The 60,163-nt window shown below is 38.8% G+C and overlaps 1 long non-coding RNA gene across 1 annotated transcript; it reads left to right on the forward strand.

Moving 5' to 3' along the window:
• The first annotated feature begins 27,272 nt into the window (after positions 1-27,272).
• On the forward strand, positions 27,273-56,989 carry LOC142362896 (uncharacterized). Its single transcript, XR_012765358.1, has 4 exons — positions 27,273-27,593; positions 34,087-34,267; positions 44,812-44,984; positions 53,037-56,989. It is a non-coding gene; the product is annotated as an uncharacterized LOC142362896 (long non-coding RNA).
• Positions 56,990-60,163: the final 3,174 nt, after the last annotated feature.

A 60,163-nucleotide genomic window follows, 5' to 3' on the forward strand; every position in this document is an offset into this window, starting at 1 on the left:
TATAGGATACAGCATCTTTCTTCTCTCTTCTCCACAAAGGTGGCTTGTTTAATTCTGTCCCCGTGTTAGCCAGTGAAGTACTGGGGCTGCATTAAGCTACTCCAACTGCCTCCAGGGAGCCAGAGAAGAGACTGGCAATGAAGTGGTTTGTGGAGGACAAAAGGTGTGGAAACAGCCAAGGAGCGTGCACCATTTCTTCTTACTTTCACTAGGTAATGATCATAGCTGGTGTCTCCTTTTTAGAGTTATATTTATGCTGTGTTTGAGCAGATGATTGCAACAGGGATGTAGTTTTGTATGCAGATGATTTACCTTTGTGCTTTGTCAGCCATGGAAAAGGAGCTCCACTGTAGCATCAGGTGAGCACTAGGCGCCGTCTCTGTTCTGTGCTTAAGTAGGTTGTTGTGCGTGATGTATGGGAACCTTTTCCCTGTAATTCCAGGAGTAATTAAAACAAATTTGTTCAACAAAAGCAAGAAATGAGGACTAGTAGCCTTCATTTCTCTCCATATGTCTATAAACACCTACAAAATTTTATCTGTTTGCATTTCGGAGTCAACAAAACCAAAAGAAACTTAAGATATACAGATTTATTATAGCTTATAACTCCTTTAAAGATTATTTTTTTTAGTCAATAGGAAAAGAGACCCTCAGAGATAACATTTTTCTATGATGCGTATGGTTGCAGACACTCCCTGTCCCATTCTTTATTCTGCTACACACACCACAGCTGTTCTTTGCGTGACACAGTAGCTGTTTCCACTATTTCCAACATAGACCTGGAAAAAAACAGCACTAGTTGGCTTAGCTTTTGTAGGTAGTTAAAATTTAATACATTTGTATCTGTTATTCCTCATATAGCTCCTCCACAGAGTTCTTTAATATCACATTTGGGAGTGTGCAGGTTAAAAGAGACTGAACATGCACAGTGACACTTTAATGTTTCTTACAATTTTTCAGATGGTTGGCTTTTAAATAGTATAGATATAAAGATTTTAAAATAAAATTGATTTCATTTTCCTGGTTTTAGCATATTATGGACTATCTCACCAATACCTTTAAACTAATCATGTGTATATCTTTATTGTAAAATAGTAAAAAGGATCATCTTTGTTTTTTGACACCTGCTGTGAATTTAGAGCTTTTTCTGATTTTTTTAACCCTGTTGTCTCACTGCATTAATCACTTATCTATCCCCCAAATTATAAAATTTTTCCCTTGTTCTGACATGCACTTGATTCTCTTTGCTCTTTATAGATTATTTCCTGCTAATGTGATTAGTGCTTTTATATAGGGATTATTACCAGAATCAGATCTGCTTTTAAATTCGTTAAAAGTTGTCATTTCTCTTTTGTCCAGTTTATCAGATAGATACACAATAATTAACCCTTTATTTTTCAATCTCAGAGCAAAATATACATAGACACAACCTTATCTCTGTTTCCAGCTGGAAAATAGGAATTACTTGTAAAAGTAATTAGGAAGGATTGATCCCCAATCAAATTAAAATACTTGGAAGCCATATTTTGTGAACCCAGTTGTCATTTAAATAGCATCTGAGTTAGTACCTGAATAGACTAATAGTTCTGAAGGCAAAGCAACGATTTTGGTCCTTTATAAAACAATGACATATAGAACTGAGCAAATAGGTGACAGCAGCATCAACATATACGAAGAGTTTACAGTCTCTGCCTAGACAAAGCGTAGGGGATTAGACTTTGCCTGCGAGGTGGCGTGGGAGACAGTCTGTTAGGGGGTGAATGAGAGCGGCAAATTAGAGTGCAGCCTGTGGGAAGCTGCTTTACCTACAAAACACAGCCCAGAGAAGGCAGAAGGGGTCTAGAGGGAGGGTGCCTGGCACAGAGACCTGCACCTGGGGGGACAGGGGAGGTACTCAGCCTGGGAGGAGAGGCTGACACAGAGTCGCGAGAAGAAGAAAAGGATTGGGGAATGTCAGGGCACTGGCACGGACGTGCCTTGCGCTGCAGGTTGCAGCGTGAGGTCATGTTCATCGGGAGTGTCTTCCCTAAAAAAGTGACAGCCACTCCCAAAGAGCCTGATGTGGAGGGGGAAGGTTGCACACGCTCGGGGTCCTGCATGTGACAGAGGAGGAAGAGGAAACTGCGGGTACCCTCTGGAACGAGGAGGAGCTGGAGTTCTGTCAGAACAGCTCATGGGTTTGCAGTCTTACAGGAACATGATGCGTTCCCATGCGACCCATTTTGTGGTGGGATTTGTGATGTTAAAGTTGAAGAAGGGAGTAGAAGAGTAGAAAGGCTTTGAAACGGCAGTGGAAGGTATGACAACTGAGAGCGAGCGTGAGCCGTAGGCACTGTAGTGTGGTGGAGAGGCCTACAGCTTTGCCTGTCCTCCATCTTGTTCACCGCCAAGGAATGAGAGCTGCCTGGGCACTCAGGCAGCACACAGAGGAAGCGTGAGTGAGGAGTCTGAACTGCAGTAAGAAAAGTACCCACATTGTGATGAGGTGAGCCAGAAAAATGAAAAATGCAGCTGCCAGGAAACCTACAAAAGGCTGTATGCAACTGTTTCTTGTGCGCAGCCCCTGAGGATCCTGTTTGCCCAAAATCTGCAAGTTCTATATTTCTATGCTTACCAGCTTTCTTCTGATAGCCATACCCTTCCACCATCCTTCTGTTGTTTTTCTCTGCTTGGATTTCCATTATCATGTTTTTCTGGTTCTCCGTGGCATTTGTTCTTTCCTGATTCCTCAAGAAGACGGCCATATGAGGCAGAAGTAAACAGAAACATGGAAATACATAGAAAAGGCTTGCTGATTTTGGGCAAGGTATACCCTTGGGTATACCCTCTTGCAAGTTTTCTATCTAAAGAAAACCATTTAGATTTCGGATTCCTGATTGTGCAACATGTAAACATGAGAGGGACTGCTGACAAAGAGGATTGGAAAGAATTATTTTTTTATGAACGGAACATTTGTGAATTAAAATAGCTATAAAGCTTCTATTTCTGTTTACATTTAAATTTCAGTCAGAATAAATTTTAGGAAATAAAACTTCTATTAAACCATTAGGAATTTAGCTACAACTCTGAGTGATGGAAATTTATTCTCTTTATAATTACATTTGTTTCAGTAAGAGACACAAAAGTAGAAATTGAAAAAAGCTCATTCATTTGACAAAACAAAACAGTTGCTGTGACTGTTTTAGGATTGTGATCCAGACTGGTTAAAGCTCTGGAATAATGAGATAATTTGCAAAGCAAAATACATATGCAAATTAGTTGATCAAATCACTACACTATTTTTCCTGGTGCTTTAAGCAAAAGAAGGAAAAGGCAAGACCAACAGTAGCAGAATGTCAGAAAGTACATTATTATTGTTAATGTAATTTAATACCAAGCACAAGGAAAATGAAATTTTCAGCACTCGTGAGGCTACGGACAGCAGCAATTTCAGTGACAATGCAGTATAACTGAAATTGCATTTGATGCAGAGGAGAATAGGGATGCCATTTATTCCATCTGACTTACATTATCTACAGTGTTGTCATCCGGACTTCTGTTACACGCAACAGAGAGAAAATAGCTCTTACAGGGCAGCAATTCAGGTTGCAGATGGCAGGTTGGATCCTACAATCCTTGCTGGTTCTCAGTAGAATATTAGTAACTAGATGATTTCCAACAACCTGACAAATGTTAGGTGTTAATTATTGCTTACTAGGCTTTCACACCTTCATATGTTATGTCCTGGAGTTTTTTCAGGATCTTGCTATGAGGAAAACTTTTAACAAGCAGAAGGCCTATACTAGCCTAGATGAAGTCCTGTTAACTGTCACTTTGAAACAAGTATTCATATTACATGTAAGAAAAAGCATGTTGCGACTCTTAAAATTTGCTGAAATCAATTAATGTTTGGCAGCATACTAACAAATGAAGATTTTTTTTATATCTATACTAGGTCAAAGACATGGAAGTATTTACTGAAGTAGCTTTGGCTTGATTTATACATATATTGAGGTATATTCTTATAAAATTGAAACTGGTGTTGGTGATCAATAGAAAACAATGAATATGCCCATTTTGAGTAATAGACATGTTGATTTTTTGTCTAGTGCCTGTTTTCCTCTCCAGAAGTGGAATATGGCCAGGGAAATTCTGTCCTTTGTTTGAAGACTTAAATAGATAGCAGGAAATAAATAAATAAATAAACAAATAATCCATGTTAATTTAAAAAATAGTAGACTTCAAGTGAAAAAAAAGCAAAAAAACCCAGCTGTTGCTGTTTGTAACCTCTTCTAATGAAAATCCTTCTGCTCCACTCCTTATTCAATACATAGTATCATCTCCTTAGAAAAAGCTCCTTGAAGTTGGACTTAAAATCTCCGTAAAGCATTGTATCTGCATGGGATTTTATAAACAGGTTAAGATAAATTCTCCTGCTGTAAACATGCCAAACAAATTAACATTACTGACTGAAAAATTCTAATGGCACAAAAGGATGAGGTTCAGTTCTCCGGAGAAAAACCAGGGAAGGAAGTGGCCATCGAGCCACACTTCATCTCAGAACGACTCTCATTACTTTTAAAAATCTGCTGACTTTTTAGAATGGTTACAGCAAATGACTTACAAAATGAAAAATTCTTTCCCAGCCCAGTGAGCTTTTCAATCAATGTTCTCCATGATGTGCTGTTTGCTAGCTGTCGCAATTCAGCAACCCTAAAAATATTTAGCAATATAAATGTACATTTTAATAGCTTGCTGTGATCTCTCTTTTGATATCGGGCTTTCATGATCTGTCTTCATCTATCCACAATCTCTGGTGCCATCAGCTGAAAAGTTAGTTTCTCTCAAGGGTTCACCTGAAGGCTTCTGAGCTCCCCCCTAGCCCCCACATCTGCACTGCTCCACATCCCCATCAGTTTCACCAAAAATTTTTCTTTTTTTTCTCTCTCTTGAAGAATATAACAATTTCTTCCTGTGCATACTCCATGCCCCAAGGAGAAGATTAAATTAAAATAAAATGTTAAAGAGGATTTGCTGATGGCTTAGATTTCTAGTTAAACTGCCTGAGCCACAAATAAGTTTTAGGCAGGTTATTGTTCTTTGGCAAATGCATTGTTACTGCAAGGTGTTGCTAACAGACAGACTGATCACTGCTGAGGGACAGAGGGCTTGTTTATTGACTGGCCGTTACACTACTTGCTGACTAACTTTTCCACCTTTTTTTCCGCTGTCCAACTTTTCTCTCAATGGCAGAACCACTGAGATCTGGGAAGCCAGCAGATAGTGGGGTGCATTTTGCACCTCTGGGGAAGGGGTGCATTTTGCACCTGGAGTAGTAAGCTATTTGAGGCATAAGCTTTGCACAATTCACAGGAGTCATCCACGTTAGGAAACCAGATTTCCTATGTAGTTCCTCTGTGTTTTCTTTACAGTCGATAAAAAGAACTGTTTGTGTCTCAGCCAAATGATGAAGATGCCTAAAATAACTGCGTGTAACCCTCAGCATCATCTCCCAGCATCATGGTGTTGAGGAGCAGCAGAGAAGAGCAAAGGACCCTGTAGATGTTTTGAATAGGCGTGTGCCGTACCGTGCACAAGACCTGTGACGAAGCTGGCCGCTTCAGCATGAGTCTCTCTGCCCCTGAATGCCCCAGTTCCGCATCCTGGCAGGAGGGAGACAGAACTAAAGCACCTGCTGCTGTCGGCAGCCCTGGTGCTCTTTGCGGAGAAGGCACCTGGAGCAGGGTTAGGTGCTTCAGATACAAATGGATGTTGGTTTGTTATAGCTTTAATTTTCTCTGGGATTCTCCAGTTCCTTTTCAGTAGTTTTTATGTCCAGTTGGAGAAAGACGCTGTGGAGGATTATGTACAGTCAATAGGCAAAAGCTGTTGGAACAAGTTATTGTTGTATAACATGCAGACCAGTTTCTGACGTTAAAGGTGTCTGAGCAGTTTTCACTTGGCCAATGTGTATGCAGACTTCTGTCAGTCTCCTTGACTCTGAATGCTATTTGAAGTCCACAACCCTTCTTGTCTCACAAGCTTCAAAGAGACTTCCACATTGACAAAAAATGAAAGCACATAGTGCTAGGCCACCTGGTAATTCAAAGCCAATGAATAATACAAATGTAAAGCACTTGTGTATGAAGTAAATATTACCTTCCCATTCTAGGTAAACAAAAATGATCTGAAATTATTTTTTTGCAATGACTTATATCCCAGGCCATAATAAAAGAACAGGTTTTACTCTCTGTAATAAATATGAACTAGGAAAATCTGCAGCAACAGAGCTTTACAGAGAACTTTCCCCAAGTTGAGCAAGCAAGATGATTTTTAAAACTTGTCCTATTTTTTCAGTTATATAGGGTATGTATGACAAAATTTTGAACAATAACTGCTTGATTGTGTCTACCTGTAAGACACGTGTGAAGGACAAAAGAGGCATGGAGTAAAAGTGCAGAGAAGTTTGTGCCTTTACAAGTTGCTGGCATAAAACCAAAGCAGAATCTTCAGTCTGAACTCGTTTGTCTGTAAGAAGAATCTGTTTGGAAATACAACTTGTAACAATATAATCCTTGCTCTTAGTATCACGTGAATGATGTTCTACTGTGGATTAAAGAGAAATGAGGAGAAACAGCAGGTTTTCAGAGTTTCTAGCCATGGCACCACGAATTATCTGTCTTGCTTACGTCCCAGGAGGTCTGGCAGTTTCCCATCTGTAATTGCTTGTAAGTAGAATTCCTGTGCTGGAGCTCAGAAGAATCACTGTGCTACCTAAGAAACCTGTCATGGGGGGAAGTCCTTGTGCAACAAGTTAAGCCTAGTATAAAGTTGTGCTGAAGGCAGCATGAGAGGCAGCACAAAATTATCTTAACGAGTCTGGACGTTTGCTTTTTTTTGTGACAGCACTGGCTAGAGATTTTATCAGCTAATCCAAAACCAGCATCCAATAGACTGAGCCAGTATTTGGGTATAAGCCTTACTGAATTTTTTTAGATTAATTGTTTCAAAACCTCTGGTCTTTTTTTTCCATCATCTTGTATATGAGCATACACTACAGCAAAGACTAAATCCCCAAACCTTGAATAATCTTGTTGAAAAACATAAAACTTAATCCTGCTTGTCTTTCCCTTGTTTCACAAGGATGTTCTCTTAAAAAGGACAGAACTGTAAAGTAAGAAAAAAGGACACCAGGTGTGGTCTGAAACGGTATATTCACATGTTGAAAGAGTTTTGAAGGATAGCACGTGCAAGGGAAAGAGATGCAAATCTGTCCCCGGGCTTTAGATGACAGACCCCTGTATGGGCAAAATGTCAGAGTCTATGCCAGAGTGATATATGCAGCCAGACATCAGGTGCCTTCTACCAAGGATTTCTAGTCTTCCTCTTCTTTTAGGCACACATGAATCTTGGCAGCACAAAGGTTAAACAAAGCCTTTTCGAGTCTTCCTCCACAAATAGTGTGCAGTGCTAGTGCCCTTTTGAAATAATATTTATTCACATTACTTCTTGCCAGAAATCCCCACTTGCTGGGTTTTTTTTAGGTCTGGTGCTAACATTTTTTACACCTTCCCATTTTCTTTCACGATCTCCAAACTCCACATTTCAGTCCTACGAGTCTTGCATTATGGTCGCACGTGTATTACAGTAAACACATGCACTGTTTTGTCCAAAGTCTTCCAAATTCTTGCAGTCTGAAGAGAGGAACAGGAAGATGGCCTCAGGAAAGAAATCATAAATAGGCGCATACTTTGCACTTGTGACTGTATACTTTAATCTAGTTGAGCATTCATGGGAAAAAAAGAAAACCTGCTTCATTACTTGCCATAAATCCAAGATAATTCTATTTAATGTTCCTTTAACTGACAAAAAAGGATAAACATAGCTAACTATAAAGATGACATAAATAATATCGAACATTCCTCCCTCCACCCACTGCCCCAGTTGGCTATTTTATCATATCACTCGAAATAAAATTTAACAGTATGGTATATAAATGATCCTTTTTTATTCTTTTGCATAATAATTGGCTGGTTTCCAGCAATAAACAATAGTAAAGCTACAATTTATTCCAAATCATAAACATCTTTTGTTTATATGTGCTTCTTTGCTTTTATTGTGGAGAAAACAATACAGTGGCCAACAGAGAGCTACATCAGCAGATTGCAGGAGTTGTTTGAAAAGAACTAGAACCACTTGAATTCAGTCTGAATTTAGCTGGCTTGGTGTCTTGCTTCTTGGCTCAGGGCAGCAGAGGAGCTGCTAAAATGGTGACACAAATTGATGTTAATAAATTAGTACACTCATAAAAGGAGACTCCCAATTTTAGTGCTAACAGCACACCATTATACGCAGCATAATGTAGTTTAAAAGGCACACTGATAAGTGGCTGTATTCAAATCCGTTTCTGTGCCCTTTTGTGTTCTTATCTACCCTGGTCCAGTAGACAATCCAGCTTTTCTCTAACCTTTGGCATTCCACCATCAGCAATAACCTGTGCCCTCCTTTATATCTCCATAGCTTCCGTAATGAGCATCACCTGTGGTATGCTCCATTTGGAGCTGCAGCATCAGCAAAAGCACCTGCTCTGGTGCCTGCCGGTGGAAAAAGCTCCGCGGCTCCGTGGCTCAAGGGAACCCCTCTGCATGCCCTAAAGCAATGCCAGAGAGATGGCTAAATACCTACTAGCTCCAATGAGCCGAGCCTTAGCCTCTAATCCTTTTGATCGTTGCCTCAGTAAAAAGAAATAGCCAAACAGGGTCCTGAACTGACATAGAGTGCCTGGGCAGCTTCTAGGAAAACTATAAGGTTGCTTGCATTTGCGATAAATTCTTTATTTGAAACAGATTACTGTGGCAGCATCTCAGTTTTAATTTTATTGATTGTCTTGAAATGTTGATTTTAAGTGTTTTTGTGATCACATATATTTTTAAATTCCTCTTGTACATTTTGAAATGTGTTTATACCAAACTCGGAGGCATTTTCCCTTTAGAAATTAATATACATTTATCAACAGATATGAATGCATACATTCATATGTATGTAAATAACTTTAAATTGTAGCAGCATTGTAAGGGAGGGCTTGTAAACATTTCAAAATAATAACTGTAATGGTTAATAATGAATAGAACTTTAAAATGGGTAGGTTTTGCAGAGCTGTAGGCAGTATACCAAAACCAGAAATATTTACAGAAATGTCATTCCAGTTGTCTGAACTCAGTGCTTCTCAATGCTTCTTTCTCTTTTGTTTTTTTGTTTTTTTTTTTATTTTGCTTTTTTTCAGAAGACAAATCTAGCTGAGAAGTTTAATAAATATTTTTTCTTACAGCAAAGGTCAATTTAGGATCAAGACTGTTATACTCAGTTGTAAAATTAAAGAGGTGGTGTCAGGGTTTCCAACATGCAGGCACACGTTCTACTAAAAACAGAGAAGCCTCCCAAAATAAAAGCTTTTTTGTTGCTGTATTGATATGCTGAAAGAAGTCGAGAAATGTCCCAAAATAAAGACAATATTTCTAGTAGTAGAAATACAAGATTACCAGGGCTTTAGAAAAAAAAATCTTGTCTCACAACACAATTTACAATAAAGTAGGTAATATTATTTTATCTTTCAGAAGTTCACTAAGACAGCAAAAGAAGAATATATTTTGAACTCTCAGATATGCTTACCATATTTTCGCATCTCATTTATGTATGTTTGACTTCTGGTTTAGCTCTGGACTTTCCCAAAGAAATATATGTATAGTTTCAGGGTACTACGTTTTAGAAAGAGAAAGATATTCAGTTATGTGATGAATCAGCAGATAACATAGGCAGAATATCCTGACTCTTGAAACTGAGTGACTGATAATACTCCATAAATTCTAACTCCGCTCTGCATGTCCTTTGTTTTTAATTGGAGGAAGGGAACAAGCTGGCATGTTACAAGTATCACAATAACTACTACCTATTGATTATTTTTTCTTTTATTCCTAGCAAGATATGTGCATTGAGGAAAAAACATACCAGAAGGAACTCTGAACATGATAAGCTAAAATCTTTTACTAACTAAAGGAACTTGCTGCCTTGTAACTCAGAGTCCTGGACATCACTCAGCTGAGAACGTAAATAATAATACCAGGATTAATCTGCCACCCACCAGTGTTAAGGATTAATACAGCAATGGTTTTGTTCCCCCATACCGGCACAAACTAATTCTGCCTAGCAGGAAAACAGACCTCTTTTAGCTAATGTGCTCATCAGCAAAGCAATTTATATTGCTTCAGACTTTGCCCCTGCCTTGTGAGTACAGGAGTTGGGGCTCCTAATTATTTTACAGACATTGAAGAAAAAAAAAAGGCCTCAAGTTAGATCACTTTGTTCCCTCATCTTTTAAAATCACCTGACTGTTTTGAAAAAGTGCAGAAGGGATATAAAAAACACCCATAAAACGCAGTTGTGTTGCATTGCAAGGCCAGCAGCATTGCTGCAGTGCAAGGAAATAGCCATGTACTATGTGCATCTCAGAAAAATCTCCTGAAAGACAGGGAAAATATGGGTTGTCTAGAAAAGAAAGGTAATGACAAAGAAAATACATAGACACAAGTCAAGAGTCTAGTCCTGTTGTAAATTACTCTGTTTGTCCTACGGTCAGTGATGTTATGTGACTTAGCCCAACTGAGTATTTTGCCCAAAATAAGTAGCTTTGGATTCAGCTGCTCACAGGAATTAGTCCAGATCATAATCTGTTGCTACAATTTAATTGCTATGGATTAGCTTCTTCTCTTTCAGGTGGGATCTTGCAGACATCAAAGGCGATTATACATGGGGAAATGCAGCCATAGAGAAGCCATGACAGGACAAGAGATGAAGTGAGATTCAGAACACATTGACTTCAGTTGCTTTCATTTTCTTGGTTAAAATTCAACATTACCGTTTTTGGGTTGGATCCTCTGTCCTTCAGAAACAGGAGAATTAGAGCTGTTGACACGTACCGCAGATGCTGTCATGGCCGGCCGCCGAAGGCTGCTCCTGTGGCACTGGAGCAGCAGAGCTGGGTGAAGCCGGGCGCCTGCAGCGCTCCCCAGAGCTGGAGGCAGTGCCGAGGGGGGTGTCAGCCCGTCATACAAACAGGGCGGCAGGCGGATTCACAAGGTGCTGTGGGACTTTTCTTTTGTTGGTTAACAAAACTGAAATTTGTTGCTTTCACAAAGACCTGCTTCCTCGTGCCTTAGTGATTCATTCGGAGCCTCCTTCTTACGCATGGGATTTCTTCTGTGGGAGAAGAGTACAAGAGTAGAAGGAACAGGAAAGAGTTGTGCAAGCTGGGAGTGTGCAAAAATTGCAGGGTTCCAGTGCTGTTGTTGTTTTAATTATTCAAATAAACAAGAGACATAAATTATCTTGACAGTGCCTGCTGGCCACCTGCCTAGCCAAATGTTGGAGAAAATCTGTATGATATACAAGGAAGAAATACGGTTGGGAACGGTGTTATTCTTCCCTAGTAAGCCTCAACTACTATTAGTGTTCAATTAGTAACTGTAAAAAGATTTATTCCTGAACTATTGAATGGGATTTTGAAAAAGTGACCATATAATCTAAGGATAGTTTAGGGACTATACCAAATATAATCTTGGCCTTATTAAAAGCTATGGGAATACTTCTTCTCTTCCCTCACTTGTCATTTTTTTGAAAGAAGCAAAACAAAAGAAGCTATTCTTATGCTTAGTAAGTTCAATGAGCCTTTACTTGAAGTGCTTCTATCTTTAATAAATAATATAATTTCATTAGTTACAGAAAGCCATTCAGTCAGAAATTAGCAATAAATTTAAAACTAATAATCTTGTGGTTGTTACATATTTATTTCTTTTCACCACTTCACTATATATGTTGGCTCAAGATAATGAGTAGCTTTGTTAATTCTAACAAGCCTCCACCCCATGGTCACTTGAACCCTTTCTTGTTTACATCAGCCTTTTAGTCTCCCTGATATCACTCATCCAATATGCTTTCACTGACTCTCAAAGTGCTTCTTCCTACCACCTTACTCTCTCTTAGCTCACAAAACTGCCTGCTCATGCTGGAAAAATGGAGGATTTCTGCAGTACAGCTTCAAAAACAGTGCCATACAGTAAAACAACAGTAAGACCTTCAGCCACAATAGGTTTCTGTTGAGTTGAATAGCTTGACACGTGGTGATGCTTTTCAGCCAAATAAGTAGTGGCATGTCTTCTGAAAAGGGGAAATTCTATATTTTTATGATGAATATCAAAAAAGGACTTTGTCTATTTTAGCAATTCTGGAAAGAAAAAAAAATGAGACCAGGGAGGAGAAGAGGAGAGAATCTTTAAGGGGAAATGATTTAAAGGTTTAAATTAATTCCATATTCATTAGATAGCAAAGATTTCTAGAGTTAACCGTGAGCATATATTTACTTATCAGAGATGCCTGGGAACAAAAATAAGCTGAGGTGGTGTCAGAATAAGCTGCCCAGAAGTAAATAGCTTTTGAACCTCTCTTTTTAAATATTAAAATTCCTCTCAGTTGCGCTTGAGATGTTTAATGAGAGAGAAAAAAATATAGTCTATTCCAATCTTCTCCCCAGCTGAGCTACAAATTTGCTTATAACCTTACGGTTATCATGAAGTTAATAATCACAGTGACAGCAGTGAACAGTTGGAGTGTGTGAGACTTTTGTTTCTGCTAGATTCAGAATCCCGCTAATGACTTTGATCAGCTCTTTTCTCCCCCCCCTTCTTCTGGAGTCATGTCAAATGCACGCCACATCTCAAAGTACATTAAGCCTAATGTGGGACTCCAGAGCATGTAGAGTGCTGCCCAATGTCAAAGCACTTTAGAAGAGGGGTTGTTCGAATGAAGCTCTTACATTAACTGTTTGGTGTAATAAAAATAAACCCTAGAAAAAGAGAGCGAGAGCCAGACCAGTTTCTTCCCGAGAGCTTTCCCAGTGAGGTGTCTGCATGCAACCGTTGGATACAGCAGGTGCCTAACAGCAACATGAGCAGGAGTTGGGGCTTCTAACTATGAGGACACTTCAGAGGACTCTCTGATCCCACTTGGCTCCACAACATATTTGGTCAAAACTATTTCATGAAAACCCGTAAAGAAGTTGGAAAGTAAGACAGTCTGGAGCCAAGCTGACCTCCTTCAATCAGCTAGTAAAGTCTACACGACTCGTGTTCAAAAGGTTTTAGTGCTTAACCCTGTAGCTGCTAACACTTTCTCACCACAATAAAAGTGAGATTTTTGGCGATGTAGAAAATCCTATAGTCTTTCATGTAGGAAATCGAAATACTGTGTATTGCAAAAAACGCAACCAAGCAACCAACAAAAACAACCCAACATGTTCATGAATATAGCAGTCACTTTTTTCTCAATTATGGGAAATGTTGTAACAACATTCAAGTTTATGTATTCTTTGTCTCATTCAGAAGCCAGTTTGGCTGATAGCATATTAAAATTACAGCTTTTTTCCAGGATGATGACATGATAAGTAAGGCAGTTAGGAGCAGACCAAGGTACCTCCAACCCAGTATCTGTCTTCTGATGGAGGAAAATTGTGCGTGCTTTAAGAAAGAGCCCAAGAAACACAGAAAATGTGGGGTAATCTTTCTCCAGTATAGTCTCCAAATTCTGTAGACTGTCGTCAGTCTGCAAGTAAACAGTAGTTTGTGATCTGATGAACCAGAAGCTTCAGTTTCTTCCCTGTGTTTCATAGATACTCATGGACTTTTCATTCATGATTTTATCTCATCTCTTCTTTACTCATTTATATACTGAACAGATTAAAAAAATACTGCTGCGAAGAGTTCCATCATTTAATTATAGCGAGTAGTACTTTCTTTCACTGAGTGCCCTCTGAATCTCCTGTTACAAAAGGTGAATGTTTTCTTCTTTACTTTCTCCATACCATTCATGATTTTGTAGCCATTATTCAATTACGTTTTATTATTGTATTGTATTTATTTTAGATTATATTTTATTTCATTATATTATGCGTGGTCTTTCATTCCTCTCATTTCTAAACTGCAGAGTTATAGCCAATTTAAATTCCTCCATAGAAAAGAAAGCATGATGATCATAATTTCTGGCTGTTCCCTGTACCTTGTCTCATGCTAAAATATGAACTTTGAAATAGCATGACCAGGTTTGAACATGACAGTCAAAACATAGGCACCGTCTTTTCTGGAAGATATTTCGTCTTACAGGGAGTCCAATTCATTGCAGAGAATGACTTCTCAGACTACTATTCTGATTCAAGCATGTCAAATAGATGGTAGGGGGAGGCGATGTGGCATCAGTTCAATTTTTGTTTTGAATGCTTGATTTTACAAACTTAGTAATATTTTTCTAACATATATTTGCATACTTACCAGAGGTGATCGCGACTTTTTTACAAGTGACTTGCCAATTCACTGGAAGAGATGTGTCATAAAAGGTTTTATAGTCAGATTTTAAGAGCACTATTTCAGATCAATTCAACAAAAACAAATGTTATGATATGTGGGTTAGAGAAAATGCGAGATGAGTTGATTCCAACTGGAAAATAGATTTCAGTTTTGCAGAAATTCTGTTCTCTGGAATTCTGAATATTCATGTTGAATACGAACATTTATCTTGAACATACACAAAAGCATAAAAAGAAGAAGATTAATAAACTTGTAAAATCTAGTATTCAGAAGTCAGAAAACACAAAAATCAAGATTGTGTCTTGTTCACTGTTCCATGTATTTAGTAATACACCAATCTTTAATTACATGAACATGTAGAATATGTCCATAGGAACCTTTCTTTCTTCAGTGTACAGAATTAACAGCACTTCCTTACTGATTCAATATTTTGTTTCATCTTCTATGGTCAATATGAGGTCACAGGCTTTACTTAACTTGAGTCTGTTAAAACTCCAAAAGCCAAGATTATTAGTTTCTGATGGGCTTTTCTCCCATATCACAGTTCTAGCATTTTAGTTCATTAGAGACACTAATGAACGCGTCTTCCCTGTGCAGTCACTGAGGGATGTTGGGAGCTGGCCCACATTGCTGAGAGTTTAGTGTATACTCACTTTGGAGCTCGACTTCAGAAGTACATCTGGCTTTTCAGAGTACTTACTGCTATTTTGGAAGTTAAAGCAAGAAAAATATTGATTCAGTTGCAACCGTAGGTCTCAAATATTTTGTCAGTCAATCAGTCCCACCTCCAAGAAGAAACGTCCAGCTAATCCACATCGAATGTTTGCCTAGCACACACAGGAACTGGGAGGCATGAGCAGGCAGGGCATCCACGTCCTGGGCGTGATATTCCTTTCCCCCTTGAATAAGAGGCTTCCTTTGTCTCCCTTGCAAAGGGTTATCAGAAAGACTTTTAGAAGAATAAAAGCAAAAGATAAATCCAGTAATCAGTGGCTTCCCTTTCCAGATTTCATAAAACTGCTCCAAAAAATGCAGGTTTCATTGCTGTTCAAAGAACAGTCACTGACTTTTTCAGGTGGGTGAAACAGTATGTATTTATTTCCTTGAGCTTACTGTAGAAATGACAGAGATGTTTTCTAGAAGAATTCAACTAGAATGGAAAAAAATCCTCTCAACTTCATTGCTTGAAGTTCAGAAAAAGTACATGCTACTCAGATAGGTTTTACAATGGAAAGCGAGAGAAAGTTTGAGTAGTAAGCAGTAGTAATATGCTTAACAATGACAAATCATTAAAGCTTTATATCGCTTTCTCTGGATGAAGCCATTTTCCTGCAAAAAGTGGAAAATCTGCCCTCTTGCAGCATTTAATTCAAAACAAAGACCTTCAAATTTTTCTACTCCCAGTAGGCATTAGAAAATGCCCTTGAACATTTGTGATGTGAATTACGTAATTTTTTTTTGTTTGTGTTTCTATTTCTCCCAGTATTTTCTGTCTAAATCATCTAAATTACAAGTTATAATTAATACGCTATTGCTACCTTATGTGCCAAAAGCATACATAAATAATGAATATATTTTGGACGCATCATGTTTGTTTCAAGTGTTTCACCTAAGCCTTCAGAATTTCCTCAGATCATCACTTGTCTTTGCCAAGGAACAGTGCTTTTGCTTCTTGTGGAAAAGAGTGCAATATTTAATAGTAATATTCCTTTTTTTACCACATTTTTTGCACAGTTTTATGGTAGGAACTGTGACAGTTTTAGCAGAGCATTTGTTGATTTATTTGGTTTGATTTTGAATATTGTCTTACATTAAAACATAAATGTTTTAATCGATTGCTGTAGAAAGATTTAGGCAACAATAGTTTTGACAGGTAAACTGCAGAGTCACCTAGCTTTCATAGAGATTAACCATGAACTGACCCAACTCTCTTTCAAAGGGTTACAATGACGTACATCATCAGAAATACGTCTGTGGCACATCTACTATAGCCTCTGCTCCTGTAAAAACACCAGTACTCCAGAGGAAAAGCTCTTCTCCCTTCATCAGATATTGGGCACCCCCTCTCTGTCAAGTTTCACATAAGCATGACCACAATGAGTGCAAAACTAGCATGCTGTGTTTTACACAGCTTCAGGGTAGGGCTGTGTATTTTTCCACCAGCGGAGAATTCCCCTGGCTTTTCTGCCCACCGCATAGTTCTGCTGCTTCTTTTGCTCTATTGTCTTTTCCTGCGGAGTGATACATTGCTGTATCTTCTCTTGCCGCAGCTGAAGTAGAGCCATCCATCATCCCAGCCTCTGGAACTAAGGACCTTATGGACTGGGAGTAAATTATGTAGCTTTGGGGGGCGAGAGAGGGAAAGAGCAAGAGGTTTTGTGTTTGGGTGGGAGCCTTTTTGCTTTCCCTGAACCTCTTATTCACATTACTGTTTCCTTTTACATAATATTTCTGCCTTGCTTGGGATCATGATAAGGTAAATGCAACAGAATTAGTTTCATCCTCTCCAGAATGTAAATTTAGTCAATACAAATGTAGTTAGCAACTCCATAGCTGACTTGACTGTTGCTTGGATGTGGATTTGAGTTTCATTTGTGGCTTTCCTTTCAACTTTAATGTAATGCAGATGCAGACTTCACTAAAATAAATGTCCAGTAAACCATAAAATAATGCTGTATAGGTGTTGAGTCCAATTTACTGTTACAGGCAAGCTCCTCTTCCTATTCAGATAAAGTAAGATCCAAGTGAGGCTCCTGGTTTTAATTTTAAAGACTAGGAACTATTAAAACCTGAAACTTCGCCCTCAGATGAAGTCATATTTTGGCACTCAAAATTAAATCTTATATCTAACTCATAAACTAAACCAGATCCCAAAATCTCAGCAGTGTATCCTGTCCAACTAGGGTGACTGAAAAGAAAGGAGATGATTAGGCCTGATTTTCACTCCTCAGTAGTGCTGAGTATCTTGTCCTTCTGGAGCCTTACGATATCTTTGGTCTTCCACTTTAAGGTTCTGGCTACCTGTGGTAGAGTATGGGAGGGCTACAAGTGGCCATTTGCCTGAGGTTGACCCCAGGCACCTTTATAAGCAAATCAAGTACTTAAGTATATTCCTGTCTTTTGCCGAACCCATAACCTGACTTGATTCTGCAGGCTGATATGAGGGCCCAAGTTAAGAACAGCATCTCGTGCAGCCTTCCCAGGCTTCACACCCCTCTCCCCACCTTGTCGTCTCTCTAACGGTACACCTGAAAACTACTTTTTACCCTTCAAAATTTTTCAAGGCCTTAAAGGCGTTTTTCCATTTTAAATTAAGCTTCAGTTAAGTTGTTTGTAAGGATCCAATAGCTAAACTACAAGGAGTGCTGAAAGATTTGGGTATTAAGGTACGGATTTTAACGTCTAGAAAGGACACGCTAGGCTTGATATCCAAGTTACGCTTCAGATTGCCTCTTGATGTTCAGGGCATATCTGAAATGACTGAACAAAAGAAAAATGAATCTGCAGTTTAAAGATAGAAATGTCTTGTTTTTCATAGCCTTGTCATGGAAATTGTGTGTAAAAATAAATTTGAGCAAGCTCTGTCATTATAGTTAGTGAAACAATCAAAGATGCTCATATAATCTCTTTGATAATTAACTGACAAATTTTAATGGCACCATTGAACCAGAGAACAATGAAATATCCTTTTTAGTATTTCAAAGTAAAATGAATTTGCTCTGCATTTGGCAAGCTTACTCGGAATACCAATTTCAAAATATGCTCACAGCACTGTTTTGTAACACCATCAAGTTTCAGCTGCCCCTTTCAGGAGAGACATCACAAGGATCTGCCCTGCCATCTGAAGAGATTCAAGCTTGGATCTATCTGGCAAAGGCTTGACCAAATATCACCTTGTCTGTTCCTGAAAGTCTGCTTTGTTGTCAGGAGGAACTGGGCCCTCGTGGGCTACGAGGCAACTCCGCCTCCTTACTGAAGCTTTGGCATAACATGCGAATAATTACCTGTGCATCTTGTTAACAAGAAGTGCTAAGTGCTGGCATATTTACTTGAAAATTCACTTTTTCTTTGTTGAAGGAAGTGCTGTTTTCTGGGGCTTTGTACAGCTTATCAAATCAATAGTGCCATGAAATTGGCATTAACGTATTTTTTTTCTAAAGTATGAGTAAAAATTATGAGTACAGTGTAATTTTTTAAAATCCTACTGTAAGACTAGGATGCTTAGGTGGTTAAACCTCTTTTTACCAGGTGTGATGTATTACACCTTTTCTCAAATTCACCCTGGCTGACGGACCATTATGATGCATATTTGCTCCAGCCAAGGAATGCTACAGATATACCCAGACTCGCAGAATAAGGACTAGTGCCTCTCTAGGTCTCCAAGCTCCAAGGTTGTGTATAAGGATAGAGTATTTGCCTTATTAATAAAACTAAGTACATCTAATTTTGTGATGAATATTCTGAGTGTTGCTGATTAATGGAAGAAAAGCTGATATAATGAGATAGGAGAGGCACTCTGTGCAAGTGCTAGGCTAGATGCAGTGTGGTGTCTACCATCAGAGAGATGGCAAGTACGTACTGTGTTATAATGTAAAACGATCAAGAATTTCACACAGTGGCCATCAAACTGTGTTTATTACACACCTGCATATGGTAGACCAAGCTGTATGCCATCAATTAATTTGTACCAGATGACCTTAAGCCAGAAATCTTTACTGTAAACTGAATTACTTAGAACTTGGTTTTGGTAACATGAATTTGTGGGTATAAGTTCCAGACAGAAGTCCCTAAGGTCATTACACACACTCCACTGAACAGTCATCAGACTGGTTTACTGCTATTCTGGACTGGCTTTGGGTGCTGTAAGCTGCATGAAATAGTTCATGTCATGTGTCAGATTCACTAGTCATCGCATTTCCCCTTCAGTTGTCAAAGGTAGGTATTTCCATGTCCTCACCCTGTTCCTTGACGTCAAAACTGAACTTTGTTGTTTTACAGAAACTAGTGGCTTTTTTTTCCTTTCTTTACCTAATAAGGACTTTTTTTCCTGATAAAGTGTTTGTTTTTAATATTCATTTCTTTGCAGTATCTTGCAAATATACTTTGTACTGAAAACAGAATAATTACATCTGTTTCTGTTCCAGTTCTGCTGTTCTTGGACTCATTCTGTTGCTGAGTTGACCTGACATGTTCTTAACTAAGTAAGGCATGTTATTAGCAATTCTAATGTGCTTCATTTGAAATCCACATGCAGACAGAAAAAGTTTTAAAAGTACAAGCAAGAGTAAAATACTGATCCTTGTAGGATAATAACTTTCCAAACAGAGGGAACATCATCATAGTCAGTCTTTTTATTCTGGAAATCACTTTGCTTGGGAGAACAAAAGAATTGGAAGAGATAAGAGGTACTCAGCTTAACTTCTTTGTTTTCACACTTGTGTTTAATCATAGTTATCTCAATGTTCCCGTTCCTCACTCAGTGTTCAATTATTGCTCTTTCTGGACTGGATTTCTGTTCTCTGTGTTCTCACGTTCTTTATCGGACGTTGTCCTGTGATGCTCATTTTCCCCTTAAAATATCTGCTCTTGGAGTCAGGTTATTGTGTGAAACATTCAAAAAGTTTTTTCCCTTTTCTTTTTCATTTTTCTTTTTTGGTTTTTAAGCAACTTTACAGCTCTCCCAGGTTGTTCTGAAAAGCTTAAAAATTGGGAAATTTTATTCTCCCAGCACTAGAATTCAACATTTTCAGTTTTTAAAATACGATTTTAAACCCAAACTATAATTTGGGGAACTGATTTTGGACTTGACAGTCCTTAAAACCTGATTGATATGTATTATCTTTCTATGTGATGTTATGAATACCTTAAATTTTTCAAAACCTGTGTCTCTACTGCATGTCTCATCGTGAATGGCTGAACCACAGAAGCTCTCACCATCATGATCATCAGTACCAAAAGCGAAGGGGTTATTATGCCACTTCTGATTACAGGTGTGACCATAAGCACAAAGGAGGACTGGGGATCTTAAAGGACCCTTTTGCATGAATTTCTGTTGTCTCAGCTGGAAGTTTCTGCAAGCATTCAGGAAAATGAATTTTTTTATTCACATCTAAACAGAGATTCTTATGGGGTGGGCAGCTCTGTGCTGTCTTCACATCTCCTGTCTGAAATCTGGGCCAATGGGATGCCAGGCAAAGGGACAATCTTGCCAACATGTGGAAAAAGAAAAAAGGAATATTTTATATCTACAGATCTTTTAAAGTGTGTAAAATGTTGTATTATTCTATTATAGATCTGCCACTGATTCAAAATTGCATATTTTACTTACATGAAATTTTGACAAGACTCCTTTGTGGCAGAGGTGTTTAGATATTGACCAAAACTTTTTTACTTGCATCCCTTTTATGAAGAATCCAGGCTATAAAAACAACATTTTAAGCTATATGAAGGAAGAAAGCACCCTCTGATAACGTTCAGCTAGAAGAAGAAGTGAGTGAGTGGGACTGTTTTCATGAAGAAGTGCTTAGGTAAAAGAACACATTGTGTTTCTCTGCTGTACTTAACGTCTGGATAGGGAGAATATAGCACTAGATTTTTTTTTATGCCATTTTTTCTCCAAAAACATACAGGTGGGTTTAAAGTATGCAAATCTTTCTTTTGATCTCTGCTACTTACAGGAATCCCACTGACACAGCTCCTGGTGCTTCATCATCTTTAATGCTACCATCTTGAAACAGCTCAATTTCACTTCTCCTTTCCTCAGCAAGGTATGCACTTATTTTCCCACTTTAGATAAGGGGAGCTGAGGTTAAATTTTGACATCCTTGTTTCTCAGGAACAAAAAAGAACAAAAAAGAACAACCTGGGGGGAAGAATCCCCAGTTAGATTGTTTCTACTTAAATACAAACAGAACAAATGAACGACATAGTAGTGGAGACACATCTTTGCTTTGCCTCTTTCCATCCAGCAAGTGCCTTCAATACGTAGAGCACAATTTCAGCACTAGATTAAAGCTCCCAAAAATTCTCAAGAGTCAGCAGAAACTGACTTTGCTTATAGGTCAAAGATAGGCTCTGAGCTGTTGTAGAGTAGTACAGAAAAAGCTGATCTGGGATGAAGGAAAGAAAGTGGCTTGGAGACAGTCTTGTTGCTGCTGTTGCTGCCTTGGGACTAGGGAGGAATCCTGGAGGCAGCAATCCAGCTGCTTCAACGGGTTGCTTCCATGCAAGCATGAATCTTCTGCCCTTCAGCTGCCACTACCCGCCTGGCTCTGGGTGATAAGGCAGTACCCGTTACGCTTCTCAAGAGTAGTTTTACTGGCCTAAGCATCTGCCTATTTTGCCTTTCCCACATCTGGCTTGAACAGTTCAAATGGGAAATTGTTTTGTGGATGCATCAGGATCACATGGAACAATTCCCATATTCATATAGCATCTCTGGGACAACTCCAGCCATTGTTTCAAGGCAACTTCATATTAGGAGATGTTTAATGTGTTTTAGCTCTTTATAATGCGATTTGGCAGCTGGGCATAAGAACAAGGAATCAAACAATGTGCCATCAGCCAATTCACTGCATGCCAGGGTTTGGAAATCTTGGCTGTGTGGTATCTTTTGTTTCACACACCCACCTCGTAGCTTTGATGAGCTCTGCTAGTCCTGGCACCTCTCACCCTCTGGACGATGCCACAACCTCTGCTTCCCAAGGTCAAGATGCCAACAGGACTCGGATGTACTGGCTGTGCCCCTGGGACCCTGTGCTGTCACAGCTGAGCTCAGACCACATGTTTCTAGGTTTACAAGCCCATGCCTTTATGTCCTCACAGGGAAAGTGTAAGCATTCCTGTTGGGACATGTAGTTAAAGTACATTGTGCAATTTACAGTTACTAATTTCTAGTTGGTTTTGACTGGTATGATATCCAGCACTGCCTGGCTGTTATTTTCTCTACAGTGGCAGATCTGAAGAGGGCTCCAGAGCCGGGTACTCAGCTAGAACAAACCACGTCAGTGAAGTGTTACTGGTTTACCATAGCTACAACATATCCCTTTCTGAAAATGTTTGCTATTGTTAGTACCCAGGTTGATGACAACAGAATAACTGTGCATTGTTAATCACACAGTTCCTTGCTTGCATTTATTATATCCTTTCCCCTTCCCATACCCAGCTTCTGCTCTTTGGCTGTCATTATTTATACAGCTCAGTAATGTTTTTCAACAAATCTGTCTTTTCCAAATGTTAATTTAAGTTTTCCTGAACTTTATGAGACCAATTTGGAAATGTTGAATAAAATTCTGACTTGCAGTGCTGTCTAGACCTCTGCTAGAGCTCCAGGGCATTGTGGATGACAAGTGACAGCTTTTAAGATAAACTATTTCTAAAGAAGAAGGTGTTTAACCCTCCTAAGGAAACCTTTATAAATCCAAAATTGTGATGTATTTCCTTAAACTGCTTGATCTAGGAGATTTTCTCTCTTCCTGTTCTCTGTAGGAAAGGTTTTGCCTCACGTGTGTTTATGCTTTCATTTTCTGCTCATGTTTTCTTTCATTTTTGACAGTCATATCTTTGAAACTTGTGAAGATAACTAGCTGCTCAGAGGTCCAACTACATAGTCAGGGGTTAAAGTACATGTTATTTAAAAGTTTGCCTGTTTGCTGGAGAAGAGTGGGTTTTTTTTCTCTCTGGCTTGATTAATTCTTCCAAGAAGCAGTGCAGGCAGGGCAGGAGAGCCTTTTCTCTGACTGAACTGCAGTTTAGGCAGTCTAATAACTTCAGCATGAGAATGCATGGGGTGTAAATGCCCCCATGGTTTGACTGCTCTGCCTGCTATTTTATCCCAGAAATATGTTATTGATAGGTAATTTTTCTGTAAACAATGAATAGGCTATTCTGTAACATCCTGTGCTATAAAAGGAAGGTACAGCAGGATGAATTCAGGCTCAGCAGAAACATCCAGTTCAAGCACGACAGCGCGGCTCAGCTCAAGCTGGCCTGCGTTGCAGTACCTGAAAGATTTCTGAGTGCGTCCTTACTTGCCTTGATGCTACCTGGGTGCGAGGCAGCAGCTCGCCAGAAGAAGCAGCAGGATGCTGATGTTCAAAACCAAACAGTAGTGGCAAGGCATGCTGCTGCACAAAGGGCGCCCACCTGAGCAGTGAAAAGCGCTATGCTGGTCTGCACTTGGTGGACGATACAGCCACCTAACTGCTCTGTACTAGGTAGTACTGCTCAGCTCTCCTGCTGAATGAGACTAGGAAAAATCCCGTGCTTTATTCCCCCCTGCCTGTTCCCCCAGATAAAATGTTTCTTTTTAAAAGTTGAGGGGTCCTCATGTTTTTGCAACAATAAATACTATGTCAAAGATGCCTGCCCTGTGTACATGTAGTAGAGACTTGCTGGACTTCAGCTGGTAAAAATCTCTCAGGGCTGCTTTTCTGTTGCACATCCTTGAGGCTCTCACAGCTCATCCATTTTCCAGGCAGAAATAAATGCACAGAAAAGTGCACATGCACTACAGTTCTGATGTGTTCAGGACGTGTCAGCACTCCTGCACAAGCTACACAGGTGACAAACGCGTGTGTAGCAAGTCAGATACATTCTGGACGTACTATATTTACTGTGCATACACAAATTGTCTCTGCAGCGCACGCAAAAACTGGATGATCTGTCACAGATGAGTCATAGTCACTACACATGCACTGCGGCGCTGAAATCTGGCTAGCTGTCAGCTCCCTCTGAGCTCGTGCTTCTGGGAACCGCTGGTCTAAATAGATGGATGGAAAGTGCTGCTGGGGGAGCAGAGGCTCAGAGCGTGGGGTCAGAGGCTCAGAGTGTGGGCTCAGAGGCTCAGAGGATTACCAGAGCTGTAGTAGGGACCAGCAGAAATTCTCAGCTTCCTGAACTCTAGTTTAATTGCACTATCCTGTCAGGACACATAATTTCACCGTCTTTTTATATGCATTCTAAAATATTTATCTCAAAAGTAAATTCATGTGTACTGGGGAAAATGCCACATGCTAAAGTTGTCATAAGAGAAATCAAGAGTCAGCAGCTCCTGTGATGTGTGTGATAGGGGCTGATTAACTGCAACAGAAGCCTTCACAAAGCCTGCAAGGGACTCATACCATGCTGAGCACGAAGAGAAAAACCCCAGAGAACCAGGGGTGTTTATAAAGAAAGTTTCCTTGCAACTTTTTCCTATGCTGCTGCTAGAAAAGCTAATAAGGAATTACCAGAAATCCTTATTTATGGTATTTATATTCTGCAACTGTGATATTGCCTACAGAAGATGCCTGGCATGCAGATACTGTAAGGACTTACCTTGTCACTGGAGAACCTAGTCAGCTAGAATCTTCTCTGTCTTGTGTATGTTCAATCACTTTGTAAGTCTGTATGTCCTTTTTGGTGGCCTCTGCTCCTTCTTTGGACTCCTTTAGCTGAGGGTTACAGATTTGGGTAAACTGTTGTTTCATTGGTGTGCTTCATAGTGGTCTTTCAAATCTACATTTCGAATTGCTTGGAAATGAAAGCAAAATAGTCCCATCTGTTTAACGTATTACAATACTACAATTAGTACCCTAACTAAAAATTCATTCCTACACGGTGCCCATGTGGAAACACGTACAGTGAAGAGTGAGCTGTCCAGAGTTCACCCGTTTTCCAGAAAGGAGATTATAAACTCTGCATGCCAATACAAACAAAAGACATTGATGTATCAACCTCTGTTTAAATTACTTTTAAAACATAAGTTTTGGGGGGATAAGGCATAGGTGGAAATACACCCCTGCCTCAGAAACGGCCAGTCCATCAGAATGCAGAATACTGAAAAGGTCACTCTGAAATGGCATAGGACTGTGTTTCATAAAATACAGGCATTACATTTCTGGAACCTCATTTGTGTGACAAAAACTGTGACAAGAACAGAGGTTGGCACAAAATCAATACACTCGGGCAGGGACTGTAATAAATAATAAAAATGAAGAACAGCATAAATTTTAACCAGATTTCATTACAAGTTAAAGCCGGTCTGATTTCCTATGTGATCTCTTGAAGCTGCATAATTTCCAAAGAAACATCAGCAAAGCTATATTTTTCATTTTGGATGAAAGGTGCTAAGACAAATATCAGAGAGGGAGAGAAAGCGAGAGAGAGAGTGAGGGGGGATGTTCATCACCTTCACTTGCACTTGGGTGTTACCAACAGGAACAGAGCTGTGGAGGAAGAGGCAGGAGGCAGATGGGGGCCTGCCAAGCCCCATCACAGCCACAGTCCTCTGCGGGCCAAGGATCCTTGGCTGTTGAAGTGTTCTTCAGTCTCAAGTAGTCTGTTTTACATAATGCTGAGCAACTTCTCACCCATGAGCTGCTGTGCCATAGCACAAGCCCCGGTTTCAACCGGCTCTTTACAGAGCCAGCTCAACATCCAGATCTTGATACCTTCATTTTCCAGTCAAATGTACCGGTAATACCAATTAGCAATCATAATCCTCTTGTGTCAATCTGTCACTATCCTCTAAAATTTCAGCAGTGTTCCTGCTACGAAATGAAAAATCCATTAGTTGCAATTTTATCAACCCAAATGGACACGAGCTCCACAGCCTGGCTTAGCCCGTGGCGGCAATTGTCTCACTGAGACCTCTGTGGGCAAGAGGAGTGACTCAGCTCCCCTGGTTTCCCTCCCTCAGGGAGGCAGGGAAAGTCGAGCCTGGGCCTCCACAATACGTCTCCATTTAGACTGACAACTTCCCCTGACTGCAGGGTTAACCTTGTTATGACAGCACAGCTGCAGTTGCCATCTCTCCCGATCACACACTATATAGCACAGTCTTCCTGAAGTAATAGCAGCTCTCAGAATCACAAATTACAGCGAATGTTTCATCTCTTATGTTGTTATTTAGCCCCAAATGACTCCGACATCAGTTTCTAATGGCGCAGACGTTTTTTTTCAGTCTTCTCCTCAACGAAATGTTAACAGGCAACAGTGTCTGTTATATTGGTTCTATTTTGTTATTTTATAGTGAAAAATGTGAATCAGTGTCCACTTTCATGTTTCTACTTGGCAAGAGCTTTGTCACTTGAACACGATATCCACTCTCCCATCAGGAGTAATAGTGCTCAGATGCATCTGTACATCACTGTACATTGCACGTATTTCTGCCTGGAAAAGCTGCATCTTTAATGCAAATGCTAGCTTGAAATTGAGTTTTTGTTTAGTGCATACAACATTCTTTCTTATTTTTGTTAGTAGAGGAATTGGTTATATTTCTTGTAGAAATAGTGTGGTAGAAAGACTGACAGTACCCATGGACAGCGTAGTTTTTATTACTCTCAAAATACTTCAGGTAGAGGGCATGTTTAATTAGATCCTCATTTCTCAAATTCCCCTTTAATAATTTCCTTCTATCACATTACACCACTTGTCAAACACAACTCAGAATTGCAAGATTGGATCTCTGACCATTAATCACTTTATCCAACTGTTAGCAGACCACTGTATTTTCTCTTTACGTTCTGGATATCTCTCTAGACAAAAACGCTTTCTGGATAAACATCACTGTACATTTTGGATAACTATTATGTGATGTTCATTACTGCCCATAAGTCTATGCTACAATTTTATGCACAAATATCTGATCTGGATGCTTTAGAACTGGCTATTATTAGACAGAAATAAATTTTGTGAGTGGATATTTTTAGTGTTGACAAATGTAGAATGCAGCATTATTAAATTTTTTCAGTTGCCCTCTGTTTCTCAGGAATGTGCCAAACCCAGTGCAGCTTTTAATTGCTTCATTCCCCACTCAGTATTTTTCCTGCTGTTATTAGCGCGGGCTGCTCAGCAATCACTCGGAGCCAAGGCGTTTGTCAGAGATTTCCTTTGTGCAGTGTTTGTGTTCTGCCTCTCAGCGCTTTGTTACACAGTTCTGCACATGAATTTCTGCTCTACACCGTAACTGGTTCCAACTGGCGCTTGCAAGAACTCAGGGAAAATATATTTCTTCATGAAGCCGGTCTTCTATCTATAACTGGGCTGTATTTCTTAGATGGCTATGCAAAAAGAGCTGAAAAGATTTGGAAGATCTGTTAACACATTGCAGACATATGATGTTTAATGACAAGAAGAGGGAGGAAAACTGGAAGGGGAATACCAGTGTCAAGCACCTGCAGGCACAGTCCTTGGTTGGAGAATCCTGGCCTGCCCATTCTACAGGTATCTGTCTTTCCATCTGTCTGTCTCATGTAGCATTGTAATTGTTACAGCTAGATAAAATGCAGAGGGACATAAAATCCACCCAAATAAGGGCAAATAATGAACTAGAATATTTTTGTACAATATATCTTGGTTTCATCAAATTTCAAATAACATTGAAAGTTGCAAATCTATACACTCTGCTGACATGAAACCGTGAAGGAGCATAATGATTAAGACTGATTTACAACTATATCCAAGCAATGGATGCACTGTGGGTGAACGAAATTAAAATTTTATTGTAAAGTTCAAAGTTAGAGAAATGGGACCCATATTACATACCAAAGTGTATTGACTCAGCTGACAGCTTGTTGTCACTGTTCTGGAGCCAGTATTGAATCCAGAGTGTCATAGTCTTTGGGTTGTGATGCAAGATAACTTTAGCACAGGATGGACAACCAACAGTGAAGGACATGGTTGTGTGTCTCTGAAGGCAGTTGCAAAGTAAATGGCTTGCAAGTTAGCAGATTTGTGTCAAACGGAGGAAAGTTCTGTTTCTTTCCTCGAGGCAACCAATTCAAGCCAAAATGGAAATAAGAGAGCTTAGGCATTTTGGAGAGGTCTTTCAGAAATGCGTATCATAATAGCAATGTCTTCTCTAATTGATTATGCAGTCTGAATCTTTGCCATTAACTGCTTGGCAAAAGTATTACACTCTAGCTCTCCCTACTGGATTATTATTACACAATTTCTGTATTTAATGGGTGCATTGTATCTCTGTGTTAAACAATTTAAACAGATAATCCAAGCATCTCACTATATTGTATAGGTGTTTTGTACTTTAAGTGCATTACAACAGATATGGCTGTGGCTTGTTTCATTATTTCGCTAATTCTTCTTATTTTGTAATATATCAGAAAAAAAGTATGCTGTTTCTCCTGTTGCAGTTTATAAAGAGTCATTCTAGCACATGAGAATATTTCTTCTGGTTGTGAGTTCCAAAGTACCTAGCTGATTTTTAAGAACTTAAGATAATTTTTGAAAAGTGAGTTGGGATCTTAGCAGCCTGAACCTCAATGGCTTTCACTGATAATTAGTTGTCTGTCTGATAAATCTTTTAATTATGTTTAACTACATACTGTTCTAATTCAATTGATTTTTGAAAGCTAATGGAGACAGTAGTATATACAGATTTCCTGCTTCTGCCATACCCAGTTGTCGTTATCCACTTTTTCCAAGAGAAAAAAGCAAACAGAGATATTTTGGGTGAGAATATGCATGTTATATTTTGCCTGTCTCTCCCAGTCTGACTTCTGACATATCAGGACTTAGCTAAGAGAAGGCAGGATCTTCACTTATAAAAATTTGATTAAAATATGTTTGTCCACATGTTGCAATAAACTGGTCTTCGCTGGCAGTATGGTGACTTTTTTGACTCATTATCGTGAAGAAAAATTGTATTTAAACTTTTGCCCATATGACGAGCTAATGCTGGGCTTATAACAAAAAGTTTCATGTTTCTTCTGAGAAAAGACCTCCATTGACAAAGTTTACAAAGAATGTATTCATATACTGTGACTGCAAATGCAAGTATTTTCTTTATCAAATAATTTAAGAGAACAAGTTTGTTGGCTTTTCATTAATTGCTGCTTCACCACAAAAATCTGTACAACAAAAGAAAACAGAATGTTTTTCATGTACCTATTGTCTGTACTAAATAACATGGTAAGAACTGAAGTAATTTTATTATCACTAGAAAATCTATAGGCTTGAATTCAACCAGACTAAATGAGATATACCTATACAGCTAAATTCAAAAAAGGACCACAGACCAATCTCTATGTCTGAAAGCAAGAGGCAGTGAAAGTTTGAAGTCCTCAAGAGTTTGACAGGCTTGATCTGGGCAATTTGTCGGTAAAGGCCAAAGCAAACTAAGGGAATGACATAATGATTAAGCGTGTAGAGATCAGGGGACCAGTGTTCACATTTTTGATCTTTTCGGCTGTTTTTTTTAAAGCACGGTAGATATTTCCTAGAATTCCTAGAAGATTAATCCTTTAAATCTACACCACCAGATAATTTCTTCCCTGGTTCAGCCCTGGCTCCTCATCTCTTTATTGTGTGCAATGTAAGGCAGTTCACTCATGAGCTGCCTTTCACAGCAAATCATCTAATTCCTTTTGAGAGAAAAACGTGATACAGCTCTGGGAAATGGTTCTAGAACCACCCCTGTACCATATGGTACCCTCAGCTCTCTGCACACCCCCAACGCAATTCCTGCAGTCTTTGCATCCTTATCGACTCCTTTGCATCCTCATGCTACACCAGAAGAATTTTAATTAAACCCTACAAGGAATAACAATCTTATTCAATGTGGATGTGGACCTTTTACCCGAGACAGACATGGTCCCTTGAGGGGCAGGCATGAGTCTCTCTCTACCACTGCAGATGGGGACCAAGAATTTGTAGATGCTTTGAACTATATAAGTTTAATCACAGGAGATTCCAGGTACAAACTGAGATTCTAGAAGTGCTGAAATTCTGAGCAGTTTCATGTTTCTCCATGAACAGAACAAGGGCACTCTTAGTTTAGGCACTATTGTTTTGTACTGGAAGATGCATTTCCTGAATGTAGGCTAGTGGAAAATCCAGCTCCTACACTAAATTTTCATTAATTTTATGTTTTATCCAAGATATTTCAATATTAGCCTACACATATTTTAGCAGTGACATTACTGGAAATTATCTGGGCCTAGAAGTCACTCAGTCTGTACAGAGCCTCTAGTCCATTCTCTTTTTTTTTAATATGTCTTGCCACTTTAAATGTCCAGTAAATTTATTAACATGTTTTACTGATGTAGGAAGTTTATAGAAGATAAAACAGTGAATTAGATCAAACAAAAAGAGATTTTTTTTCACTTAAAAGTTTTTTGAGACATGTTTGATTGTGCTAAAATATTGGCTTGAAGTACACACTCTTCATTTCAGAACTGCTTCTTCGTGGCCAGCAATTCAGAAGGGGCAGGATTTGCAATGGAGCTCAGCACGAGCTCCCAAAGCCGTGCAGTGGCAAGAAGTGGTTAAGGTGGTATCAGCTGCACAAGAAACTACAAGCATGGGAAAGGACTTTAACCTCCATAGCTGAAGAATATTACCTTGACTGTATCTACCACAGGTTTGCTCCAAGAGCATGATATTAAAAACCTAGAGAAGACACAGAGAAAGGAGAGAACATAAAGCTAAGCACTGAGTGAAAAAATGGCATGTAGAGAGACATGTAGACCATAACATGTTTAATTTGTGGAAAAGCAGGTAGAGAGATTACTTTGATTATACTGATAATCCCTCCCAGTGGAAAAACGTCTAGGTACTAACTGCTCTGTAATAAAATGGAGAAAAAACAGAGTTAGTATGTGAAAACTATAGCTGCATGAATTCATATGACAAATAACAGAGTTTTGATGCAAAGGTTGTTAACAAGTGTAATAAACCAAATGCATAAGTGATAGATTTTCCATTTCTGATGTTTTCAAGTTAGTCTTTAATAAAACAACTACTTGACTTCAAGACATTCACCTTAGCAGAGTTCTGCATTAACATAGCTCTACTACTTCTGTGACAGTTTGCTTCACGAGTGTATTGGGCAGTATAGAAATGCACCCAACACATTCAGGAAATTAGCTGTGAGCTGTAGTCATACCTTTGAGAGAGAATCTAGCCTGAAGACAGAAGAGATGACCAAATGTATAAAGCCAGATGTCAAAATAGGGAGCTGAAGTTTAAATGCGTGTGCAAATTTTTGCCGTTCCAAAATAATAATTCGCAGCACCTTTCATCTAGTCCCATCCTTATCATATCAGATGCACAGAAGAATAAGTGTACGTATAGAGCTGTTAGAAAAAGATCTTAACTAGTACTTGACGCTGAGCTTTCACCTTCTTTCAGAAGAATTTTATGGTTATTTCTAAATTGGCTGTTGTCAAATTGAGCAAGTCCCCTAGGATCCAGGAAAACTCTATCTGGTCTCTACTCTTTCTTCATTCCCCCTTTCCCACCCCTTTTTTCTTTCCTCAGAAGTACTTTGCTCTCTGGCAGTCACAGGGGAACATAACATTTACTTTGACCCAATTAGGATAAAGAGACAGAAAGCAAATGGGGCTCAAAGGCTGCGACCCTAAGCAGGAATTGCACACTGTGCATGTATAGGATTGGAGAGAAGAATACAAATTTTATTGCAGAGGAAAAAAAGCCTGCCCTTCTGCTTCTGGTTTGGTGGGGTTTTTTTCCTAATTATGACCATGAGCTGCTAGATGAAAGTGAAAAATATAAAGCACTATGTTAAGCTGAAAAGAGCGAAGGCACTCAAACTTTACAGTAATATCAAGAGCCACCTGCAAAATTTATGGCTTATTGAATAGACCTCCTAAGCCAATATACATCTCATCTGACATAGAACCATAGTGTTTAAAAACAAAACTGTACACTTGCAAGAAATCGATGAACGGAAGGACAGATCCATGGAGCACTATATCAACTGCCTGCCACTTTCAGTATAGCAACCAGTAAAATCTCACTCATTCTGACAAGGAAAGAATGATTAAAAATATGCATCTGGTGGAGAAACGGGGCGAAAGATGGCTTACTAATGGCGTCGTATATCAGTATGTGACCTGGTGTGGAAAAAAAACCTGCAGCAAACACCCCTTTAAGAACATATAATAACTGAAAGAACTTTATTATATCATCAGATATGCCATAAACAAGTCTTAACAGCATTTTAGACAGATTGTTGAAGGGAAATAGTACTTTTAATAGTATAATCTAAAAGAAAACATATTTAAGTTAGACTTGAATTAAAACACTATTCTACAAAATAAGCCTTGTAATAGATAGACCATCACATTGCTGTCAAAATTTATTGTCACACTTTTGTGATTGCTATACCCTGCTGCTTGATTGAACCCATTTCATGATCCTTACATGTATTTCATGTAAAAACCACTTGCATGATGCTTATATGTATTTCATGTAAAGCCTGCTAAGTGACAAATTTTTTGTCTTCTTCCACAAGCAAGATTTGGAAATAAAATATCTGCTGCCTGCTGGTTGATCTTTGATCCACGATCCTCACTTTTTGGAGCAGATTTGGACTGCAGTAAATAGAAATAGCATTCTATGTAGGCTGTGACTAAACTCATTTCAGCACATTTGGAGGGTGCTAAACAAGTCAGCCCTCATTTGCTGAGTTTCTCACTGGAATCAGGAAAAGTGAGACAATGAGGAGCAAGAACAAATAGTCCCTAAATGCATGAAGCTTTTTTTTTCCTTTCCTCCCCATGGCTTGCTGACAGAAGGGATGTATCAAATGTATTTCATGGTATGATTTATTAATACTGGTACTTCGAGTAAGTTTGAACATATGTTTTTCACACAATGGAACAATAATAGTGCATAAATATGTGGGTGTGCATTTGTTCTCAGCACAGACACAAAGTATACAATGAATATATTAATCCAAATCAACTGTCTTCTAGAAGGAAAATGTGCTGTCAACAAGGACCATGTGCATGCTAGACAGTCATTTCACAGGAGGGATGCTTCTAGCACATCGGTACAAAAGAATGGGGCTTATGTGGCCCATCTCTTCAAGCTGTGCTTTTCTGTTGTGGGTGTTTCTGTTTCTTTCTTGTCTCCCTTTTAGCACATTGAAGATGGATAGGAAGAGCAGTTGTGTTACTCATTTTATTTTACCAGCAGTTTTGCAACAGTTTTCTTCCTCTAAAAGTTCTAATGGGTGGAAAGCCTATGACTGTGATAAAATTTCAGCATTTATTTTAGAGAGAAAACAAGGTTTCTAAGTCCATGGTTGCAGAAAACATTTCAAAATAATATCCTTCAGGCTTTAAAATAGATCAGACCAAAGAAAATGTAGTTCAGAAATAATTATAAAGTCATGAGTGTGTATCACTTGGGTGAATTTTAGAAGGGAAAAGAGAATAAAGGGATATTTGGTTTACCATTTTAAAACACTGAGGTATTTTAAGTCTGCAAAAAGAAGAGGAGTCGGAAGAAAAAAATCAGAAAAGAGGCTAAAGAAGAGGGGAGGACATGGAAAAAAATCAATGGCAGCCAGGGACAGGTAATGAATACAGGATATAGAGAGTAGGAACATTACTCTGATCATGTTTCTAGACTTCACTATCTTTAAAATTAAAAAAAAAATAAATTTACTAGGTTCCCAAAGATAGCCTTGAAAGAAATGGTGAAGTAGTATGAGGGAAGGAAAGAAACAATAATTGAGAGGCTTTTTGTCAAGTATGTAGTCTGCCACAGAAAAAAAAGAAAAAAAAAAAGGGTTTCAAATTGTTCTGGAAGAAATGCAAGGTATCTTTACTCTGTGCATTTTTCCCTTTAATAGTTTAAGAAAGCATAGGCTGAGAGGAAGCATCACATCTTTATGCCAGTCAGTGCAATGTTAGACTGAGGCAAACTTCTCTTTTTTTTTTTTTTACAGTCTTTCAAATGACTTTCTTACTGATATGAAATGTAAACTTGTGTATATTCACCTGGAGCAAGACGCGCAGCTCTTCTGCCTCCCACTGATAAATCAAGGCAAACAAGCTATGCTGTGAGACCGCTTGCTCTACAAAGCGTTCGTGTGGCTCCATGGACAGCATGGAAGGGCAGCTGTCGAGGTGAGTTTGAGAAGCCCTCTGAAGAGTGAGTGCTGACTTTCAGATAAATACTGGTTCATAGCTGTACAAATGTTTGACTGGCTGAATACTACAGGACTGGCAACATTGATGAGAAAAAGTATTTTCTCACTTTAATTTATCTGATGTTTTTGATTCATTGCCTGCTGCTGAGTTGCATAGCTGGGCACATATACTTTGTAGATAAATTTCGTTGATGTATAGATTTAAAATAGCATGTTATAGTATATTATATTACAGCTCAGGGAAGGGAGCAACCTCTGTAACAGGCTATGGGCTACTCTATACATGCTTTCATCTTATAATTATTTTTAGTATAGCCATCTATATTTCTGATATAGTCCTGTAGTGCAGGTTGTCTTACTTCAAACTAGACCATGTGCAGGTATAAGCCTAAGAAATGCTCTTCTCCAGAAATTCATCATTCATTTGTGCATCCTGAAGTTTCATGTTGTCCTCAGACAGACAGAAATCTAGCTTCTTTTTAAAGTTCACAGTCCAAAATAACGTTCTCATATTTGGCAGAAAAAGGAAATACATTTTCTATGAAAGAGGAGAAGAAATGCCCGATTTAGATACTTATTTTTCATTATCCGTAGTTTAAGGTGCATGAGGATTGTTCAGGCTCATGAGTATTGGTCATATAGTTAAGTCTTTAGTGACAAGAAATAGAGGTTTCTGGCCTATCACACGTGAGGGAAGCAATAAGGAAGTACTGTCACTGGCAGACAAGTAATCAGAACATACTCATGATTTTCTTTGACATTGGTAAATTTAGAGAAGGAATGCAAAAAATTGACTTCATGGGCATGGTGTTCCCTCTGAGGCACAAAATGAAGTGGAGATTGGACAGGGATAATTCACTTTCCTGCTTTTTTACCTGGCCTCCTAATAAAAGGAAGTTTGTGTTTGCAGGCTGTCCTCTGTGTCCACTCTCTTTCTGTATTCTGTTAACGTTTGAACCCATGGATCAGTTTTAACTTAATGGGATGGAGAGACAGAGGTTTTCCAAGACTATTTCAGTTCCACAAGTTTCATGACAACTGACAACAGTTGGAGAAGAGGTACTCAAATTAGTACCTCTAGCTAAGGAAGAGTCTGAATAACTTGCCTGTCTGTCCGTAGCCGTGTGTGGACAAGCACTTGTCAGCGGGTTGTACCAGATTTACCCAGTCCATCTTGCCAAGGATAGGACGAAAAGCTGTGGGACAAAACAGATGAGTGACAAAGAGAGGGGAAGCAGCAAAAACAATTGTGATGACATAGAGTGCAGACCTAAAGGAAATGGGTCTCCAACACTCGTGTAGCTTGCTGATATTTTTATTCAGTTTTCTGTTCCATTTATTATGCATATAGCAATGAATTTGCTACAGGAATTGGAGGTTTCAAATAGAGCCTTAGAAGAAAGAAAAATTTCCCTTCTGAAGCCCAAAATCTTTGCCCTGTTGGTTCTGGAAAAGCTGTTTGATAATGTTTTGGGAGAAAGACTAGTCATAGAATTCAGTGAAAAACAAGATTGGTTGTAGAATTCAGAGAAAAATAATTTTTTCATGAAAGTTCTCATTTAAACATTAACTAGGCTTGCAATTGAATGGTAAGGCGGATATATGGCTTTTCACAGAAAATAAAAAATAGATACAGAAATACAGCACTAATAATGCTGTTACAAAAGCTTTGCAGAGTTTCTGGGTGAGCAGATTAAACAACATTTTCTGAAGTGCTTAACACTGCTGGCTGCAGGTTCATTACCGAGGTTCCCAGACTCTACAAATAACAACATAGTGGCACATTAAATCTATATAAACCTGGACAGTCTTTCTATTGATAGTGGTTATAAGAATTTATTTTTATTTTATTAATACTATTTGCATTTACAAAACTTGGGGTAAATCTAGGTCAATTCGTATTTGAGTAAGTGGTGTCTGTGATTAGATTACGAATGTGGAGGGCACTCTGCATCAGAGTGTTCAGTAAGGGGAAGTAGGGGAAGGTGGCACTACGAGTTAATAACTCTTATCAACTTGTGATGAGGATGTTATAAATGAAGGGGAATGTGGAAATACAGAGTCATTTTAAAATAAAGTATTGAGGGGGAAGGAAAAGTGTTTACCACCTGTGGTTCAGGGTAGGGAAGAACACTCAGAGATAGCTGAGAGCATTAGATTAGTGACTGCGGTGTTATCTAGGGAATTTTAATTTGTATAATTTATTCAGTCATTAATAAGGAAGACTAGACTTTTATGTAGAACTCATTTTTGTATCAGTATGTGTTGCAGGCAACTCAGCAAGGAAAAACTTCAGACTGAATTTTATTAAATAAAATGGATATGGTAAGTACCATGATCATTAGGGATGGATTTTTGATACAAATATAGATGTATTAACATGTAAATGGTCCAATTTAATACAATCAGAAATGTATTAAGTAAAATAGATTGGCGGTGTTTAAGAGCAAAGAAATCTGAGGACAAAAAAATAGAATAATTTGCAAAAAGATTGGGACGATACACTGCAAAGTAAAACCTGAAATATAAACTATTTAAAGGCTGTTTGGATGAGTGATAAATTGTTGAGTTAATTGCAAGTAACAACAGAGAAGTTGAAAATTGCATGGAGTTAAAAACTTTGGCACAGATATAATGTCATTACAAGATACACAGGAAAAGTAGAAAATAACATTTGAAGAATAAAATAGAAAAAATGGGGTGCTGTGGCCTGCCCTGGAGGGATGACTTGGGGGCCAGTCTCCCTGTGATGGAGCCACCCCATATGGGTGGAGGCTGAGGTAAGAAATATAAGTAAAATGAGTAAGAAAATTGCAAATGCAAGAGAAATTTAACCTTTTCCTTTTCAAGACCCTAGAGTCCTGTTCCTGGTAACCCCTTCGTAACAACATTGCCTTTGACTTCCTGTCCTCCTTCTAATACTACAAACTGTCTTAGGGAAGGACTTATTCTTTAAAGTGTCACAGTACTCATGGAGCAGCACTCTGCTGTGTCTGTTCTGGTGAGGGGATATGCACCTCTACACACCTCTTTGCACAGATGTTCTTAGGCAGATGGAGAAGAAAACCACAAAACAGTGATTCCTGTGGTAAAGATATATTTGTCCCCCAAAAGGGGAGAAGTTGATGCAAATATTGGTGGTAACAAACACAAGAGAGAAAACATTAGAGGTATATGTATTTTCCAATATGTTCTTAAAAAAAAAAAACCCAACTTAGCAGTTACAATGCATTTAGGGAAATATTGAACATCAAATTACTGGAGGGATGTCAGGCATAGTCTGTTTAGTAGTAGAAAACTATCTTTCTGTTTCTAAAGAAGGATATCTTCCAATTTCAGTGGCTGACAAAGTTTTGCATGAGTGAATTTTTTGCCCTATGATGACAAAATAAAGATGTGTAGACATTTATAAAACATGGATTTTTCCAGAGTTCTGAGACAACAAATAGTGTTAATGTGCTAAATTATTGCAGAGAACACAGGTACTTTTCATTTCTTTGCCACATCTAAGTTCACAGAATCACAGAATGTTTGGGGTTGGAAGGCACCTCTGTGGGTCATCTAGTTCAACCTCCCTGTCGAAGCAGGGTCACCCAAAGCAGGCTGTACAGGACCTCGTCCAGGCGGGTCTTGAATATCTCCAGAGAAGGAGAATCCACAACCTCCCTGGGCAGCCTGTTCCAGTGCTCCGTCACCCTCAGTGTGAAGAAATTCTTCCTCATGTTCAGACGGAACTTCCTATGCTTCAATTCGTGCCCATTGCCCCTTGTCCTGTCACTGGACAACACTGGAAGAGTCTGGCCCCATCCTCCTGACACCCACCCTTCAGATATTTGTAAGCATTTATAAGGTCCCCCGCTTTATTGGTGTTTTATTAGTGCTGGACATGAAGTGACACAGAACAGAGATTATTTAAAAGTCAGACACCTTTTTGCTTTTTTTTTTCTTTGTTTGAAGCTGCACACGGTATAGCAAAATGCCGCGTCCAGAGACAAAACTTAGGAGGTGGATGAATTTGTACAATTACTAATTTTTTCCAAAACAAGGTAAACAGTTAACTTGAAGGACATAGCTGACAGGAGCACAAGCTCTTACTCCCTCTTCTCTAGCTGCTATGGCCAGGCGTGTATTGCTTGGGAAAATGAAGAATCTTGAGATTGCCTGTACTTTTTTCTTTGCCAGATTCTTGGACAGCACCTTATGGTTGCTGGAAGTGAAGTTATTAGTGAATGTAACACTGACTGTGTTGGAAAGAAATACTACACAACAAAGTGTTTCAGTGGGTGGACTGTGAACTGCAAGGTTCGTTACAGGCAATAGGTGAGGGAAGTGCCTTGCAAATTTTGTTACACAGACGAAGTAAAAAAATAAAAACCAAATTCAAAACCCGACTCACCCTCAAGTCTATTTATTTTCAGGGCAATGAAAACCTTCAGCATTTGTGAAATTAGCTACAACAGTATCATAAGCCTAATAATCAACTTTTTAACAAGAAGGAACCTTTTAGTGAACTTAAAAAGGTTGTAAAAGGTCTTCACACTAAAAAAGGAACAATCGGAAAGGTCAAGAAAATGCTAATACCAAGTACTACCCGCCTCATTCATAATCAGTAATGAATTAGAATAGTGTGTACTATATTGGATAATTGTGCTAGCATCTTGGCAGATATGTCCTGGTAATGCTCAAATCAAAGCATACCTACCAAGGGTTTTCCTTTAATCTTAGGAGAAGCACACCAGCTGAAGCCTTGTAAGAGATTTGTGAGCTGTTTCTGTTCTGCAGTAAGCGTGGTCATATTCTGTATGCAAATATTAGGAAAAAAAATGGCATTTTTAGGAGGAAATAACTAGGAAATATAGCCAATGAGTAAAGTCTGCATGATTTGATGTGAATGAGGGACAGTCAGAGAAAGGCCTCATTCAGAGGAGAGCAAGGGAGGTGGTTTAACATGCAGTTTAATTCTGATAATCCAGATTAAAATTATGTAAACTCAGTTTTCCTTCTGTAATCTAAGTTTTAGTAATGCAACTGATCTTGGGATTTAGATTAGATATTAGGAATAAATTCTTCACCATGAGGGTGGTGAAACACTGGAACAGGTTGCCCAGAGAAGCTGTGGATGCCTCCTCCCTGGAAGTGTTCAAGGCCAGGCTGGATGGAGCTCTGAGCAACCTGGTCCCGTGGAAGATGTCCCGGTTCATGGCAGGGGGTTTGGAATCAGATGATCTTTAAGGTCCCTTCCAAACCTTACCATTCTACGATTCTATGTTATGACCAAGAAATGAAGAAAATTCTGCATTCCTTAAATGTGAATTTTCTAAGGTTTTAGTACCATGATGACAGACCAGCACTCTTTACAGAATTATGCAAGCCACGCTTACAGCATCTTTTATCACATTTGTTTGCTTCACTGACATTTTTTCTTGCTGTGTCATTCAGCTCATATCTCCACTGCACCTAGTCAGCAGGCAGCGACCCAAGACCAAGCCCTGGGTCTGTCTCCTTCCCAGGCAGGCAGGCGAAGCAGGGGCAGATGACCTCGGATGAATATAGAGACACTGTATGGGTGTGCAGATGTGGGGTTAGGAAAGCCAAAGCCGGCTGGGAGTTGAACCCGGAGAGGGATGTGAAGCACAACAAGAAGGGCATCTACAAATACTTCAACAGCAAAAGAAAGACCAGGGAAAAGGTGAACCTCCTGCTGACAGGAGACAAGGAAAATGCCAAGGTGCTCAGTGCCTTCTTCACTTCGATCTTTACCAGTAAGATTTGCCCTCAGGAATTCCAGGCCCCTAAAACCCAAGGGGAAGTCTGGAGCAAGGCATGCATCCTCAGTGGAGGAGGACCTGGTGAAGGAACATTTAAACAACTTGGATGTACACAAGTCCCCATGACCTTTTGGGATGCAGCCACAAGGTGCTGGGGGAACTGGTGTATGTCACTGCGAGGCCTCTCTCCATTATTTGTGAAAGGTTGTGGTGATCATAGGAGGCTTCTGAGGACTGGAAGAAAGCAAACATCACCTCTGTCTTCAAGAATGAGGATCCAGGGACCTACAAGCCCCTCAGCCTCACTTCGGTCTCTCAGAAACCGTTTCCAAATGTGAAGTAGAAGAAGGTGATTGGGAATAGTCAGCATGGGTTTATGAAAGGGAAATCATGTCTGACTGACCTGCAAGCCTTTTGTGGTGAAATGATGGGCTCAGTGAACAAGGGGGTGCGGTGGATGTTTATCTTGACTTCAGCAAGGCTTTTGACACTTATCAATGTACATAAATACCTGATTGTGGAAGTAAAGAAACCAGAGTAAGACCCTTCTCAGTGGTGCTTAGTGACAGGTTTAGAGGCAATGGGCACAAACTGAGATACAGTTAAATCCCATTTAACTATAAGAAAACACTTTACAATTGTGAAGTGGTTGAGCACTGTCACAGGTTGCCCATAGAGGCTGTGGACTCTCCATCATAGGAGATATTAAGAGGCCAACTGGACACAGTCCTGAGCAACCTGCTGTAGGTGACCTTGCTCTGAGCAGGGAGTTGCAGGTGCCTTCCAGTCCCTGTGATTCTGTAACATTGCAGAGGCATGCACTGGTTCAAATAATTTTTGTTTCTACCTTTGGGGCTTAAAAGCTCTTAGAGGAAATGTATGAAAAATAGCTGAATGAAAATTATTCATATGTAATTAATTTTTCATAATTAATTTTAATATGGAAAATTTTTTTGTCTAAATGAAACAAGTTGTCTCCAATATAAGAAGGCATCTATGTTTTCAAGAGCTGGAAATAGGTCTAAAAATTCCTGTGTTTAAAAGTTTCCGTGTTGTCATTGCAATAAATTAAGTTTCTAATTAAACACATGCTCACATACACACTCTTGGATGGGAATGCTATGCTTGATCAATAGCCCTAGGCTACACGGTAGCAGGCAGAATTATAGCAAATGGAACTGGATGAATGGGTTTACTTAATGACCACAGTATGATTTATTTCATTGGTGGGAAAGGGGGGGGGAAGACATCAAATTGCTAAATATACTACCCAAGCAAATTAAGATATGATCTTACAGGAGACACATTCCCAAGAGATCCTGTGTAACCATAGCAGATCAGAGCTCAGATCACTCTTAAAGAAACTTATTTGACGAAAATGTGTCAGCTAATCTGCATTCAGCTTGTTTTCCTTTTATAATTAAGAGGGCATTTTTATTATTTTTTAATGTAGATGCCTTAGCCATGGACAATTACTGACTTAATCATCACATTTACACAGTGTTGTGATTTTAGCTGTTAGAGGTCTATAGTACAAGAAATAAAATATTGCAGGTAATTCCACATATAGATGAACAGATGAAAAATATATCTTTGAATAAAATTTCACAAAAATTAATTCTTTGATCCCACATATTATTTAATGTTTGCATTCAGAGCCAAAGCAACAGTCCCTGCAAGACCTGCCAGTGTGGCGATGTGGTGGTATCTGCCGGTGGCTATCTGGGACTGGCAGCTAGATGCTTGGCTCTGTCACTTGGGATATGTCACTGGCCCCTCTATCAGGTTATTTGCCTTGCCCATGAAGAGAATAATGCCAATCAGAGCGGAGACACACAGGGAGGTAAAGAGATGAGGCAGCTTTCTGAGTTTTGACTTTGCTGTAAAGAAAGTTTTGTGTTATGTGGCTTATGAGCAAAAAATCAAAAGAGCTGGCAAAATTTAAATGAGTGCAGGAGAAGAAATTTTCTCCAGTCCCTCAAAATACATGTGCATACATACACTGGTTTTGGTTCTGGTTGTTGGAAATGTGGCTTCCGTTTCTCTTTCTCGCTATTTATTTATCTGTGAAAAATGCAGAAACTGAATATAAATCAGGTTTTGACTTTTTCTATAATTGTGCTTTTGAAAGGAGATAATTAAATTTCTGCCTCTTTTGGAAAAGGTCAGCATGTTGGGGTAACAAATATTCATATCTCTAGGGCATTTGCCCTTATTAGCCATGAATCACTGTTTCATAAGCTTGGAGCCTTGTCTAGAATCCATCTAGCCTAAAATACTTTGAAAACCTAGAATTAACTGAGATCCACTTTAATAGTTCAACTTTATTACTAATTAACCTGTATATGCCCCTATTTGTTATGCTGTAATTCAGAAACTAACACTATTGCTATTGTCTAGATATATATTAAATGTATGGTGCTACTTCTCCAGTACTTCAGGAATTTGTTGCTATGCTGATCACTTGTTTTGTACACATTTAAGGCTGTACACAGGCTAAAGAGGTTAGGGAAGAAGCCTTTGGAAGGTTGACAGTTGGCTTAATCTTCACCTCCACACCATTTCAAATCAAGGAAACAGCCTGCATTCAGTTGATGCTGGAGAGCTTAGTCACAAGTTGACAAGGTGCTTTGTGGAGAAACAAAAAGACCAACTGGAAGATAACACAAGCATCTTTGTTTGCATTTTATATTTTCAGCTGCTTTTAAGGGATGGCAGAGGTGATCAGAGCTGCTTTTTATCCCGTCTGTGGTTTCAGAACAAAACATCATGACCGATATCTATGTTCTTGTCACTTCGGCTAGACACATAAAACCTCTCCAGGCCTTTTGATGTCCACTGTGATGGAGCTTGAGCTGACATCAAGCTGGGAGCTGTGTAACTGTGCCATTGCAACACTGCTGGTGTTAACGCATCCTCTGGGCAGTGGGACCAGGAGCCCACGGCTGTGCTGCACCTGGGGGTCCAAAGCATTGTGCTGGCCCAGCTTGAATCATGGTGACAAAGGCATGGCACTGTATGTCTTTCTCAGCATGCCCTCACTCATCTTAAATGCTCAGACCTATCATTAGCTATCCCTAATGTAAATTTTAGGTAGTCGAATGCTGCCAACTCGGCTGCATCCTTAACCTCAAAAGGTCACTAAGTCTCTAAGGTTTCTAATAATAAGGACCCTGAGACAAGTACCTATGGTCAGCTGTGCTTAGCTTCATTTAAAGCCTGCTGCACTTGAGACATTGAGCAGTCCTCACTTTTCTCACCTGTTGAGACTCATCCTTGTGAGATGCTTCTAGATGGTGCTTGTGCAAAACAAGGCAAAATCCTATCCTCCTATTCTTACCATCACTTCCTCTGTGGACTCAGCTTTAGCACCGACTTCTGCTGTTCAGAGGTTTGGAGGTTTGAATCTCTCCCTTCTTTGAGGTCTTGTGGACATTTTTAGCTAATCCCTCCACTTCATGCTTTAACCTCTGGTCTTTGCGATACTCTTCAGTCTTCGTATTTCCTGTTGAAACAGTTCTATATGGCGTGGACCAGAGAGGAAGGCCTGTAAGCATACTTCCTATGCCTTGTTATAAGAGTGTTTGCCTAAGAAGTCTAGGTTCTTCTTGAAATGCCACTAAAAGTTTAAGAGATTTAAATACAAGTATGCACTATAGCAAGGAATGGAAAGTCATTTTTTTTCAGGTAAGTACCCTAACAGTTAACATATATGATCACCCTTTCTTTCTGGTCTGCTGAATGCAGAATGATAATACTGTATTTAATATTAGAGTGGAACGATCACAATGGAGGGCATAAGAGCATCTGCTCTCACATAAGCCTGAAATGTACTGATTCAAACCTTCACCTGGAAGGTGAGAGAAGTGGGTTCATAGCCCTTCAGAGAAAGCAGTTGAAGCTTGGGAGCATTAAACTTATATGTGTGAGAGCTGTTTTATGCAGGATTTCTTTATTAAACATGACAGTAACACATAGTTCGTATAAAGGACTGAAAATATTTGTAATAAAGAATAAACAGAAGTGAGAGTGTGTCTAGTCATACAAAGAACGCAGATGTTAGCAATACGTTAAATTACTACTCCAGCACAGGCATATTCTACGTCTTTTTTTATTTGCCATTGATCTTCAGACCACATACAGCAAAAGCTTTCTCATAGTAATTTAATGTTTTTTCAAGCTCTGCCAAAGAGCTGACAAAATGTATTGAGACTGATAATAGCTAAGTGTGACTTTATCCGAACACTTTAAATGATCTTAATGTATTACATTAACCGTGCATAGGAGTTGCCTAAAGGAATGTAGGTCTATTCAGGGCAGCAGAGGAAATAGTGAGGTATGTTTAGGAGAAAAGTTTGTATGTGTAATTCCGTAGAAACAAGCCTTGCATTAATTGGTTTAGAGCAGACCAACAGAAAAGTAAAAGCTGGTGCAAACCAACAGGTTTCTGGAGCCTGACGTCCTATATGGAAAAGTGTCTACAACCAATTACTTCAGAAAATGGGGCAAGAAAACCTGTAATAAGAAGCTGTATAGAAAGAGGTCTAGTCTTCTCTTCTAATTATACCAATTATTTCACTATTCTAATTAAATTTCATTTTCACTAGCTGCCCCATCTTTATGTCTAAGGAGAAAAGGGGAAAATAAGTGCTTGATGTATACTCTATACCATTTACTATTTTGTTTGTTTTTATTGCTTCTCCTGTAATTTGTCTCTGTTCAGAGATTAACGCTCTCCAACCATCTTTCCCAGGAGAAAAATAGAAATGGATTTTTCAATTTAAAGAAGCAAACAAAACCAAATCTTCCTCTGTGAAGACAGCATTGAAAGTGTACATAACTGATACCAAGTAAATGGAGTTAAAAAAATCATTTTGGCTACACTCCTATGACTGGAAAGCCTTCATTATACACAAGCGTCTTTGCGTAAGTATACTTTCATGTACTTTTAAAGACAGGTTTGAGTTTTTTATTTGGAATTTATCCTGCAGATTCTTGATAACCCCATCAAAACTATTATTATTTGAATATTGCATATTGCTTGATAAAACAGAGACAGAGAAAGTTTGATAGAATGGTAGAATGTTTCCTAATGGAAGAAACTTTTGCTGTACAGGTGGATCAGGAAGGATCAGAAAAGAGTTTTGCTCTTAAAGACATCCCTAGCAATGCACAATTGTCTTTCAGTGTGTTAATTTAATTTTTAGCATGTTCTGATGTCCAGCTGAGTGATGCTGTCAATCACAGGCATAGCAACTCACTGAATTTCGTGTCACTAGCCATTTCCCTCACATTCAGTCATGACTGAACTTTCTATAACACTGCTGGAAAAGAGAGGAAATAATGGCATCTGCCATATTTTGTTTGTGGGTTTAAGAAAGTGAAGAAAGAAAAGACAATTGCCTGCCACAATTTGAAAGAAATCTTCTCACGTATTTGCATGGGATTCATATCTGTGTAGACCAAGACAGATTCCGAAATGTGTTTTATTATAAGTTAATGATCTGTTAAAAGAAAAAAAGAACAAACATGAACAGTCATAAATCTGAAGATTTTTTTCTACTGTTTTAATGTTACTCCCTTATTTAAAGAAGGCTACTTTCTTTTGGTATTTAGGTACTAGAAACTATTCTGTAACAGTAATATTTTAAAACCCACAATTTTACATAAACTTTTCTTTTAAAGATTTACATACATATTTTAGGCTTGCCTTTTATAATTTCCTCTGTCCAGCAAACACTATTCCCATCAACGCTAGAGGTGTTAAATTACTTCATAAGGTAAAAGCCTTAATTTTCCGTTTTTGCTTTTCAAGTAACCCTCTGACTGGTACATTGAAGAAATTATGGAATCTAGGATATTTTTCCAAACCCATGCCTGCTTTTTGGATTACCCTTCAGGGCTCCATTGTGCTAAAGTTACCAATGTTCTTTAATGACTTTCTGCAATACCTCCAGGGAAATTAAATGGTTTTTTCATGACTGAGCATTCGAAGTACCAGTTCCTTGTCCTGTTGCCCTTACTGTGGGACAGGGCTTTGACAATGCCTGTCAAAGCAGCACTCTCTATGGTATTAGAAATGGCAGTGTAAAAGCTGTCAACTTTTGGATCCCGTTGGCTGTGGGCATTTTTATTATCTTGTGAGGGTGCATATTTTTTCAGTGTAGCCTTCAGCTTAATGGAGTGTGATAGCTTATGAATGCTTGCTCTCCATTCATTACTGCACAGATTTTTTCCCTTTGTCCACCAACAATATTCTTGTGACAGCAGCAGAAACTATCTACATAAGAAAATAATTGGAAAATATTCATGATTTTGTAGGCCCTTATGGCAGTAAGTCCTTGTACTCATAGGATGCAATAGTATTAGGCATGCAACTGTAAATATTTATACTCCTGCCATCTTGCAACAGGCTACCAGTCTAATGATTTTTGTGTCCTGCATAATTCCACATTTGCTTTGTGTGTGGAAGCCACACAAAATCTTCAGATTTTCAGCAAGATCTTCAGCAAGATGGCCTCAGTGTTTAGTAGTTTTGTTAATACAGGGGGATTCACAGTTCTGAGGTCTGTTCCTAGGCTGCCTGTGCTGTCCTGAAACAAGCATGTGGCAAACCAGGCATCAAAGGACATGACTCACATCACATATCCCAGTAAGTCTGCAGGTGGGAAATGCAGCAGAGGAGGTTGTGTTCTATACTTACTTCTGCTGGGGTTTTGGAGCTTCACAGCAGGATCAGGACTGTTTAGTGATCCGTCTGTTGGAAGCAGGTATCTAAATCCAAACCTTCTTGATAAAACACAGAGAGAAGAGGAGGTTTTCCCTGTCCAACAATAAAAGCATCCATTCTGAATGCGGGAAGTACAGGAAGATATATTTTACCATCATCAAATGTGTTTCTGTCCCCCTGGGCCATTAAGCATTCCTTCAAGTATTTGCTACCTGGTTTTAGTACACTTTGGAATATCAGTCTTGGCCATTTCTTCACCATTACACTACACTTTTCTAATGATGTCTTTTTGTGTCCTGTGAAGATTCAATTATTTCATGCACACTAAAACAGTTTCAGCAAGGGAACTTCTTCATGTGCAACCTCTTGAACCAGTTCGCATCAGAAAACCGGGCTAGTAAAATCTGTTGGCCATGTTCCTGAGGCCCAGCATGTTCAGGACGAGGTCCTGTGACTAGCTGCTGAGTGTATGTTATCCACATTTTTCTACTTTTTCCCCTTAAAGTGGGTTAATATACTATGCTTGTAGCAACCTGGGAAACTCTGCTGTCCTTTAGTCACATTGCCTCAGCTTCATCTGTCCAAGGATGAGAGACCTTTTGTTGCTACAGATGCAGTCAAGGTAATCATGGTAAGCAATATTAGTCCTAGACTCCAAGTAGAGAGGGACAAGTACTTGAATGGGGTGATATTATGTAGGTTACCAAAAACATAACTGAAGAGAAGCAGCAATAGCGTCAATCCTCACCTCCTCTTGCAAACCGGGTGGGAGAGACACCAATCTCAGCAGGTCCATGGCAAGGATAGTTTGGTGTGCCCTGGCTGGAATAACTGTAGCAGTGACACACGGACACTTTTGTGCCACAGAGTCCCTCAACCTTAAGTAGGATCTGTGGCAATGAGGAACAGAAACCAAATTGATTTTTTTCAGTCCAACTGGAAGACCTGTCAATTCCTATTTTTGTTCTACTAGCTTCCCTCTGTTTTCTAGACTGAAGAAGTAGAAGACATATTCAAATGCTAGAAAGGTATTCAAATTGCTGAATGGAGAAAACTTAATCCAAATGTCCTAGGTATGGATAAGTACCTTGTTGCTATGCAGTTGGGCAAATGTGTGTGGATAAATACAGTCGACTTTCTAAGGCATCTGATCCTGAAGGTATGAATTGTTTTATTGAATGTGTCCCTGCAGGCAATATTGTCAGAGAAATTCCTTATGTATAGATTCTGGAAGGCCTTCGTTGATCAACTCTTTAAAATTTGGTTGATCAGTTAAGCCAAAGTTTATGGATATGCAGAATACCTTAAGAGGAGAGGAAAACATCTTGCAGCCTATTTGAAAGAGAGAGAGAGTTTGAAAGGCAATTCCAGCATTCACTGGCAAGCATCACCAAACCTTAAGCGGGGATACAAGCAGTCTGTGCAGGTTTGCTCTTAGTCACTTTCAGACTAGTAATACTTCAGAAATAGGCATTAGGAACTCTCAGAATCCCAGCTTTGAGCTTTGTCAATTTTCCTGGGGTTTTCTGCCCAAAACTCCACTGTGGATTTAGACTTTGGCAAACAATAAGAGTGAACAATAGTCCCACTAAATCAAGAGGGATGACTCTGTATTTAGAAGAATAATTTCTTGGCTTTGCTATCATTCTGCGTATTAGGGAAGCCAAATCAGTGTCTTTAAATTAATTTGTCACAGACCAAGGAACAGAATAAGAGTCAGAACCTGCTACTTCAAATCCATTCCTCTTTTGTACCTTCCTTAGACATTTTAATCAATATTCCTAAACACTTAAAGATAAATTAAAGATAATGTGTATTTTTAAAGTGAATAAATATAGTCAGTATAAGAATTTCCAATTGGCTACGTTAAGAGCAAGCAGATGGCTCATTGTAGTGTGCTATTTTGTTATTTACAGAATAGCTAGATTGTACTACGGTATCTCTTCATCTCCAGAATTTCTCTTCCAAGATTATGTATAGGCTCTGTCTCAGTCGCAATATTTTAATTCATCAGCACATATTTAGCAAACTCCTTTTATCACTTGATGACAGAAGGGATTTTTTTCTCTGACATTTATTTCTTTTTAAACTGCATTTCTGGTAGGGTGCCAGATTTCTCCCAAAATATTGTAAATAAATGTGAGTAATACAGGTTAGGATTTATGAAGCTGGATGCTCTATCTGTGAAGAGATGCTTTATCATATTGTATAGCATTATGTGGGCAAACCTTAAGACTTGATTTACTTTGCTACAGTCCTTAAAGGTTTTAAACCAAGTTGCTTTGAGACTTGAACGCAATTACAGTAACCAATCTGACATACACACAATGTGAATAAAATGCTCAATTATATACAGGCATTTTAGCACTGATACATTCTACACACATAAAATAAAGGCACCTTGAAATAAGACTCTTATCTCCTTCACCTCACTTATCTACTAATTGCATATAAACTCACACAATACAAAAAAAAGATTCTTGTATGTATATCATTAAGGAACATAAAAGAAAGGCGTGTTATCTTTTTTGCGTGCTTATCTGTAAGACTCCCTAATGTTCCTGTCTGTAAGAATATATAGTCTCTGTGTATGTGTATGTTCATATATAGTTTATACATACAAATACATCTACCTTCAGACCCCGAAAGATGAAAATACAGGATGAGGAAAAGTTCCTTTATTTGCGCTTTCTGAAATCAGACATTCTTTAAAGGGAAGGTGCACGTTTCTTCCTTCATGAGAGAAGCTTCATGAGACCATGAAATTAATCCTGCCACCCTTTTTGGTAAATTTGGATTCAGAACGAAAAATTGCCTCTCCTTTAATATTCTTATTCTCTTTCAATCATTATTTCACAACCTGGATCATTTTTTTGTATGGTACATTAAATGTGCTGGTAACAAAGTTTGAAAACATGGTGGCTAAGCCAAACCATCACTCCTTTGCGTCACATTCCTTACATTTTTTGTGTAGTGATGCATTGTGTGGTTTACCTTGAAGAGCTTTAGACCTCAAAAGAAAGCAAGGGCCTGCGGAAAAAAAAAGGTATCTTTATAATCAGTAGGAAGTAAATTTCCCCCCCCCCCCCCCCCCAACATGTGTAGCATTCGCCTTCCACTCATTATGTGGGGACAGTAACCCTCTGAGCTTGATGGGCTACAGTCGAAGAGGAATAGTATCAGCTCAGACTGTGGTGGGTTCTGATATAACCAGTTCAGGAATCTGAATTTTCCCCACTCCTGCCCCAGGGAAGAATAAAGGGCTGCTTGTGCTCCTCGCTGTAGCAACAGGGGCTGACATCACTTTTCATGCAGTTAGAGGCTATGTGCCGCATTTCAGAGGTGATGTAGAAGTGCAGGCTTCCCAGATTTCTCATCTGCTTTCCATTCTGATTTTTTAATGATTTTCCAGTGGATCTAAATGTTGCATAAGTATTCCAAGGAGAGGAATGACCCAGTTCAGAAGGACATCAGGGGACATTTCCCATGTGCCTGTTTCATGGGGATGGGAAAGGAAGCAGATGTTTTCCATCAGCAACTACTGCTGAAGAGCTACTATTACTCCCTCCCTTACCACAAACTTTAGGCCATAATCATGTACTCCCTTCTTCTATACATGTAACAGCAGCATGTAATAATTCAAATTCTGTCTTGTTGACACAGCTTGCTTCAGCTGTACAGAAAGGAAGTTGTTTGTTCACTGAATCTGTGGACACATCAGCGCTTTGCAGTGTCAAAAAGGAGTTGCTGCTTTCTTAATGGCATTGCAGTTGCCTGCTGTCCTCTGAGCTTTCTGGAAATCTGTGGCAACACACTGAAATAGCCACACATAATAAATTTCTGTCAATGTGGTACAATTCTTTTTGTTAGAAAAAATCACAGTGTTCCCCTGAAAAATTCACTTGAGCAACTGATACAAAATAAACCTTTCTTTTCTGCTAATTCAGGAATCTGATTTCAAAAACTGCTTCTTTGTTTCTGTTGAGTAATTATGCCATTTTGAGTATGCAGAACAATTCTACGAACTGTTTCAGTTCAGCCTGTGTCACTGATGAGGAATGATGTGTGACACACACCTGCCTTTGTAGAAAGTGAGAAAAACAGACATTCTTGTGTAACGTGTTGAAGCCTAATTGAGTAAATAAAGGATAAAACTCGCCTTAAAATACAGGCATGTGTGCAAGAATTTCCCAGAGAGAATATTAAAGACCAAAAGGTGGAAAAAATAAAAATTAAATAGTTAAATGGCATTAGTGTAATAAAAAGGGAAATATTGCTAACCTGTTGAACCTAAATAGGTTAGCTGTGGGACTAAACAATTCTTTTAAAGTATAGGCATGGTCAAGTTGTCTATTCTGTGAGAATAAGCACTTTAATATTCTGTTTGGCCAATGTGTGTTATATAATAGCTGTTATATATTTCATGTTGTAGTGCACAGCTGTAGATGTACCAAACTGGAACGCAAAACCATTAACTCCACTGCTTTTTCAAGCTCACAAAGACCTGCTGTTCATAGAACCATAGAACAGCCCAAGTTGGAAGGGACCTCGGAAGATCCTCTGATCCAACATTTTGTGGGAAGGAGACCCTAGATGAGATTATCTAGTACCCTGTCCAATCGCATCTTGTAAACCTCTGGTGAAGCAGACTCCACCACATTCCTGGTGAGATAGTTCCAGTTATTGATCATTCTCACAGTAAAAAATTTCTTTCTTATATCAAGATGATTAAGACCTCTGAAGCGTTTCACAGTAGAAAGCTTTTCATTTTTGCAGCAAAAGGCTGCACGGATGCAGCAGTAGTGTAGGCTCTGCTTCAGGTCAATGAACCAAAGCTGACCCTAATTCACAGGAATCCTTGCCTGTATAGGCACAGTATAGGCAACTCAGGGCAATCCTGAGTCCACTTATACAGGGGTCTATCCTACTCCTTCCACAGTAAGAGTTCTGAAAAGACTAAGTAGGAAGGCCATTTAAACAATTAAGAATGTGAAACAGGGATGCCATGGGACTGTAAAACCTAAACAAGGAGGAAGGATCCCATTCACTGCAACTGCATTAGGTGTCTTGGATACCAATCCTGAAGGATCATTAGCAACTAACTGTCACAGTTTAACCTGGCAGCCAGCAACTAAGCACTAGACAGCTGCTCCCCACCCCTGCCTTTCCTCCCCATCAGAATGGGGAGGAGAAATGGACAAAAACGGAAACTTGTGGGTTGAGATAAAGACAGTTTAATGAGACAAAAAAGTAAATACTACTACTACTGATAATAGTAATGATAATAATGAATACGCAAAACATACTATATAAAATACAGTTTTTCTCACCGCCCAATGACTGATTTACAGCCAGTCCCGAGCAGAGATCACGGACTCCCCCGGATGTTCACAGATATCATGGAATTCATGAAAAAGGCCAAATTCCTGAAAAAGTTCAAACTCCCAGACAGGAAAGATTTTGAACTCATGGAAAAAAAGAAGAGCAGATCGCTTTCCTGCCTGCCCTCAACCCCCCGGCCAACCCCCATTTATAAACTGGGCATGACTTCTATGGTACGGAATATTTCCATGGGCCAGCTTGGCTATCTGCCTGGCTGTGCTGCCTCTTAGCTCCTGCACACCTGCTCATTAGCTGAGTATGAGAAACTGGAAAAAGTCCTTGATTTCATAGTAACAACTGAAATCATCAGTGTTATCAGCATTCTTTTCATACCTAATCCAGAACACAGCAGCTACTGAGAGGAAGATTAACTACATCCCAGCTGAAAACAAGACGCTGACATATTTAGTATAAATCTAAAATCTGCATCTCACGAAAAGATTAAGAAAAGGAGGAGGTGAAAGGAAAGGTAGGGGGGAAGTTTTACCATCGTCAAAAGGAAAAAGAATATGTAGATGCTCCCTGAGGCAATGCAGACGGGGTCAAGAGGGCTATGCTACCAGCTTCCAACCTTAGCTGTAGAGGTCAGTACTAAAAGGTAAGAGTAAGGTGCAGAGGACTTTTTTCCCTGCCAAGACACACTATCGAGAAATCTTAGGAGACAGCAAGTAAAGATGATTGATGCCGGATTATTTTTCTTTTTTGTACTAGTTTTATTTTTGTAACATTTTTCCTAAAAATTTAACCATTTCCTTTGCCAGAATAAAGCTTCTTTTTTAATTTCTGTTTCAGATTTATTCATGGGTGACAAATCTGTAATGCTTTTTTTCTCGTGTGTAACATTAAACTAAAGTGCTGTTTTGCAGGAAACCCTTGCAAGAGCACTGCTCATGGAGGAAGCATCCCTCTAAGTTGTCAAAGTCTGGAGACCTACAGGATCAAATGCCAGGAGTCAGGATAAACTCTCCCCAAGTACACACTACCCAGCACCTTCCTTGCAAAAGCTAGGAAAGAGGAGGCAGCCTATAGGCTGAGTGTTCCCAAATGCAGCTGATCAGTGCAGATTTTCTTTGGTGGAAAAAATATGACAAGTGACAAGCGGGAGTGGAATGTTGCTTTGTTATTCTGATTTTTCACTGACAAACGCAGATCAGCTCTATGTGTGAAAGGAACCTCAGACTCTATGAAACAGGAGAGAACTCAGGATATGATGCATAGACTTTTTTTCTTGTTTCATGGGGCTGCTGGGATATGAACATGCCATTTTGAGGTAAGCTAATTGCCTGTTCAGCAGCTAAAAGCAAGATACCTTTGTTCTGTGAGTTACAATTCCCTGAAGTACACTGCAACAGCAAAGCAGTAATTACAATGCAGCATGTCTTAAAAGAGTACCATTATACATTTCAAGAAGAAGAGGACAACTTAGGCTTTGCTGTTCCCTGGTTAAAGCAAAAGATTTAAAACATCTCGAGCACAATCATGTTATATTTTATGAATATAATTTTGTGTTAACACAGATTTCTTATATTAAACCTATGTTTCAAGCCTACAAGCAGTGTTCAGACTGCTACCAGACCAGGTTGTAAGCCATTTCATGCTGCCAGCAACAGTGCAATAATCTAAACCACATTTTCAGTTTTCTTCTGTTTTCTTTTTTTTCAGTTTCCAGCAAAAAGATATTGTTTCATCAAAATGGAATGACTTCTAGATGAGGTGGCCAGTGTAGATTAAACAGGGTCCTTGGCTGAAGTGAAGCACAATGAAAGTTGAGAAAAGGATGGTGAAAGACAGAGGTGTGAGCAGACAGAGGAATCCAGGCAGCAAACACAAAATAATACGGCTTTAATATATTTCTGATATCCAAAATAGAGTGAGTATGGTTGCAGAATTCTGGAAATCATAAACACCTTAGAGAGTTTAGACTGTCTCATAAATGGCAATAGGTCATTTCTTGGGGATTATTTATAAATCAGACTTTAATGAAAAGGTCAAGGAAAGATGAATATGTGTTTTAATAAATAGGTCACTATTACAGAATCTGAACATCAATACGTTTTTAATAATCACTTCTTGATAACTACAAGCATGTTATTCATTGAACTCAAGTTATTTATTAACCTTTTGCAAATGGAACCTTTTCTATCCAATATAAAATTGCAGAAGGGAGCTGGAAAGAAACAAGGAATGAGTAAAGGAAGGTAACTTGCACAGCAATTATGCTGTGTTGCATTATAGGTTCCATACTCTCGCCTAATAACCGTGCAATTTTCTCATGTCTCCATGGCACATATTTTGTGACTTTTTCATTAAAAAATTCAACACAAACCCAATAATCTTTTGCCACATAGTATATTATTAGGATGTAGGATAAAGGAGCAAGCTTAATAAATGCTGCAAAACAAACTACTTCTCCTGAATGTTTGTCTTGGATTTCATATGATGTATGAGAAGCTGACATGTCCTGTGGGGGATAGTTTACATTTTTTTGTGAAAGGTTACAGTACTCTAGACCTATAGTTTATTTAGTTTTGCACTAGTGATGTAAATATTTATTAAGGATTTGACTCATTACGTTTTGTGCAACCGTTGCACTCAAATCTGTGTGATCCACTGCATACTGAAATCAGAAACAATACCTCTAAATCACACCTGTCTGTGAAGAGAAAATCTGTCAGCTCTTTCACTCCCCACTCTTCACCTTGTATCAGGCAAGAAAAAAAAAGACGTCAGAAAGAAGGCTGGTTGCTGCTTGGAAATGAATTCATTGGGAAGATGTTCCTTTGTTAAGAAGTGCTTGGCTGGGCTGGGCTGGCTGGGCAAACACAGAACTCGAAATTGTCAACCTGTTTGTGTTTTTTAAGTCATCTAGACCCTGATTTGGGAAAAACTTGTATCATTTCTTTTTGTTTTGTTTTTATTTGTTTGGTATTTTGGGTGGTGGTGTTTGTTTTTTGGGGTTTGTTTGCTTGCTTGCTTTTGTAAATCATTCCTCGAATATTAATTTTATGATAAAAAAAGGTATATCAGATCAGTATTGTGATATATTCAGATCATATATCCAGTATCAAGAAGTTGTGTACACAGTTTGGGTATCTTCTACTGACGAAGACTTTATTCCAAGAGATGTCAGTAACAACAGAACATACCCCAGCCAACAGGCAGGTTTTGAGACTGACCTTGCTGCTGGAATGAAGATGTGCTGGACTCAGTAAAGGGTGCTGGCATCTCAGTATTCCATGAACAATCAGAAGTTACTGGGACTAGCAAAAGGCTTCTTGATCCCATCAAAATTACAGGATTTTTGCTCCCATTGCTCCTAATGACCTTTAACATAGACCTTGGTAAGCTTATGAAAGGCATTTCATGACTTGTGCACAGAGCCCTGCAGAGATTTCCAGGGTGACATTTCTGTGAGGTGAACTGGCAGCTACAGGCTTGTGACTTCTTTTGCTTGTTTGCTTGCTGAATGGCTTTGTCTTAAAGTCTTTCCTGCACAGTGACATGATTGGAAAATACATAAATGAAAATATAAATACCTGATAACTTGGTGGTAAGGGCAATATTTTGAGAGAGGAGTTCAAATTCCTGAGTGCTAGGCTGATGTAAATCATGGTCTTCCATCTCCTGTTGCATCCATCTTTTAATCAAGCATGTCTGCTACCTCATTTTTGATGAGCTTGACCCTGTCGTACTCTAAAAATACTTTCTGTCTAAACAAAAAACTACAGCCATTATGGAGTTCAAGTGGTCTCAAGGTTATGCAGTGTTAATCAGTTTTGTGGTTCTTAATTCTGTTTTCAAATTTGGCCATAGCAATCTTTCCATTCACTTGTGTGGCACTTGATTGATTTTGTTATTAACATTACAAGTCATGGGATCAGATAGTAGTGTGTTGAACAGACATACATCAACACAGGTCTACTGAAATATATATTGATTTGCATGAGTATTTTTAGTCTAGAATGATGTTTAAGTATTTGGGTTAATATGTCTGTGCACAACATAGATAAATATATTACTCAAAAAATTTTATATAAGTGCAATATGTAAAAACATATATTCATTTATCTTTCTGATAAAAGATACCTACTTATAGATCTGCCCTGTTACTTAATGCCTCCAGATAAAAGCTGTAAAGCCAGTTTTTCCTGAGTACAAGAAAATACACCCTGAAGCTTTAATTAAAGAATAATCTATTAATGACATATTACCTGAGGGTGGACATGTCACTCACAGTGTTGGCACATCATTTCAAAGAACACAACTGAAATCACAGGAGAGTAACAGATCTGGGTATTTGCACTCAACAGACAACAGGAACATAACTGATACGAAGTAATTTCTAGATAGTTTCTATATTAAGAGATTAGTTGGCAATTTCTTCACTCTGAAAGTAAAAGCAGGCACTAAAGTAAGTCTGCATCTTTTGGAAAGTCTGTAAAAGTTCTATTAAATCAAGTAATCACTTGACAGGTTTAAAATTACTAGTGTTTTTTAAATTATTTTCCAGTTCATGAAATCTCCACACTGGATGAACTCCAGAGCAGATTTTTATTTGGCTTCATGGAGACAATTCTTGTAACCCTATATCGATGTATCTTTTAAAAGAGTGAGAGAAGAGGCATCTGTGAGGATAAGAGAAAAGCTTTTTTCCTCAGTTCTGTAGTTCAAATAAATTAATTTGTATATGTGATAATTGATCAACTGCATGCGCATTTCTGTGCATAAAGCCATTTACAAAATAGTGACCCTATGTAGAGTTCCCATGTAACTGATAGTAAGGCGAAAAATTATTTGTCTATTCTGTAACAGAAAATGCACTGGCAGATATTGTACAAATATTTGTTCAATGTTTTTCACTCAGCTGATTAATAAAAGCTCTTTAAAAAACCGACATGATTACTATTCTTCAGTTTCCTATGAAAATGGAATTTGTGGTCCATAAGCTATTATAAGGCCTGTATCAAGACAAATTTCAGATGGGAGGTGTATGACCACAGTATGAACCTTACTGTAAGCTCCTCCTGCTTAAGAAAAAAACACCGGCATAGTAAAAGTCATAGTGTGTTGGTGTGGGTTATGGATTCGTTGTAACGATATGACCCCAATATGAGTATGATCGTTCACCTTTATTAGTCAGTAAAAACAAGGTTTATATAGCAAAACTATTACAGCATTTGAATGGTTAACCCCCCGATCCATATATAGGCAAAACTACTGCAACTCATTGTGATTGGTGCAGAGCTGCATCTCGATGTGAAAACAGTGCTATGGCAGGAAACAACAGCGTGGCAGGAAGGAAGTGACAGTGTGGCAGGAAATGGTGACATTACCCCTGCTCCAGTGTCCCGAGCTCGTCGCTCTGCCTTCCCAGCAGGGTTCCGTGTCAGCCGTTCTCAAGGCTCACTTCCGGATCGGAACCCGGGTTGCTCAACGCACCAAACTATGTCCCCTCTCGTCCAGCCAGAACTCCACAATAGTGAACAATGATGATCAGTTCTTTATTCTGTTTTCACAGAATATAGTTTTGTCTTTGCCTTGTCCAGGAGAACCTTGTAAATCAGGTGGAACAAAAATTACATCAGAATCATGGAAATATCTTATAATCTGAAAGCTACTTGCTGGGAGGGCAGAAACCTATTATCCTGGGCGTATGCATTTCCCTGATCACCTCATGCAGGAGCGATACATATACTTTACCTATAATCCTGTACATTTTCTTGTCACTGCTATTTATTTTTAACTTTCTGTTGTGTTTATTGGCTTCTCTTTTTGATTGTCAGCTACCAACTTTTTGCTTATTTTTGACCCCTGAAAAACATCCAGCACGTTCTACTCTTAGAAGAATGATAAGACTACAATAAAAGCTTAGAAATTCACATATAAAGGTCACAGCTACAATTCCCTATGTAGACTCAACTGGACTACAATTCTTTCAGGAACTGTTTTGAAGTCTTAACTCGAAAGAATCAAATTATTCTCTATCATGTCCTTTGGTATGAGTGCAATTGTATTACGTTTCTCCATCTATTCATGCAGTATTGGAATAACAATCTGCAAGATGAGAAATCTAATGAATTTAACTTTCTTAATCACCAGCAGTGTTAAGCAGTTTGTTGATTAGACGGTTACTGATCATAGTGTCCCAGTCAAGGAGTTAGCTCTCAGCCTAGACACCAGCTTCGGTTGCACAACTTGTCCACCAGTTTAGCCTTCAAGCCTGTGGTCAACAGCAAGCCATACCCTTTCTGTCAGGATATGGTCATTCACAGTACTTATATAGAGTTTGTCAGATCAAAATCAATACGAAAGTGCAACAGTGGAGGTCGGCAGAGGTGATTGTATTCTGATGATCACCTCTCTTCTATAGGTGTTTTATCAAACATTTAGGTACTTTCTAGACTGCTTTAACTGAAAGATAGACAAATTTATGATTTTCTTCAAACAGAAATTACCTTTTTCAGCAGAGGACAGGTGTAGCATGGACATTATTCTGGAACTACCAGTCCTTCAAACTCTTCTTGTAATGGTGGTCTGAGTACCCTTCCTTGAAGTTTTGAAAATCCTTTGTAATCCTTGGCTTTCCATGCAGAGGACATTTAACGTCTTGCAAAAAATACTCATGTTGTAGGCACCTGAGAGGAGACCAGCTCACATTTCTGAATCTTGCTATGATTGGAATTGGGATGATTTATTTGCAAGGGTTTACATTCTTGTCTTGTTAACTTGTCACTGTTATTTTTTTCTTTCTTACAGATTTCAGTGTCCGGAGAGAAACATATAAGCCCTTCCCAGTGAGACTCAGTGTTTGGGGAAAATAGCCAAACCTGAGTAACTCTTATTGGACTTTTATTCTTCCTGGATAATCATTTATTTACTAACTTCTCTTAAATGATTAGTTTCAGTGTGAGAGTTACTTTTAAATTAATTTGTATTAATAGTAGACTGTTTCTGTTACACATGACACCATAAAAGGTGTTCAATAACTATCTGATAGTACTTAATTAATGAAAGAGTTCTCTGAGAAAGAACTTCTCAAAGATGACATTTTTCCATTGCATGATGAGCATACGTAATACACCATCATTCTAGCAGGCTGTGCAACTACTAAGAGTGAACTTTGCTATGCTCACTGGCTTTCTACTATTAAGAATTTTAATTTAACTATAAATAATATTGTCAACATATATAATGGGGAGGATCAAATTAGAATTTTACACCAGAATAAAAACCTCAGACCGGTTATAAAATAGAATCTAGTATAATCATTAAGCAGGAACAGACCTGGCAGCATTATGCTTTCGTGGTTAGAAATATCTGAATAGGATATAGTTACTTTTATTAAGGAGTATAGAAACATGTTGCAAATGTAAGTCAGAATAAAACAGGCAGGCAATACTGGTGGTCCTCCACTATGCACAAATGGCAGGCTACTCTCTTCAGTTAACAGCGTTCTCACAGGTTGCTATGAGCCACAGTATTAGATTTGGTTACTCTGTCTTAATAAAATGGAACACAAAATGATGCCACTTGTTTCTTGGAATCAAGATCAAAGTTGCAGGCTTATGGGTTTTCACAGATTTTTTGTTGCAAACAATCTTTAAGCTCACCTATGCACTCAAAGACATTTGTGTTCATTTAAAAAGGTGAGGGTGAAAAGGAAAGGGAAAAGAAGCCGTGGAAGTACCATGCTGATTTTAGAGGCTGGCATATAGATGCTCATCTTACTACACTTAGTTACCTCTATCTATAGGACGACCTTTGACTCAGCTCCTAGGCTGGCCAGCTTTCTATTGTGAAATGTCTATCTCGAAGCTGGCAGAGGGAACAGTGGTAAGGTTTGCTTGTATAGTTGCCTCTGTGCAGCACAAACAGAGCTTTTACATAAAAACAAAGGGTTTGTCCCTTCTTTTGGGGCAAAGCTGTATTTTTCTCTGTATGTGTGAACGGTTTTCTTTTCCTGGGAACTATTTCCAAAGAGAATAATTTCAAA

The sequence above is a fragment of the Opisthocomus hoazin genome, chromosome 1 (genome assembly GCF_030867145.1).
Source record: "Opisthocomus hoazin isolate bOpiHoa1 chromosome 1, bOpiHoa1.hap1, whole genome shotgun sequence".
Classification (NCBI taxonomy): Eukaryota; Metazoa; Chordata; class Aves; order Opisthocomiformes; family Opisthocomidae; genus Opisthocomus; species Opisthocomus hoazin.